The sequence below is a fragment of the Heterodontus francisci genome, chromosome 38, assembly GCF_036365525.1.
Source record: "Heterodontus francisci isolate sHetFra1 chromosome 38, sHetFra1.hap1, whole genome shotgun sequence".
NCBI lineage: Eukaryota > Metazoa > Chordata > Chondrichthyes > Heterodontiformes > Heterodontidae > Heterodontus > Heterodontus francisci.
This window is the reverse complement of record NC_090408.1, coordinates 14,775,379-14,847,467: the sequence shown is the minus strand read 5'-3', so window position 1 is coordinate 14,847,467 and position 72,089 is coordinate 14,775,379. Positions and strand designations below refer to the sequence as shown.

The 72,089-nt window shown below is 44.2% G+C and overlaps 1 protein-coding gene across 1 annotated transcript; it reads right to left on the bottom strand.

The window, feature by feature from the left end:
* Positions 1–37,240: 37,240 nt before the first annotated feature.
* On the bottom strand, positions 37,241–54,641 carry LOC137352308 (ras and EF-hand domain-containing protein-like). The gene is made up of 2 exons (XM_068017594.1): positions 54,071–54,641; positions 37,241–37,315 (listed from the first exon to the last, which is right to left on the bottom strand). The coding sequence occupies exons 1-2, from the start codon at positions 54,397–54,399 to the stop codon at positions 37,276–37,278; spliced, it is 369 nt and encodes a 122-aa protein (XP_067873695.1). The 5' UTR covers positions 54,400–54,641; the 3' UTR covers positions 37,241–37,275.
* Between the last annotated feature and the right edge of the window lie 17,448 nt (positions 54,642–72,089).

Genomic DNA, 72,089 nt, shown 5'->3' with positions numbered 1-72,089 from the left:
CCTGAAATAATTAGAAGAAAGGGAAGCAGAAGCGGTAGTTTTAAAATGTCGCCTGGAACAAATGGAGAAACAGGCTGACGAGTGGAAGGGAAAGGCACAGCGCTGGGAACAACAGTGTGCCAATTATACGTTACATATGAGTAATTTTCAGACTCAGGCCGAGAAGATTGAGTCCAGTCGCTGTAAGGCGGAACGAGATGCCACATAGGCATGGGAAGAAAAATGGAAGGTACAGCTGAAATGTACAGTCCTCCAAGCTGCACTACAAGTTCTGCATCAGACCTCGAAGTGCAGGGCTCACGAGGCGGCTCGGCACACTAAATGTCAGAAAGAAATAGACAGGCTGAGAAATCAGTTATCAGTCCAAAGAGGGATCATTTGTGTGTTTGGAGATAAATCTAGGGGGAAGGATGATGACGACTCGGGTAGTGATACACCCGACTGGGGAGGATTAGATACTGCTGGGGCCATGTGGCTATGATTACGATAAACCACCCCAGGTGACCCCTCCCCCGCCTCCCCGATGGACTCATCCACCCCGCCTCTGCCGCTTGTGCCAGAGCCAGTGCATCCCCTGGTGACGCAATGGACAGCGGACCAACCCGCTAATCAGAATCAGGGCACAGGAGGGCAGGGAGGAGCTCAGGCAGTCCCAGCCCCTCTAGGACAGCAACAACAACCACAATGCCCAATAGCCAGGGCTAGTAACATAAACCACCCCATACACGATCACACAGCTGTCCAAAATGAAAAAGGATATACCCATCTATAATGGTACTATAATGAGACCTGTATGCCATGTTAGCCAGTGTCACTCAGTTAAAATCTCTGCACGGCTTGGACGATGCAGAGGAAGTGAAACTGCTTGGTATGAGCATAAGTTCCGTCCTATTTTCGGCCCTATCACAAGATAAACAATGAGGTGAGGGCACTCCAGACCAGATGAGGCAAGCTATTCTAAACGCAGCTGGCCTCAACAGAGGAGACCCTGCTGCTTGTTTGAAACAGTACCAGTAGGGAACAAACGACCAATCGCCAATTTACCAATCGCCTGTGGAATAATTTTGATGGGGTGTACGGGCTTGGCCTGGTAAAGACAGATCTGCCCATTGAAAAACAAAGTACATGGAAGCGTACTATCATAGCCCATGCAAATGAAACATGCCAAAATACATGTGACAGGTTCGACCCCAAGGACGCTGGCCACACTGAGGCTTGGGTCCTCCGCAAGATGACTAGAGCTTGGGAAAAGGTGTTGGAAAAGGAAAATAAAAAGCAAGACGAGAAAACAAAACAAACAAAAGGGAAGGTTAGTGCAGTCCAAATCCAGCAAGGGGTAGCCTGGAGGAATGAAGGGAGAAACCAAGGTCAGGGAAGAAGGGATGGGCGTCACCATAGTCCTCACAATAGCGCTCTCCATCCATATAGGGATAGAAGGGGAAATAGGGGACAGGGTGCCAAAACTATCACCCCAGGCGACCGGTGCTCCAACTGTGGTAGGCTGGGGCACTTTGCTAGGGATTGTAGAGCCCCACAAAGGTCAAACCGTGAGGCACTCCATCCAAGATAAGACCTGCCCCTTGAGCTTCCAAGAGATCAGGGCTCCCAACCTGTGGCATCCCTCCATCTAGAGGATGCCTACTGATCGTGCCAGGCCTCAGCAAAGTGGGTGTGCCGGGGGAATGGGACGACTTCGGGAGGCCTGTGGTCCAATGCAGGGTTGGAGGCTGTCGAGGCCGAAATAGAGAAGGTGACCAACAGCTTGTTGGGGCAAGACATATTAAGACCAATTGCATCAACCAACAATTGTCCCATTTGGCCAGTTAAAAAGACAGATGGTTCCTGGAGATTAACCATTGACTACTGAAAATTGAATAAGGTAACACTGCTTACCGTTCCCATGGTAACCACTAGCCCAGAAACCTTGATGTCGCAACTACCTGCTGCTAAGTACTTTACAGTGCTTGACATAAGTAATGGATTTTGGTCGATCCCCCTGGTAAAAGGGTATCAATACAAATATGCCTTCACATTTAAAGGACAGCAGTACACGTGGACTTGTTGACCTCAGGGCTTTCACAATAGCCCATCTATCTTTCACTAGTAGCTGGCCCAGGCTCTGTGGCACTTCTCGCACCCGGAATGCTTGGTTCAGTATGTTGGTGATTTTCTACTACAAACAGAAACCCAAGAGCAGCACTTACAGCTCTTGGAGGAACTGCTGTACCTCTTAGGGGTTAACCGACTGAAAGTCAATCCAAAGAAGGCACAAATAATGAGGGAAAGGGTATCCTATTTAGGGATCTTTATTAGCCAGAGAAAACATGAGATTGAAAATAAACGTCAAGAAACAGTTGCAAAATTGCCTATCCTATCATTTTTGGGTCTGGTGGGCTATTGCAGGAATCACAGAGATGGCTTTGCTGCCAAGGCCACCCCTTTGCATGAATTGTTGATCAATATCCTGGCAATTGGAATGGGAAACTCTATCCAACGTAAACCGGGAATGAGAGTACTCTGGTACACCACAAGCCATGCGGAATCCAGCCCTCAATATGGGACATTGTACGGAACAATAGGAGAACAGGTGACTCTATGTTGCAATATGGTAGCTTAAGTTCACACACGGGAACAGCAAGAACCTGATGAACATGGACAGTTGGAGGGGACTTCTAGGAATGAGAAATGGTTCACTGGTCAAATTCCTGAATCTAACCAGTGCGTGCTTCAAACATGAGACTTACTGGTATTGCAAAAAAGGTCACCTACGTGTGGGGTATGTGTCAATGTATTCTGAGTCCGCTCCCAGTGATCAACAAGGGTGGGATATTTGTAGTTCCAACGACAGTGACAGGACATGGATAGTGTATCCTAAGGAAAAGGTTGTTACCACCACGCCTCCTACTACAACAACTCCATATAAAATACAGACAATACTAATTGACCCCTATTGTGCGAAACATATCCCAGGACCTAAAAATGGACTTGTCATGATTGAAACTAGGAAGTATGTATATGATAATGTACAATATGAATTAGTACCTCCTGTTTTAAACATATCTAATATTCACCTACCTCTTTGGTATCCAAAGGAAACCCAAGAGTTATATAAAGCTTTATTGCAACAGTTTTTCAAACAGGAGTCAGGAGAAGAAGGGAACGAAGGACAACCAATCCAACAAAGGCATAGAAGGAGACATAGTTTAGTGAGTGATGTTCCTACAGTGTTCAATATGGGAACTTCTCTGGTAAATACTTTAGATTTAGAAAATGTAGATTCAAAGGTGAGAGGGCTAACGAAGCAGATTAAGGATATTTTGATTAAAATGAATAGCAACCAGCAACAAGTAGCGACAACCGGAGGAGCTTTAACCAAGTCTACTAAAGGTTTCGTTACCATAATGGAGGGTCACGCTAAAATAATTAACAAGATTATAATGGCCATAGAGGGGATATTTCATAACGCTGATAATGAGAATGTGTGAGTACGTATGGGTCATGGATGTTGGAACAAACCTGAGAGAATTTGTGACAAGTCGAGGAAAGTGAAGTGCCAGTATGGATAAATAATACTCAGCTACAAAACTTAGTTAGTGATAGAGATAATGTAAGCATAACTGGATGTCAACTCAGAAAGTTAGTCAAGGTTTGGTCGAGTAAAGAATGTCTGGGAATGGGAATCTCTACGATTGGGTTCATACTGGGAATACCGGCCATACCCCAACGACAGATTGGAAGGAAGCTTTTTGAGGTAGAAAACATAGGAGTAGTAAGAAACAGGGAATACATTAAATACCGTGATATGCTACCCAATGCTGTGAAAAATAATGGTGATATGGTTGGAACCACGTTGTCCAAGTGTGAGATCGGAGGCAACATTGTTATTTGCCCCTATCCTATTTATAAAACCCGAAACTCAATGTGTGGATATAAAAGTAACCTCAATGTGAATTGCACTATTGAAGTGACCAAGGCAACATCTGGAATCACTCGGGTGGCAAACCGAGGAAAAAGGACCTATTGTATAACCACCACTGTAAGTGGTTATCCCTATAGAAACCTGACCTGTACAGTGAATAATACTACCTTCTGTATGGCCCCACAAATCCGCACCACATCGGAAGCATCAAGATCATGGACATACATCGACGGGAGCAAGTTAATATTACTGTACATGAGGGCATTGAGGACAATTTGATACAGTACTTGGAGAGGTACGAGTATGAAATTGAACCTTTGCCTACCAACTTACAATGTGAACGGGACAGATTGAATATCATCGTACAGTACTTCTTTGAAGTAATGCAACACTTATGAGGGATACAGAAGGAGATAAACCAGGTAAAGGTCACCACTTGATGGGATGACCTGTGGGACTGGGGGACCAATGTCCAACTGCACCCGTGGTTCCGAATCATAACCCGTGTGATAATGTTAATCTTTAGTATAATGGTAGTGGTTGCAGTAGTTTTAATATGGTATCTCAAATGATTGATTAAGAATTTGCAAATGAGAATTGTTGTAACAAATGCTATATTCCCTTGCGGAAATGAGAAATAGTGTAGTGTGAGGAAGTACAAGAGTGATCCAATAAATTAAATCTGATGGATCAAAGAGGGGACGGTTGAGAGTGAAATTAGCATTAGTTTCGCGTATCTCGCCGTACCAGTCGCGGTCTCCGAATAGATGGATATTCTTTTGGATTCTCTTTCATCAGGTCTAATAACTAAATCAGTTCCTCATCCTGATTAGCTGCCCGTTCTGCCCTAGTGATTACATTAACTATGGCAGGCCCCTCTCGAGGGGTTGTCATGCAGGCTGAATGTTTTGCCTTTCCATCTGTAAGACTGTTGCCCTTTGAATGTACTGAACCAGTGGTATGCCCGGGTACATGAATTATCTGACAATTACATTTCTCCTTTCGCAAATGGAGAATATCTTCCCACAACGACTTGAGTTTTATGGGTTTACCTTTATGATTAGTAAAGTCTGTTTGCTCCCAGAACACAAGGTCTTGTTGTAAGCCCATTTACAATAGTTACTATCTGTACAAATTAATGTGGGCTTAATAGGGTCTGCATTTTCTAGAGCAGACTGCAATGCTGCAGCTTCAGCATACTGTGCTGTCCATTGACCAAGGGGTATGGACAGTAATTCTTCTGGATAGAAAGAATAAGAATCCCGAAAGGTACCTATTACTATCCCCATCCCAGCTGAGGAGTGTTGGAATATCCCTTTTTTAATCATCATTGATGACCCAGTAAATAATCTGATAATCTATCAGTGGTTTCAGAGGTACTTCTTTAACTCCTTCCTTGGTATTATCATCTTCCATAACAGGGAGGTGTTCTAAGTCCATGGCTGAGGATAGAAATTTAAAAATGAGTGTAGGATCATGCAAAAAGGAGGCCCATTTGTTGTATCAGATTTGAGTGGCTCTTCTCTCATCAGAGGCCATTCGCAAAACTGATCTCAAGTCTGGCATTGCAGTATAAATTGTAATGGGGTGTATCCCCTGAAGGGGTTGTGCTTTAATGAGGCACTGAACTCTCATCGTCATAACTCTTTCCTTTTTATTGTACTGTCTTTCAACAATGGAAAAATTATAAGAATTAAACTGAACCGGCATAATTCGATTTTCATTGTAAAAAGCTGCAACTGCTACTTTAGGAGATGTTTTAACATGAAGATGAAGTGGGACCTGCAAGTCTCTTTGCTCCAAATCAATAGCCTTCTGTACATCACGGCACAGTTGTTGCAATTTCAAGTAATCATCTGGGGAAAAAATGAATGGGCCTTTTACTGTCTCGCTTACTCTCGCATACAGAGGTGCTGAGAGCTCAGCAAAGGTCAGTTGAAATGATCTACCAAAGTTCAGGAGTCCTAAACTTGCCTGCAAATTTTCAAAGTCTGGGGTTGTTGAATTGTAGCTAATTTCTCTTTATAGGACTGAATAGGCCACTGTTTCCTGGGCTTGTGCCAGCCTGCATCAAGAGAGTGACGTTCTACATATACTTTGCCACATTGAATCGGATGACATTGTAGATAAGGGTAATTGTTACGACCAGGTGAGAAAGGAGTCTAAGGGTCTGTTACCATCTTTACATAATCTTATTGTAACAGGGTTTAATTTTAAACACAATGTTTTGAGCTCCCCCTTTGTGAATCCTTGTGCACAACTTTCCAATTATAAGGCAAAGAAATTAACACAAACAGGATTTCTTTGGTTTAAAGAAGAAAGATGAAATTTATTAAACCTTAAACTTATATTCTAACATGGTTAACGCCTACAGATATATGATGCGCCCACGCTAGCATGCACAGAATCAGGCCATTTGACCCCACTGATCAATGCCAGTGTTTTTGATCCACATAAGCCTCCTCCCCTCATCTCAGACTATTGACATATCCTTCTACTCCATTCTTCCTAATGTATGTAACTAACTTCCCCTTAAATGTATCTTTTCTATTCACCTCAACAACTCCACGTGATAACGAGTTCCACATTCTCACCACTGGCTAACTAAAGAAATTTCTCCTGAATTGCCTATTGGATTTATTAGTGATTATCATACTTATGGTCCTGCAATTGTAGTCTCCCCAACAAATGGAAACATGTTCTCTGTGTGTACCGCAACAAACTCCTTCGGTATTTTAAAGATCTCTCACAGTACGCTTCTCAGTTTTCTCTATTCTAGAGGAAAGAACCCATGCTGTTCAGTATTTCCTGATTGTTGTACTTCATGGTTCTAGTCTCATCCTTGTAAATCTTTTTTGAATGTTCACCCCGTTCTTCTCTATTGTGTTTGAAATATGGAGACCAGAACATTGTCTAGTACTTATAAGTGTGGTATAACCAAGGTTTTTGTAAATTCATATACAAGATGTTGGCATTTCTGGGAAGGCCAGAATTAATCGCCCATCCCTAATTGCCCTTGAGAAGGTGGTGGTGAGCTGCCTTTCTTGATTCGCTGTAGTCCATGAGGTGATGGTACCCGTACAGTGCTGTTGGGGAGAGAGTTCCAGGATTTTGACCCAGCGACAAAGAAGAAACAGCAATATAGTTCCAAGTCAGGATGATGTGTGACTTGGAGGACAACTTGCAGGTGGTGGTATTCCCATGCGCCTGCTCCCTTTGACCTTCAAGGTGGTAGAAGACACGGGTTTGGAAGGTGCTGTTGAAGAAGCCTTGGTGAGTTGCTGCAGTGCATCTTGTGGCTAATACACACTGCTACCACTGTGTGCCAGTGGTGGAGGGAGTGAATGTTTAAGATGGTGAATGGGGTGCCAGTCAAGCGGGCAGCTTTGTCCTGGGTGGTGTTGGAGCTACACTTATCCAGGCAACTGGACATTATTCCGTCACACTTGTTACGACCAGGTGAGAAAGGGGTATAGGTCTCCTCTCTCAGCCTTTTACTGGTTTGGCCGTAACAGGGTTTAATTTTCAAATTACCTTGTTTTTAGCTTCCCCTCAGTGAATCCTTGCTCACTGCTCTCTAATTATGATTGCAAAGAAATCAACCAGACTGGTTTTCTCAGCTTTAAACAAGAAAAGTGCAAGTTTATTAAGCTTAAAACTCTAATTCAGTTATAACTACTAAAAATACACGATGCGACCATGCTAGCCTAATAAACACATATGCAAATACAGACAGAGGAGGAGAAAGAAGGGGAAAGGTTTGAAATAATGGCTGGAGTTCAGTTTCTGGTTTTGGATTGGATGTAAAGTCTCTGATTGAAGTTAAGTCTTGCAGCTCTTGTTGGGGCCCAATGCACACTTTCAAACTTGTTTCGCTGGTCTTCTCTCTTGAGGCTTAAGTTACTTCTGTGGGTCCCTGGAACTTTGTATGAGAGACAGATAGAGAGGCCCTCTCTTCTTGAAGTTCACTTCCCAAAACTGTTCTGTGAGCACAATTCAATTCCCCAGGTTGGCCAGTGGGTTAGTCATGTGACTAGATTCTTGTTTAGAGCAGCCTCACCTGCGAGATTTGTGGATTCCTTCAAGCTCACCAGCCACCCTCAGTGGGGGGGTGGGCGAGGGGTGGAATGCTGGCTCAAAAACTCTCAGTGCCTCTTGATCATCACTATGGATATAATCCATCTGGCGAATCGAATCAGGGAGTACTCCCATTGTCGTCTTCATGCAAATGTGCAGCAACCCTGTTTCCAGTCACTGTTGGGATCTTTTTAAACAAGTTATTTCAAGACCAGAAACCATTCAAAAATAATTTTCTAGATGAGGAAATTAATATATCTTATTTTGGCAGGTGTGGTTTCCATCACACACTCCTGACCTGTGCCTTTTAGATTGTGGACAGGCTTTGGGGAGTCAGGAAATGAGTTATTCACCACAGAATATCCAGTCTCTGACTTGCTCTTGTAGCTGTAGTATTTTGTGGCTGGTTCAGTTAAGTTTCTGGTCAATGGTAACCCCCAGGATGTTGATGGTGGGAGTCTCAGCAATACTAATGCTGTTGAATGTCAAGGGCACACGGTTAGATTCTCTCATGTTGGAGATGGTCATTGCATAGTACTTGTGTAGCGCAACTGTTACTTGACGTTTATGAGCACAAACCTGAATGTTGACCAGGTCTTGCTATGTCCCGGTATGGTCTGCTTCATTATCTGAAGAGTTGCGAATAGAACTGAACACTATGCAATCATCAGTGAACATCCCCACTTCTGACCTTATGTTGGAGGAAAGGTCATTGATGAAGCAGCCAAAGATGGTTGGACCTCGGATACTTCGCTGAGGAACTCTTGCAGCGATATCCTGGGACTGAGATGATTGGCCTCCCACAACCATAGCCACCATCCTTTGTTCCTGTATAAGTTTAATATAACTTATAACTTTTGAATTCTACTCCACTAGAAATGAACTCCAGTCCTTTGCGTGTATGTTTTACGGCTTTGTGGGTCTGTACACCTAAATCCCTTGCACCTCTACCCCACTTAGACTCTTAGTTTGCAAGGAGTGAGTAGGCTCCTTACTCCTCCTTTGGATCAGTCTTTCAATGTAGGCCACACCCTTGTGATCTTCATCTCTCACCTCTGCAGTCAGACGAGGATGCAAGCTCTCCCTTTGGCTAGCTACTTCCTGGACCGTTCCATCCCACTGCACCCTAGCGCTCAGTGAGTCTGCCAATGGAGACTTCTCTCACCTAACCTCTAACATATGTGCAGTGCTTGACTTTGAGCTGGTGTTGCTAAAGTAAAATCAAGTGACACAGTGCCATCTTCATGTCAGCTCCTCATCCTCTGGGTGCTCTATATTTTGATGACTGAAAGTGAAGAGAGGAACAAGGATTAGTGTGATGGCTAAGCAGAGTCATCCCTGGTGAGACCCATCCCCACGATGTCTATGACTTGCTCTTTAAGTGAGGAGAGGATCTGAATGGGATGTTTTGCCTTCTTCTGTCCTTGCTTCCTCCCTACTACTGTTTGCTAGCTTTGCCTGGAAGAGTGAAGGGCGAATGTTACTGGTAGCCTTGTTGGAAGTTTTGTGATGTGCACATCCCAGGTTGAAGAGTAGTGCTGGTGTGCAAAGGGTGGCTGTGGTGTGATGGGCAGTAATAAAGAGAGTAGAAGGAGCAGAGTGTGGCATTAGGAGTAGACAGAGGTAGAGTGAAGAGTGATTCAGTGAATGGAGGTGAATGCTGGTACTTGGATGAGGGAAGAGTGGTGAGTGCAAGAACTTCAGATATTACAGGATTTAAACAGAGAGTGATATGAGATTGGAGTTGGGAGTTACCTTATTAACCTTGCTCAGGTTATTAAAAATCATCCTACATTAGAGCCAGGTCTGTGGGGTGATATTTCTGGAGCTGACACACATAACTACTTAAGCCTAAGTGTACGTCACCTTGAAGAGGTGCAGGCTACTTTTAAACAGTGGTAGGACTGGCATAAACTGAAAGCTCCGATTAGGCAAGCTGCCAATGAACAGCGGGACTAACGCTGGCACCCCGTGTAATTACAAAGAGGGCACCCGACCAATTTACCAGTCTTGCCCCACCCACCATGACTAACCCAATATCGGCCTGAAGAAAAGGCTTTACAGAAATTTCAATATTTAATCACTCCTTGATCCATGCAGATGACAATGTTTACTGTTGTCTTCAGAGTCCATTTTAATCCTTACTGCCTATTGGAGCGTAGAATGAAAAACCTGGTGGGGAGAATCGTGTGACTATTACAGAACCCGCCGAACCTTGCTGCTTTCATTAGTTTCAAGCTACTGCCATGTGATCCTTATCATATTTCACCCCCCACCCCCCCCCCCCGCCACTGTTCTTGTCAAGCCTAGTACGGACATGTCCTATTCATAATTTTAACCGTGCACGATCTTCAGCACAGCATCTTCTGGAACCAAATTTTCCTTTTGTTTTAAATAAATCTCAATGGACTTGAAAAGTGGACATGGGCTGCAAAGATGGCCACCAAAGGTCAGGTGACCTTGCTGTGTGTGTTCAAGAACTGAGTCACTGTCTGAAAGGACCAAAGAGTACCTTCCAGCCAAAGAGGTGTCATCAACGCCCATCTTGAAATCATAGGAAGAACCATAGAAAAATTACAGCACAGAAGGAGGCCATTCAGCCCATCATGTCTGTGCCGGCCAAAAAAAATAGCCGCCCAATCTAATCCCACCTTCCAGCACCTGGTCCGTAGCCTTGTAGGTTACCGCACTTCAGGTGCATGTCCAGGTACCTTTTCAATGGGTTGAGGGTTTCTGCCTCCTCCATCATTCCTGGCAGTGAATTCCAGACACCCACCACCCTCTGGATGAAAACATTTTTCCTCATGTCCCCTCTAATCCTTCTACCCATCACCTTAAATCTGTGCTTCCTGGTAATTGACCACTCAGCTAGGGGAATCTCTATCCAGGCCCCTCATAAGTCACCCCTCAGCCTCTTCCGTTGTAAGGAAGACAACCATAGCTGATCCAATCTTTCCTCATGGCTGCAACTTTCAAGCCCCAGCAACATTCTTGTAAATCTCCTCTGTGCTCTCTCCAAAGCAATTATGTTCTTCCTGTAATGTGGTGACCAGAACTGTACGCAATACTCCAGGTGTGGCCTAACCAGTGTTTTATACAGTTTCAGCATTACATCCCTGCTCCTGTATTTATACTTCGGCCAATAAAGGAAAGCATTCCATATGCTTTCTTCACCACTCTATCTACCTGTCCTGCCATCTTCAGGGACCTGTGGACATGCACTTCAAGGTCACTCTCAATATCCTCCCATTTATTTTGTATTCCCTTGCTTTGTTTGCCCTCCCCAAATGCATTACCTCACAATTCTCTGGATTGAATTCCATTTGATACTTGTCCGCCCGCTCAACCAAACCGTTGATATCAGTCTGGAATCTACAGCTATCCTGTTCACTATCAACTACACGGCCAATTTTTGTGTCATCAGCAAATTTCCCAATCATGCCTCCCACAGTCAAGTCCAAATTATTAATATAGATCACAAACAGCAAGGGACCCAATGCTGAGCCCTGTGGAACGCCACTGGAAACCACTTTTTATTTGCAAAAACATCCATCAACTGCTACCTTTTGCTTCCTCTCAATGAGCCAATTTTGGATCCAACCTGCCACATTCCCCTGTATCCCATGAGCTTTCATTTTTCGAACCAGTCTGCTGTTTAGTTTAGTTTAGTTTAGAGATACAGCACTGAAACAGGCCCTTCGGCCCACCGAGTCTGTGCCGACCATCAACCACCCAATTATTCTAATCCTACACTAATCCTATATTCCTACCAAACATCCCCACCTGTCCCTATATTTCCCTACCACCTACCTATACTAGTGGCAATTTAAAATGGCCAATTTACCTACCAACCTGCAAGTCTTTTGGCTTGTGGGAGGAAACCGGAGCACCCGGAGGAAACCCACACAGACACAGGGAGAACTTGCAAACTCCACACAGGCAGTATTGAACCCGGGTCACTGGAGCTGTGAGGCTGCGGTGCTAACCACTGCGCCACTGTGCCGCTATGCAGGACCTTGTCAAATAGCTTACAAAAATCCATGTAGACAATATCCACTGCACTACCCTCATCAATCCTTCTTGTTACTTCCTCAAAAACTTCAATCAAGTTCGGAAGATATGACCTTCCCTTAACAATTCCATGCTGACTATCCCTGATTAATCCATGCCTATCTAAGTGGCAGTTTATCTTGTCTCTCAGAATTGATTCAAATAATTTACCCACCACCGAGGTCAGACTGATTGGCCTATAATTATTTGGCCCATCCCTCGCACCCTTTTTAAACAGTGGTATAACATTCGCAGACCTCTGGCACCTCTCCCGTATCCAGTGAGGATTTGAAGATGATCCTCAGAGCATCCGTTATTTCTTCCCTGGCTTTCTTTAACAACCTGGGATACAATCTGTCTGGCCCTGGTGATTTATCCACTTTCAAGGATGTCAGACCCTCGAGTACTTCCTCTCTTATTATGCTTATTATATCCAATACTTCACACTCCTCCTCTTTTACTGAAATGTCTGCATCATCCCTCTCCTTTGTGAAGAGCAAGACAAAAGACTAATTAAGAACCCTGCCCACATCTTCTGCATCCACATGTAAGTTCCTTTGTACACCTCTGATAGGCCCTACCCTTTCCTTAGCTATCCTCTTGCTCTTAATGTATTGATAAAACATCTTTGGGTTTTCATTGATTTTGCCTCCAATAATTTTTCATGTCCTCTCTTTGCTTTTCTAATTTTCTTTTTTACTTCACCCTTGCACTTTCTATGTTCCTTTAGGCTTTCTAAAGTATTAAGTTTTTTATGATTGTCATAAGGTTTCTTTTTCTGCTTTAACTTGCTCTGTATGCTTCTCGATAACCAGGGGCCTCTAGATTTGGCCATCCCACCCTTTATCTTTGTGGCGACATGCCTACACTGTGCCTGTAGAATCTCGCTTTTGAACGCCTCTCACTGGTTTGCTACTGATTTTCCTTCAAGTAGCTGTATCCAGTCCTCTTTCACCAGATCATCTCTCAGGTTTGTAAAATTTGCCAATTTAGAACTTTTACTCCTGTTTTATCTTTGTCCTTCCATGATTATGCTAAAACTAACTGTATTATGGTCACTATCTCCAAAATGGTCACCCACTGTTACTTCCTCCACTTGCCCAGCTTCATTACAGAAGCCTAAATCTAGAATTGCGCCCCCTCTCATTGGACTTGTTACATGCTGGCTAAAAAAGTTCTCTTGAATGCAGTTCAATAATTTAGTGCCCTTCACACTGTTTGTATCCCAGTTGAAATTAGGGTAGTTGAAATCCCCAACTATTATTCTCCTACAGTTTTTGCACTCAGACATTTGCCTACATATTTGTTCTTCTAACTCCCTTTCACTATTTGGGGGTCTATAGTACACTTCTAGTAGTGTGGCTGCCCCTTTTTTATTTCTGAGCTCAAAGCATATGACCTCAATTGATGATTCATTTAGCATATCATCCCTTCTCACAGCTGTTATTGATTCCTTAACCAATATTGCTACTCTGCCTCCTTTTTTTATCCCCCTCTCTATCCCACCTGAAAACTCTATATCCAGGGATGTTGAGCTGCCATTCCTGCCCCTCCTTAAGCCAAGTTTCCATTATGGCAATGATATCGTGTTCCCATGTGTCTATCTGTGCCCTCAGTTTATCGGCTATATTTACTATACTCCTTACATTTAAATAAATACCTTTTAACCCTGCCAAATTCCTGTGCTGCACACTTTTTAACCTTTGCTTCTTTTGTCTTTCAGAATCACTTGCTAATTTTCTACCTCCTGTTCCCTGCCCTGAAATTGTCCTATCTGAAACTGCCCTCAGATTCTCATCCCTCTGGCAAACACATTTAAACCATCCCCAACAGCACTAGCAAACATTCCTGCAAGGATATTTGTCCCAGTCCTTTTTAGGTGTGGACCATCTGGCTTGTACAGATCCCACCTTCCCCAGAACCGGTCCCAATACCCCAGAAATCTATAGCCCTCCCTTTTGCACCATCTCGCCAGCCACGCATTCATCTGGTGTATTCTCCTATGTCTATACTCACTAGCACGTGGCCTTGGGAGTAATCCAAAGATTACTACCTATGAGGTCCTGCTTGTTAATCTCTTTCCTAACTCCCTAAACTCAGCCTGCAGGACCTCATCCCTCTTTCTTCCTATATCGTTGGTACCAATGTGAACCACAACCTCTGGCTGTGCAACCTTGCCCTCCAGAATGCTCTGTAGCCACTCAGTGATATCCATGACCCTTGCTCCAGGGAGGCAACATACCATCCTGGAATTACGTCTGCGACCACAGAAACACCTATCTGTTCCCCTAACTGTAGAATCCCCTATAACTATTGCTCTCTTCTCTTTTCTCCTCCCTCCCTGCACAGCTGAGCCACCCATGGTGCTCTGGTCATGACGCTCACTGCACTCTCCAGACGAACCCTCTCTCCCATCAGTACTCAGAACTGAATACCGGTTCGAAAGTGGGATAAAGGCCGGCTACCCGACCCAAACCCGACGACATGTGTCGGGGTCGGACCAGGTCAGACATGCTCTATCACAGGTAAGTGGCTCCAATGTTAATTTAATTTTTGGACTGGAAAGGTGGTTTTGTTACAGTTATTTTCAGCTTGTGCAGATCAGCAACAAAGTGAAAAATGGAAGGTAAGTTAACAGATGTTTGGGTCAGGTCAGATGCTGGAAAAAATGCAAGGACTCGGACCGGGTCGGATGTGGCTCTGTCGGGCTTGGGTCGGGTGTTTTTTTGCAGATCCGAGCAAGCCTTTAAAGTGGGATGCCCTCTGGGGACTCCTGCACTTCCTGCCTTGTGTTTCTTGTCGGTCCCTCTCTACCTGTGCTCTCTTAAGCTCCGGGGTGATTACCTCCTGAAATGTGCAATCCACATAGTTCTCTGCCTTGCAGATGCACCACAGTGATTCTAGCCATTGCTCAAGTTCTGAAACCCGGAGCTCAAGCTTCTGCAGCCGGTGACACTTCCTGCAGGTGTGTTTGTCAAGACACATGGTGTGTCCACGACTTCCCACATACCACAGGAGGCACATTCCATTTGGCCGAGCTGCCCTGCCATTACTAAGCTTTACAAACTAATTATTGCTAATGGAATAAGTCTTACCAGTTATTTGCCAATCATCTTCTTCCCTGTACTATGGAGGCTAAAAAGGCAGAAAAGAAAAGCAAGAGATCAAAGATCACCTCCTTCCCCAGTCAGTGAAATCCCTCACACAGACAACTCAGCCTTACACTCTGTCCAAACAGCAAAAAAAAGAACAAAGAACAGTCCATTCTGCCCTCCAAGCCTGCGCCGATCTTGATGCCTGTCTGAACTAAAACCTTCTGCACTTCCGGGGTCCATATCCCTCTATTCACATCCTATTCATGTATTTGTCTAGATGCCTCTTAAACGTTGCTATCGTCCCTGTTTCCACCACCTCCCACAGCAGAAAGTTCCAGGCACTCACCACCCTCTGTGTGAAAATCTTGCCTCGCACATCCCCTCTAAACTTCGCCCCTCGCACCTTAAACCTATGTCCCCCTAGTAACTGACTCTTCCACCCTGGGAAAAAGCTTCTGACTATACACTCTGTCCATGCCACTCATAACTTTGTAAACCTCTATCATGTCGCCCCTCCACCTCCATCGTTCCAGGGAAAACAATCCGAGTTTATCCAACCTCTAATTATTAATAAATTACACTAACTAAAAACCTTAGTAGTACTAACCTTACCACTTAGAATGTAGCTATCCGAGTGTTTTTTTAAAAAGAACTTTTTTGCTCTCTCTGACTTTTTAAGCTAGTTAGCAATAACAGCTGTTACTTACCAACCAATCAGCTTAAGGATTTCTCGTGATGTCACTGTTAGTTTTTCCCCACTTGTCAAACTCGTGCCTTCCTCCCAGGTCCATCAACTGCTGCTCCGCTCTTCCAGGTCCTAAATGGAATGTTTTTTCTCCTGTAACAAAGAAGGTGATTGTCTTAAACCTCCTCAGGATGAATGTCTTAGAACAAATAAACAAGATGAGGCTAATCAACCTGGGCCCTCACCATATTTGGAAAAGGAACTGTGAGAAGTCACATGGTGGGGCAGCCGTGTTGGTCTCCTTTTAAAAATCTTTAACATACAGACTGCAAAAAAAAAAGCAGTTCACAAGCAGACAAGGCAGAACCATCGTGCCTTAAAAGAACTGGAGACTGTAACATCTTAAGGTCTCCTAACCTATTCCTTTTCAAGTCCAGCAGTACAGAAAACCAACCTCTTAGTAATACAAGCAACTAACTTCAGAGAGAGAGATAGAGAGATACAGCACTGAAACAGGCCCTTTGGCCCACCGAGTCTGTGCGGACCATCAACCACCCATTTATACTAATCCTATTTTAATCCCATGTCCCCTACCACATCCCCACAATTCTCCTACTACCTACTTACACTCTCTCTTTGGCCTCCTTATCTCGAGAGACAATGGGTAAACGCCTGGAGGTGGTCAGTGGTGTGTGGAGCAGCGCCTGGAGTGGCTGTAAAGGCCAATTCTAGAGTGACAGGATCTTCCACAGGTGCTGCAGAGAAATTTGTTTGTCGGGGCTGTTACACAGTTGGCTCTCCCCTTGCGCCTCTGTCTTTTTTCCTGCCAACTGCTAAGTCTCTTCGACTCGCCACACTTTAGCCCCGCCTTTATGGCTGCCCGCCAGCTCTGGCGAACGCTGGCAACTGACTCCCACGACTTGTGATCAATGTCACAGGATTTCATGTCGCGTTTGCAGACGTCTTTAAAGCGGAGACATGGACGGCCGGTGGGTCTACCAGTGGTGAGCTCGCTGTACAATGTGTCTTTGGGGATCCTGTCATCATCCATGCGGCTCACATAGCCAAGCCACCTCAAGCGCCACTGACTCAGTAGTGTGTATAAGCTGGGGATGTTGGCCGCCTCGTGGACTTCTGTGTTGGAGATATGGTCCTGCCACCTGATGCCAAGTATTCTCCGGAGGCAGCGAAGATGGAATGAATTGAGACGTCGCTCTTGGCTGACATACGTTGTCCAGGCCTCGCTGCCGTAGAGCAAGGTACTGAGGACACAGGCCTGATACACTCAGACTTTTGTGTTCTGTGTCAGTGCGCCACTTTCCCACGCTCTCTTGGCCAGTCTGGACATAGCAGTGGAAGCCTTTCCCATGCGCTTGTTGATTTCTGCATGTAGAGACAGGTTACTGGTGATAGTTAAGCCTAGGTAGGTGAACTCTTGAACCACTTCCAGAGCGTGGTCGCCAATATTGATGGATGGAGCATTTCTGACGTCCTGCCCCATGATGGTCGTTTTCTTGAGGCTGATGGTTAGGCCAAATTCATTGCAGGCAGCCGCAAACCTGTTGATGAGACTCTGCAGGCAATCTTCAGTGTGACATGTTAAAGCAGCATCGTCAGCAAAGAGGAGTTCCCTGATGAGGACTTTCCGTACTTTGGACTTCGCTCTTAGACGGGCAAGGTTGAACAACCTGCCCCCTGATCTTGTGTGGAGGAATTTCCTTCTTCAGAGGACTTGAACGCATGTGAAAGCAGCAGGGAGAAGAAAATCCCAAAAAGTGTGGGTGCGAGAACACAGCCCTGTTTCACGCCACTCAGGATAGGAAAGGGGTCTGATGATGAGGAGCCACCACGTTGAATTGTGCCTTTCAAATTGTCATGGAATGAGGTGATGATACTTAGTAGCTTTGGTGGACATCCAATCTTTTCTAGTAGGGGCAATTTACACGAGGAGCAATTTATAATGGCCAATTTACCTATCAACCTGCAAGTCTTTAGCTGTAGGAGGAAACCGGAGCACCCGACAAAAACCCACACGGTCAAAGGGAGAACTTGCAAACTCCGCACAGGCAGTACCCAGAATCGAACCTGAGTCGCTGGAGCTGTGAGGCTGCGCCACTGTGCCACCCCATGACCTGCTGAAAATCCACCTCTTTGAGAGAATCCTGCAACGACTTTGATATACTACTCCGACTATCGAATCCACCCGACTACATTTCAGGAGTGAATACGCCTTCTTCATCGGGCTTGCAATGCTTGCCTTTTCTACAACACGAGCCAAATCACGTGACTTATGAACTATTCCTTTGCTTGTGATTTCTTAAAGTGCACTATCCTTTTTAACAGCTTTCTTTCTCAAGTGTGTGAGAGAGAGTAGTGAGTAACGTTGCATTAGACTTTCGTGTTGAAAGGGTGAATAAAAATAATCCTCTTTATTTAAACCCACAAAAAGCATGCTGCTATTATTCAAATTGGTCATACACTCAGGGGTGAAGAAACACACACATCTTCCTTTTCAAAAAACACTGATTACAGATTTAAAAAAAGGAAAAGAACTGGGGTTTCAGTTCTCTCTCAATTCTGTCCGTAACAGCTCTGTTCAGGTGGTACTTAACACCCAGATGGTAAGGGGGGAAATTTACTGCTTGGAATCTTCAGCCGCAGAGATGGAATTAAAATCAGCTAGGACCCTCACTCCTGAATGCTCACGAAACAACTGAGAACAATAAATGAAGGATTTTTGGGATGAGGACATGATAACAAGTCTGATAAACACTGGCATGAACCAGTTGGGCTGAATGACCTGTTTCTGTGCTGTACAGTCTATGTAATTCCATGATCAGGCTCAAGTGTGGTACCCATGATGGAATAGATTCCTGACACTCACTGTCTACTCTTGGGCACGAAGATCAGGTGCAATGTTAGTTGAACTGTAACTCAATAGGAAAAGTGATTTTTGAAAGTTGAAGAGCAAGGAGGAAAATGTTTAAGAGAATAAATACATTTGAAAATGATTAGAATATTTAATTATTGTCATACAAATAAGTGCAGCTGTATTTTTGCATCCCAGATGTAATCCCTTGTCTAAATATTGCAAGCTGTCAACATTTGTGGTCTGTTCATTTAAAGCTGATGGAATGCACGCTTTTCTTTATTTAATTCTCAATCTGGAGGCTGTGGTAGTTAACTCACATCCACACAGCTGACTGACAGATCTAAATGTAAGCAAATACAGCAGAGTGTACTTAACTGTAGCTCAGTAATTAAAGGGAATTTGACGTGTAAAAAAAAATCCAGAAAGTTTATTTTGAGAAGGACTCGGGTAATACTGTGGAGTCATGCATCTTTAAATGTGCAGCAAGAACAAATACTTAGGCAGCTGAACCTTTGCAACACCAGAAAATTAATTGCTTATCTATTCTGTAAGTTCCTTTAAAGAATGGAGCCACCGTTCTTAATTGATGCAGAGATAAAGGAACTCAATTGGAATGGATCACATATTGCCTGTTATATGCTTGCTGTTAACACGACAGAACTGCACCAATTTTGTTTTTTGTTTGAAACATCTTACTTGTAGAAAACCTGAAAATACAAAAACCAAGAAGCTTTCTATATTTTATCTATTGTCCTATTTATCCTATTTCCCTCAAGTAGCAAACAGGTGAGTGCTCACATAAATATTTGCAAGTACTGGCCATCAAACGTATCAGAGTGAAATAAAAGTTGTTTTTTTATTCATTCATGGGATGTGGGCGACCCTGGCCACGTCAGAATTTACTGCCCTTGAGAAGGTGGTGGTGAGCTGCCTTCTTGAACCGCTGCAGTTCATTTGGGGTAGGTATATCCACAGTGCTGTTAGGAAGGGAGTTCCAGGATTTTGACCCAACGACAGCGAAGGAACGGCGATTGAGCTCCAAGTCAAGATGGTGTGTGACTTGGAGGGGAACTTGCAGGTGGTGGTGTTCCCATGTATTTGCTGCCCTTGTCCTTCTAGTTGGTAGAGGTCGCGGGTTTGGAAGGTGCTGTCTAAGGAACCTTGGTGCATTGCTGCAGTGCATCTTGTAGATGGTACACATTGCTGCCACTGTGCGTCGGTGGTGGAGGGAGTGAATGTTTGTAGATGGGGTGCCAATCAAGCGGGCTGCTTTGTCCTGGATGGTGTCGAGCTTCTTGAGTGTTGTTGGAGCTGCACCCATCCAGGCAAGTGGAGAGTATTCCATCACACTCCTGACTTGTGCCTTGTAGATGGTGGACAGGCTTTGGGGAGTCAGGAGGTGAGTTACTCGCCTCAGGATTCCTAGTCTCTGTCCTGTTCTTGCAGCCACGGTATTTATATGGCTACTCCAATTCAGTTTCTGGTCAATGGTTGCCCCTAGGATGTTGATAGTGGGGGATTCAGCGATGGTAATGCTGTTGAATGTCAAGGGGAGATGGTTAGATTCTCTCTTGTTGGAGATGGTCATTGCCTGGCATTTGTGTGGAGCGAATGTTACTTGCCACTTATCAGCCCAAGCTTGGATATTGTCCAGGTCTTGCTGCATTTCTACACGGACTGCTTCAGATTCTGAGGAGTCGCGAATGGTGCGAACATTGTGCAATCGTCAGCTAACATCCCCACTTCTGACCTTATGATTGAAGGAAGGTCATTGATGAAGCAGCTGAAGATGGTTGGGCCTAGGACACTACCCTGAGGAACTCCTGCAGTGATGTCCTGGAGCTCAGATGATTGACCTCCAACAACCACAACCATCTTCCTTTGCGCTAGGTATGACTACAACCAGCGGAGGGCTTTCCCCCTCATTCCTATTGACCTCAGTTTTGTTAGGGCTCCTTGATGCCATACTCAGTCAAATGCTGCCTTGATGTCAAGGGCAGTCACTCTCACCTCACCTCTGGAGTTCAGCTCTTTTGTCCATGTTTGAACCAAGGCTGTACTGAGGTCAGGAGCTGAGTGGCCCTGGCGGAACCCAAACTGAGCGTCACTGAGCAGGTTATTGCTAAGCAAATGCCGCTTGATGGCACTGTTGATGACACCTTCCATCACTTTACTGACGATTGAGAGTAGGCTGAAGGGGCGGTAATTGGCCGGGTTGGACGTGTCCTGCTTTTTGTGTACAGGACATACCTGGGCAATTTTCCACATTGCCGGGTAGATGCCAGTGTTGTAGCTGTACCGGAACAGCTTGGCTAGGGGCGTGGCACGTTCTGGAGCACAGATCTTCAGTACTATTGCCGGATTATTGTCAGGGCCCATAGCTTTTGCAGTATCCAGTGCCTTCAGTCGTTTCTTGATACCACGCGGAGTGAATCGAATTGGCTGAAGTCTGGCATCTGTGATGCTGGGGACTTCAGGAGGAGGCCGAGATGGATCATCAACTCAGCACTTCTGGCTGAAGATTGTTGCAAATGCTTCAGCCTTATCTTTCGCACTGATGTGCTGGGCTCCCCCATCATTGAGGATGGGGATATTTGTGGAGCCACCTCCTCCAGTTAGTTGTTTAATTGTCCACCACCATTCACGACTGGATGTGGCAGGACTGCAGAGCTTAGATCTGATCCGTTGGTTATGGGATCGCTTAGCTCTGTCTATCGCATGCTGCTTACGCAGTTTGGCATGCAAGTAGTCCCGGGTTGTAGCTTCACCAGGTTGACACCTCATTTTGACGTATGCCTGGTGCTGCTCCTGGCATGCCCTCCTGCATTCTTCATTGAACCAGGGTTGGTCTCCTGGCTTGATGGTAATGGTAGAGTGGGGGATATGCCGGGCCATGAGGTTACAGATTGTGGATGAGTACAATTCTGCTGCTGCTGATGGCCCACAGCGCTTCATGGATGCCCAGTTTTGCATTGCTAGATCTGTTTGAAATCTATCCCATTTAGCATGGTGATAGTGCCACACAACACGATGGAAGTTCATTGATTCATAGCAGAATATGCTATAAAGGTGGGCAGGGTGCCCGCAAGACTGATGGCAGAGGGTACGTTTGATTCAAAGAAAGAAAATCTTCAACCTGTGTAGCATTCTTCACATTCTCAGGATGTCCCCAAGCGCTTTACAACCAATTAATTATTTTGTAAGTGTTGAATGTGGGCAATCACAACAGCTAATGCATGCAAGTTGCCACAAACAGCAAATAGATGAGTGATCAGAGAAATTGTTTTTGGTGGTGTTGGTTGAGAGAGGGATGTTGACCGGGGCAGTAGGACACCTGAAACAAAAAATGCTAGAAATACTCAGCAGGTCAGGTAGCAACCGTGGAGAGAAAAACAGAGTTAACGTTTCAGGTCTATGTCGCAGGAAGACACTCTTTGCTTTTTATCAAATCGACGTACACCTGAAAAGCAGGTAGTACTTTAGTTAACGTCTCATCCAGAAAACAAAATGATCAGTTTTGTTTTAGGCGCAGATAGAGTGGGAAGTGAGCCTGATCAATATGGATGATCAGGCCTCATTTAAATATGAGTGGTGAGCTGCTAATGCCAATCACACTGATTTATAATCAGATTGCCATTTGGGAAGGTGGTAAATCCGGTAGGCTCACCATTTTTCAAAGCCAGCTTGCATCTCTTAAAGGCGTGGTGTATGGTTCATTGGCAGTGTGAGCTAAGTACATTTATGGAGCAGAGGCATAATGTCCACAGCTAAGTCAACCCGATTTTCTGATAGCGCAGTGGAGGAACTTATCGAAGAAGTCAAGCCAGGAATGTGTTCCCATTTCCCTCAAGTAGCAAACAGTGCAATGACAAACAAGTCAGCATGCATGGAGATGTGGCTGAGTAGGTCTGAGCCAGCAGCATTCCTCCAGTGATCTGGCTGCAGTGTCACAAAATGATTAATGGCCTTACCAGGACTGGAAAGGTAAGATTCTTCTACACACACCTTTTATTCTGAAGACAACTCTGCTTAACCACACTTTTCCCATAGCAGTATCAATCCTTCCCTCCCTGCTGTAGAAGCATCTTCTCCAATTACAACAGAACACCTCATTATATATTCTTCTGCTCTCACTGACTCACTTAACACCTGCTACTGCCCTCAAAACTGGCAAACAACTTTCTGCTTTTCATTTGTTTGCACCTGGACTAATTCTCACATTTCCATTAGGTTCTTTGACACTTCACACTGTATACACTTTCTTTCATCCAGTAACTTCCCTTCTTGCACACTATGTAAACCTGCCGCACAATATTTTCACAGGCCACATTCTATCCCACTTTGATTCTTCTTGCACACAACAGAAGGGAATCTGGAAGAAATGGGAGACACAGCTGTGTTGTAAACTCTTACTCTAATGGTGGACACCTCTATTGATACCATTAAGGCAGAACCTGCAGAATCTGCAGTGCTGGAGATGGTGAGGCTGGAGCACCACAATTTTAAACATTGCGGACTCTCCACCCTAGGACTCGAGACAGACTGATGATCGCTTTTGTTCCCAGCTTGTTACATTTATAACACTTAGAATTGCCCCTCACTGATTTGCATGTCTCTACGGTCTTTAGCTCAAGTAATGACTGTTGTGGAATATTTAGCTTGTAGGATCCCAGTGCTTGAGAAAATGCATAACTTAAGGTTCTGATCTCTTGATCAACCAACCAACAAATGATTACTTAACATTAATGCAGACCCTACATTCATTATGTTCTCTAAAACTAATTACCATTTCAGTAACATTTCATTTTCATCACCAATTCTCTATAACTATAGTCATGAGCTTTCCATAACATTTTAAATTTGTACTTAGATTAGTCAGCCTCCTCTGGTGTTGTAAATGAGTCAGATAACAAGATTAATTCTTGATCTGTCTGTGATGTCTCTTCTGTCTCTCTTCTGTTTCTATTTCTTTCTCTCTTTCCTGCTGCTCCTCTTCATTTTGCTGCTCCCTCTTTTTCTTTCAGGCGGGAGGTGATAGGTAGAATAATGCAGTGTGGTGGGTAGAAGGGAGCCAACAATGGCTGCAGGATGGATTGGGGGTGGAGTTTGGGAAAATTATGGGCCTAATCAACTTTCTTTCTGTCCCCTCTGCCAATCACTCACGTTACTTCCATCCCCTCACTTCTATTATTCCATCACCTTGGCCTGGCTCGTAATTCTTCCACTTCTTCCCATGCCCTGACACCATTACTGGTCCTACTTCTTTCCCTTCAAAATACCTACTTCAGCCCTGTATCCTTACTCAATCACCTGTAACTCTTCATCCTCTTGCCCTCAATCCCACTCACGACCTCCAAGAGCAGGTGGGAGGAGGTTTCATTCTTCTTTTCCCTCTCTCCATCCATTCTTCCCTTCCTATCTGTTTCTCTCAAAACATCTTTGTTTGGCTTCAAAATTGAACTTAAAAAAAAAATTAGAATGAAGACATTTTCTGCCTGCCTTTCTCACTATCCAACTCTCTCTCTCATTAGGATCTCTGTATCACAACTGCAAGAAATTAATAATTATCTCTTGAACTGTTAGCAAAAAAAGAAAATGAGCATTTAGTTGGCTTCAAATTCCAACTTTAAAAAACAATTGAGCTAACATTAACATAAAGTTTCTTTCTCTCTCCTCTCCCCTTCCCCTCCCTTTCATTCTTTGTTCTGTTCCAGTCTCTCTCCTCTCAGAACAAAGAACAGTACAGCACAGGAACAGGCCATTCGGCCCTCCAAGCCTGAGCCGATCTTGATGCCTGCCTAAGCTAACACCTTCTGCACTTCCGGGGCCCATATCACTCTACTCCCTTCCTAAACATATATTTGTCAAGATGTCTCTTAAACGTCGCTATCGTATCTGCTTCCACCACCTCCTCTGGCAGCAAATTCCAGGCACTCACCACCCTCTGCGTAAAAAACTTGCCTCGCACATCCCCTCTAAACTTTGCCCCTTGAACCTTAAACCTATGTCCCCTAGTAACTGACTCTTCCACCCTGGGAAAAAGCTTCTGACTATCCACTCTGTCCATGCCGCTCATAACTTTGTAAACCTCTATCATGTCGCCCCTCCACCTCTATCGTTCCAGTGAAAATAATCCGAGTTTTTCCAAGCTCTCCTCATAGCTAATGCCCTCCAGACCAGGCAACATCCTGGTAAACCTCCTCTGTACCCTCTCCAAAGCCTCCACGTCCTTCTGGTAGTGTGGCAACCAGAATTGCACGCAATATTCTAAGTGTGGCCTAACTAAGGTTCTGTACAGCTGCAACATGACTTGCCAATTTTTATACTCTATGCCCCAACCGATGAAGGCAAGCATGCCGTATGTCTTCTTGACTACCTTATCCACCTGCGTTGCCACTTTCAGTGACCTGTGGACCTGTACGCCCAGATCTCTCTGCCTGTCAGTACTCCTAAGGGATCTGCCATTTACTGTGTACCTCCCACCTGCATTAGACCTTCCAAAATGCATGACCTCACATTTGTCCGGATTAAACTCCATCTGCCATTTCTCCACCCAAGTCTCCAACCGATCTATATCCTGCTGTATCCTCTGACAATCCTCATCATTCTCCGCAACTCCACCAACCTTTGTGTCATCCGCAAACTTACTAATCAGACCATCTACATTTTCCTCCAAATCATTTATATATACGACAAACAGCAAAGGTCCCAGCACTGATCCCTGCGGAACACCACTAGTCACATCCCTCCATTCAGGAAAACACCCATCCACTGTTACCCTCTGTCTTCTGTGACTGAGCCAGTTCTGTATCCATCTCGCCAGCTCACCTCTGATCCCGTGTGACTTCACCTTTTCCACCAGTCAGCCATGCGGGACCTTGTCAAAGGCTTTACTAAAGTCCAGATAGACAACATCCACCGCCCTTCCCTCATCAATCATCTTTGTCACTTCCTCAAAAAACTCAAAGTTAGTAAGACACGACCTCCCCTTCACAAAACCATGCTGTCTCTCGCTAATAAGTTCGTTTGTTTCCAAATGGGAGTAAATCCTGTCCCGAAGTATCCTCTCTAATAGTTTCCCTACCACTGACGTAAGGCTCACCGGCCTATAATTTCCTGGATTATCCTTGCCACCCTTCTTAAACAAAGGCACAACATTGGCTATTCTCCAGTCCTCTGGGACCTCACCTGCAGCCAATGAGGATGCAAAGATTTCTGTCAAGGCCCCAGCAATTTCTTCCTTTGCCTCCCTCAGTATTCTAGGGTAGATCCCATCAGGCCCTGGGGACTTATCTACCTTAATGCTTTGTAAGACACCCAACACCTCCTCCTTTTTGATAATGAGATGACTGAGACTATCTACACTCCCTTCCCTAGGCTCATCATCCACCAAGTCCGTCTCCTTGGTGAATACTGATGCAAAGTACTGATTTAGCACCTCGCCCATTTCCTCTGGCTCCACACATAGATTCCCATCTCTGTCCTTGAGTGGGCCATCCCTTTCCCTGGTTACCCTCTTGCTCTTTATATATGTATAAAAAGCCTTGGGACTTTCCTTAATCCTGTTTGCCAATGACTTTTCATGACCCCTTTTAGACCTCCTAACTCCTTGCTTAAGTTCCTTGCTACTGTCTTTATATTCCTCAAGTGCTTCATCTGTTCCCAGTCTTCTAGCCCTTACAAATGCTTCCTTTTTCTTTTTGACTAGGCTCACAATATCCCGTGTTATCCAAGCTTCCCGAAACTTGCCAAACTTGTCTTTCTTCCTCACAGGAACATGCTGGTCCTGGATTCTAATCAGCTGACGTTTGAAAGACTCCCACATGTCAGATGTTGATTTGCCCTCAAACAGCCGCCCCCAATCTAAATTCTTCAGTTCCTGCCTAATATTGTTATAATTAGCCTTCCCCCAATTTAGCACCTTCACCCGAGGACTATTCTTATCCTCATCCACAAGTACCTTAAAACTTATGGAATTGTGGTCACTGCTCCCGAAATTCTCCCCCACTGAAACTTCGACCACCTGGCCGGGCTCATTCCCCAATACCAGGTCCAGAATGGCCCCATCCCTAGTTGGACTATCTACATATTGTTTCAAGAAGCCCTCCTGGATGCTCCTCACAATTTCTGCCCCATCAAGCCCTAGCACTAAGTGAGTCCCAGTCAATATTGGGAAGTTAAAATCACTCACCACTGCAACCCTGTTACCTTTACATCTTTCCAAAATCTGTCTACATATCTGCTCCTCTACCTCCCGCTGGCTGTTGGGAGGCCTGTAGTAAACCCCCAACATCGTGACTGCACCCTTCCTATTCCTGAGCTCCACCCATATTGCCTCGCTGCATGACCCCTCTGAAGTGTCCTCCCGCAGTACAGCTGTGATATTCTCCTTAACCAGTAATGCAACTCCCCCACCCCTTTCACATCCCCCTCTATCCCGCCTGAAGCTTCTAAAGCCTGGAACATTTAGCTGCCAATCCTGCCCTTCCCTCAACCAAGTCTCTGTAATAGCAACAACATCATATTTCCAAGTACTAATCCAAGCTCTAAGTTCATCTGCCTTACCTGTTATACTTCTCGCATTGAAACAAATGCACTTCAGACCACCAGTCCCGCTGTGCTCAGCAACATCTCCCTGCCTGCTCTTCCTCTTAGTCCTACTGGCCTTATTTACTATGTCCTCCTCATTTACTTCACTAGCTGTCCTACTGCTCTGGTTCCCACCCCCCTGCCACACCAGTTTAAACCCTCCCGAGTGACGCTAGCAAACCTTGCAGCCAGGATATTAGTGCCCTTCCAGTTTAGATGCAACCCGTCCTTCTTGTACAGGTCCCATCTGTCCCTGAAGGGAGCCCAATGGTCCAGATATCTGAAACCCTCCCTTCTACACCAGCTGCTCAGCCACGTGTTTAGCTGCACTATCTTCCTATTTCGAGCCTCACTTGCACGTGGCACAGGGAGTAATCCAGAGATTACAACCCTAGAGGTCCTATTTTTTTAACTTACTACCTAACTCCCTAAACTCCCCCTGCAGCTTAATGTATTTTCGGATATTTATAAACCATCAAACAAAAACGTTATAATCGATCTGCATTCAGAACATTTTTTTCATGCGTGCAAGAACAGCCTATCATTTTTAATAAATATTTTATCTCAAAACTTGTGAAATATGGCCTCTTATTTTTCAAAATTATTTAAAGAAAAGCTACTCAGTACTAAGTGCTTGCAAATACTTTCAAATGACTCAAAAGACAACTTAGTGGATAAATCTAATCATATCGGCTCACAAGTCAGTGACAAGCCCGTCTCCGCAGGGCCTAGGGAGCCATGCCAAATTTTTCACTCCCCAGGCCCTTCATTGGCCTTGGGTGGGACTTCCACCTCCTTGAGGCAGCAGGCCGGCAGCACTTAGGCCCAGCAGCACCACCGGGAGTGGTGGCCATTGCTGGGACTACACCCAGCCAATGGCAGAAAGAGGAAGGACAGTCCCGGAAAGCAGGTAAGTTTTTGAGGTCTCGCCAGGGACAATCGGCCAGGCAATGGTGAGGCAACGGGGGGTTAGTTAGAGGGGTTGGGAGGGGTATTGTGCATTGGGGGGGTAGTTGGGACTTCAGGGGCAGCCCTCCATGGGGTACAGTGTGCCTGATTAGGAGGGCTCCCTCCCCAGCCCGCAAGAAGGCCACCAGGTCTTGGGACCTTTGCTAGCTGTGGGTAAAATACCTGTGGCGGCAGGAGGAGGCCCTGAAGTGGCAGTTAATTGGTCACTTAGAGGCCTTGATTGGCCTTGGGCAGGGGAGCTGTTTCTCGCCACCGCTGGCCCGCGTAAAATTGCAGTGGAGACGGGAAACCATCAGGAACGGCATCCTTTGTCTGCCAGTCAATTTTTTGGCCCTTACCTCCCGCCACCAGCCCACTCGTTGTGGGGGGGGGGGGCGTAAAATTCCGGCTATTATTTTGAAGTATGTACTCTTTATTCCCTTAAAGTATTTGGACATCAGAAATATCAGTTGCTGTAAAAGGCAGATGAAAAACATTCAAAAAGAATTTTGAGATCTTTGTGATCAGATTGTGCAATGACAGGGTAATATCCTTGAACTACAGTGAAACCTCTAAAAGCAGACACTCCCAAAAAATGAATATCTGCAAAAAAAAAGACACTTATTGGCAGACCCAATTATGGAGAAAATCCAGAAGAAACACTCTGATACCACAGACACTCTCAGATTACCAACACACCAAGTTCTTTTATAAATTAAAACACAGGAGATGTGGGTCAGCATAATGTGGTGGAGGGTTTAATGAAAAGAAACAGTTTTTGTGGAATGAGAAAATCTTTACCCAGCATCCATAGTGACAGAGAAACCACTCTATCTCTGAGATTGACTGCTTGCATAGCGCTATTCCAGGGATAGAGTGGTTCCTCCATTGCTATGAATACTGGGTAAAGCAATCCCCATTCGACAAGAGCAGTTTCGTTGACAAAACCTGCTGCTGTCTCATGCTGACCTGCATGCACTGACCTCACCAGGATCCTAAATCAAGGAAAGACATTGCAAACAGTGGGAAGGGCTGTTCCTTTCCTGCCCCAGCGCTGCATTTTGTTGTATAAGATAGCAAGTATCGTGCGCCGTACAATGCAAGCAAGAGCTTTAACTGTGAGCTAACCTGTGAACTGTGAATGCCACCTGCAGGAGTAACAGATACTGCAAATGCTTTTAGTGAATTTTCAACATACATCCGCCAAATCAAATTCAATATATAAAAGATGTTTCTTGCTTTAGTGCCTTACTTTTTAGTGATAGTCCCAACTGGTTCCTTATTCATAGCTCTTGTGGACATTATGCCCTGTCTGCCAACTCACGGGCACCCTGGAGTGTTTCCACTTTTACTCCATTGCTTGTCTGTATTTTTTAATCTTGTATTTGTGATACAATACTTATACCTTTGTTGCTCTATCTTCATCCTTCTGATTCTGCTGCCTCTCTTTGTTCCAGAGCTGTTGCTTTCTTTGCTTACTGCCCATGCCTGTACCCCTCCATATCGCTGCTTTATGCACGCCTGGTTCCTGTCAGTACTGACTTCCAGTCTCTGTCAGATTCACCATTTGTAACTTTTTGTACTTCTTGCTGATTATTTGCTCATTGTAATTGTCACTTGCTAATATTTATTTTAATTTATACTTTGAATGGCTTGCTTGATCGGAGTATCATATTTATCACAAGTTAGCTGCTGTCACAGCAACATGTTATGTTGAATGATAATTTTTTTCAATCCACCGGCTGGAGACCTGAGTTTATATATTTTTTTAAGATAAAAGGTGATTTAGCGAGCAGCTTAGTATTAGAGCGCGCTGTGCCCGGGCCCGCGCGGTAGTCCATTCGAATATCATCCAGATTCCGATTAATATTAGTATCACCCCCAGCCCCCCGACCATTCCATTTTCTAATGTGTCCCGCCACACCTGATATCGCTTAGCGTACCAGGTGGTCTCCATGATGGGCACTATCCCAAGCTCAGTCAATGTCCCCTTGATTATATCTTTTCAGTTGGGACCAGTGTTTCCACCGGCCCTTCCCTTTCATATCGACACATGCACAGGTATCACTTGTCATGATAATATTGTACGGCCCGGTCCACTTTGGGGCGAATCCCGCCTGTTTCGGGGTGACCCGTACCAAAACTCTTTCCCCTACTTGGGGTGTGGGTTTATCAATTCTATCCTTGTTCTATATCTCTAAGTCCCGTATAATCTGTTGATCCCTGTCGTAATTCTCTTAGCTGCAAATCCAATTGTCTTATGTACTGCCTGATTCGATCCCGTAGGGGTCCCATATCCTCCCCGCCTACTATAATAATTTCAGGAAGTTGCATAGCCCTCCCTGCCATAAGTTCGAAGGGGGTCAGTCCCATTGTTCGATTTGGCGTGGCTCTGAGCCTCATCAGTATACAGGGTAAAATGTCTACCCACCCCTTCCCAGTCTCAGAGATGGCCTTTGCTATAGCTGTTTTTAAAGTGCGGTTCATTCGTTCTACCATTCCTGAACTCTGTGGATGATAGGGGATATGAAAGCGTTGTCGGATCCCCAATAACCCACAGGCTCATTTCATGAGCTGTCCTGTAAAGTGGGTGCCTTGGTCTGAGTCAATCTGGAGTGGCACCCCCCAACGTGGTATTATGTCGAATGCAAGGATTCGTGCTACGGTGGATGCCCCGCAATCCCGGGTGGGGAATGCTTCTACCCGTCGAGTAAATTGATCAATGATTATCAGACAATACCTTCTCCCTCTACTGTTAGGTAAAGGTCCTGTGAAGTCAATGTGGAGATTCTCCCATGGACCCTTAGGTCGGGTTTGATGCGCCATTTTTACTTTTATAGGCCTTCCTGGGTTATGTTGCGCGCATATTATACAGTGTTGACATTGCTTTGCTACGTCTCTCCCTGTGCCGGCCCACCACCAGTCTCTAGTTAGGCGATTCAGCATTCCGTCACGTCCGGTATGGTCGGGTTCATGATATAATTTGAGTAGTTCGGTCCGTATGGAAGATGGGGCGACCACTCGTAACTCCTTTCGCCACACCCCATCTCCCCCCATGGCTGCCCCTTGGCGTTCCCATCAAGATCGTTCCTCAGGGTCAGCCTCTTCCTGCACCCTTCTAATATTTAATTCCTCTGGTCCTATCGCGGCTACTGGAATAACCTGTGGCACAGCCACTTCTGCGGCATTCCGAACTGCTTGGTCTGCTAGCATGTTCCCCTGTTGTTCTTTACTTTTGACCTTCTGGTGCGCCTTGATTTTTATTACGGCTGCAGCAGCTGGGTGCTTAGCTGCTTCCACTAATTCTCGAACCACGTTCTCGTGTTTAATGTGTCCCCCTCCGGATGTTCGATACGCTCCTCTACTCCATGCGGCCATATAATCGTGTACTACCTCAAATGCGTATCTACTGTCGGTGAACATATTCACGCGTTTTCCTTCTGCTAATTTCAAAGCTTCTGTCAGGGCTACCAATTCAGCAACTTGGGCAGATATTGTTCCTTCCAGCCCCCCTTGTGAGAGAACTGTGCCCATTTGGTCTACCACGGCCCATCCTGTACGGAACTGTCCATTTATATATCGTCGAGATCCGTCAACGTATAGGGTCACATCGGTATCAGTGAGGGGTTCGTCTGCTATTTCTCCCTCTACTTCTTGATCCATTTCTACCTGGCATTGGTGAATCTCCCCCTCGGCTATTAATCCTTCAGCCGGGTTGAGTCCTGTATCTCTAATGATTTGTATGGATTGATCTTTAGGTAATAATACCGCCTCCCATGTAGCTCGTCGAGCGTCGGACACTGTTTTTAATCTCCCGGTGTTTAACAATTCTACTATAGTATGTTTTGTGTGTATGATCAGTTGTCCTGACATGGTGACAGGCTCGCTTACCTTTGCGGCCCATGCTGCGCAATCGAGGGCTGCTATGCATCGATGGAGCCCCCTTACTACCGGGGATTCCTGTGTGGAGTAGTACGCCACTGGTCTCATCTCCCCTCCCCTCTCCTGGGCAACTACAGCACTATAGAATCCCCCATCAAGGTCGTAATAAATGTGAAATGGCTTTGTCATGTCTGGCAGCCTGAGGGCTGGAGCTGCTAGTCGTTCTGCCTTTAATTTACTGTATGCTTCCTCCTGCTCTTCTCCCCATCCCACTTGCTCTGTTCCTGGTTTTCCCCCTTTTACTAGGCGTTGGATAGGTTCTGCCAGGGTAGCGAATTGGGAAATAAAATTTCTACAGTAATTGAATAAGCCTATCACTCGTCGCACTCCCCGCACTGTTATAGGTTGGGGCATATTAGCGATTGCTGTCTTGCGGTCGGTAGGGAGGGTTTTTGCCTGACTTATGTCATGTCCTAACTATCGTACCTGGGTCTGGCCGATCTGTGCCTTTCGTGGGTTGATTTTAAATCCTGACTCCTCCAATGTCCTTAATACCGTGATCAGGGTCCCTAAGTGTTCGCGTGTAGTTGTCGAGGCTATCAGGATGTCATCTACGTACTGTAAGATCGTACTATTATGTCGGTTTAGGTCACACCTTTCCAAAGTCTTACACATGATCCGGTGAAAAATATCTGGGCTATTGTGAAATCCCTGTGGAAGTCTGGTCCAGGTATATTGTTTGCCCTTTGAAGTAAAGGCAAATTTTTCCTGGGACTCACGGTCCAATGGGATTGACCAGAATCCGTTTGCGATATCCAGGACCGTAAAAATCCAATGTTCCGGATTCAAACCATTGACGATAGTAGCTGGACTGGCTACGATAGGATGCTCTTTAGGCGTTACCTTATTCAGGGCTGTATAATCTATAGTTAACCAGTAACTCCCATTGGGTTTCTTAACCAGCCACATGGGGGAGTTTGTGGTTGATACTGTTGGCCGGAGAATACCCTGCTCTACCAGAGCCAGGTGTAGTTTTAATAAGTCCGCAATCTTGCTTACTCTTAGCCCAGACTCCTGGTATGGCCTGGCATATCGATCCCAATACCCCCTCTTTAACCAATCTCTGGCCAAGGTATTAATGCTGCCTATCATTGCTATATTTCTCACTGAGACCCATTTCCCGGTGATCTTGTCTTTATACCCCTGTCTAGTGGTCCAAGATATTTGTCCTTTTCATGCGTCTACTATCGTGCCCAGCTCTCTGAGTAAGTCCATACCCAGTATTGTACCTTCTGGGTTCGGACACACCCAGAACTGGGCTGGTAACATTATACCTTCAACCTCTAATATCTGCGTTTCGCTTTTGTAGGCTGTGATTTTACTGCCCCCGACTCCCTGCATCGTAATAGAACGTCGTGTAGTGGGTAAGTCAAGGTTGGTCAAGGATACTGAGGCCCCCGTATCTATTAACATTTCGCATCGCCGGCCCCCTAACGACGCCTCAATCCACATACGAGGATCAGTTCCTCGCCCGGGGGCCGCTGCTACTCATTGGGGCGAGGTTGGTTGCCGGGTCAATTGCTGTATGATGTCCAACAACTGTTTATTGCTCAATTTATTGGCATCTGTGATTGTCTCGTTATTTCCGTTCCCCGTCCCTTGTCCCTGCCATGGCCCCTTTCCTTCCTGTCTGCCCCCCTTTGCCCAGCAGTCCTTTATCTCATGCCCTATTCTGTTACAATTTGTGCACCCTTTATGGCCATTACGCTTCGGGGCCCTGCACTCGGCGCGGCGATGTCCCGGTTTGTTACAGTTAAAGCAGGTCTCTGTTTTTACAGAGGCTGTTTTGTATGCTTCGGTAGTTATTTTGGATTTCTGCTGATTATCTAAGGCAGTAGCCCAATTCCCCAAATCGTCGAAATTATTATAATTTACCAAACCCATTTTTAGTATCGTCTGATGACCGGGGCTTAACCCATCTTTATATAACTGGAGGAAAGCTGGATTTTGTCGATCGGCGTTCGCCATGCCACTGTGTGCTAGGAAAGCTTCGAATTTCCTAGTCCCATATTCCTGTGCTCCTTCCCCTTTGTTCTGTGTTACTCCCACTATCGAATTCCAGTTTACGGGGATCTGGCCGAAGGTGGCTGTTACGTCTGCCCTAAAAGCAATCAGGTCTAATTCCTGCTGCTGTTAGTCGGCGGCCAGATCCGCACACCAGGCGCCATCCCGGTGGGCAGCCTGTAGCCGCCCCCAATAGTTCTCAGGCATCCTGGTCCGAACTAACCCCGCGACATCCCGATTATGGAGGTTGTGACAAATTTGCATCTCTTTAATTTTCTGCCAGAATATTGCATTGCTATTGCAAGGTTTTAAAAGCGGCAATTTGTCCAGCAATTTCATGGTGTCTCCGGGGGATAAGGAAATATATGTCATTCTTAGTTGTGTGGGTCGGGCTGGTTGTCCCGCGTGCCCACCCCTTCCCACCACCCCACTTTGCGCTGGCGCTCCAGGGACATATTCCACCTTTACAGGAGCTGTTTTTGCTGCGTTCGCCGGAGCATAAGGGGGCGGGGTCTCGTCTCCTTCCTGATTATTATTATGCGCCTCTTCTCCTAGGGATCCCCAATCAATATCGTCCTCACTGGGTGGCGCGCGAGGGTGGCCCGTTAGTGCTGACAGGACCGTTTTTCCGGACATAACGGTTACCTGCTGCTTTTTGTCCTTTATATACTGATTCACTCGCTCTGCTAATTTTACATGGGCACGAATAACCAAAATCAGAGCCTTTTCATCCTTATCTTTCTTTTCCTTCTTCCACCACTCCCACTGTTCGGCCGGCGGGTCGTGGGGTTTCCAACTTGAGTCAATCATTTTCTCTATTAACTTTTTCTGTTTCTCTGCCAGGTGGCAGGTCAGAGACCCCTCCAGTCCCCACTCAAGCTCTACTTTTTCACTGGCCATACTTGGGTAGGATTAGAACCATTAGAATCTACTCTCAGAGGTCCGCTTTTAACCTAGCGCAACTTGTAGTAGACCGTCTCCTGGCTAACTGTCAGGTCACAAGTCTGTCCGTATTTCATACAACAAGCTTATGATATATATACGCATATATATATTCCAAACCCTCCTTGACAGTGCCTATGTCTCTTAACGAACTACCTTCCACCGTTTGACCATTGTTCAGATCCTGTTCACAAACTTGGCATTCGTTGATCGCGAAACACCACCTGGCCCCGGGATAAGCTTCTGTTAGATACTCACCCGGTATTCCTGATGGCATCAAGCAACCGCCGAATCCTGTTCTCAAGTTCGGGATCAGGTTTCAGCCAACTCTCCCTTGCCCCCTTTGTTCCTTTCGCCCATTTAATTCCTGGCCTTCGCTTGGGACTCAGTCGTCCTCTTAATTCCGGCTCAGGCTGGGTGATTGGGACATCAGGGTCGCAGAAGAGTTGACTTACCCCTGATCCTGCCGACTACGCCAATTGTTAGCGGGAATGAATCTAGAAGAATCACTCGACACTCAGGTCTGCTCCAATGTCAAACAGTTTATTACGCCAGCGGGCAGCAGGTCACTGGGCTGTCCAGATGCCTCTCCACCGAACAAAGGAAAATCATCAATACTTATACATTTTCAAGCAGTTACTCAGCCCATCCCGGCTGGACATGGTCCAATCACAAAGATTATAGATCATATACATTGATTATTAGAGCCAATAGAAGTGGTAACTCGGCATGAAGGGACTGTACAACCGGCCCATAGACAGATAGGGGATTACTCATGATGTTTTCCATTCCCCCTTAACCATTATCCTTGGTTCTCATGTACGCAGAGCATCTTATCTTGACCTCGTTACAGGCTGGTACCTTTGTCAGCATTCCACAAGGACATCTGCTTTATCTTTGTTTAAATTTGGATTAGTCAGCTCTTGTGTGGAACGTGGTCAAGTTAACTAAGCCCCATGATGCCTTGCAACCTCCTCCATGTTCTTTAAGATTATATGTATCTACTTACTCAAATAACATTTGAACTATATATATATATTACTGCAGGTGCCTCTGTGCTGGGAATATCCTACAACACTGGCTAGCTCTTTCTCTTTGCTTTTCCGGTTCCTTTCTAAAGAAAAGGAATTGTGCCACTCTTCTGAAGAGAGCATCAGTGACCTTCATGAGGTAGCGGTAAGCTGCCGACTGGCTAATGTGGCACAGGTCAATAGATGTTGCTTGGAAGAATTCACAAGCAAAGAAATTGAAAGCACTGGTGACCTGGATTGGTTCTTCCGTTGGGAATGTGCTACCAGACTTCAGCCTGCATTTGATGTATTTCCCCAATAGCCTTAGGATGGAAGCACAAACTTTCAGAAGAGTCCAAGTTAAGATCTGTTCCAGATCCTGATGAGTGGGAGTCCACATGCAGAGAAGAGATGCCTGCTCTGCTGCATGGCTCTAAGAGCATCTAATCTCTTCTCTTGAATGTCCACATACTCCTTGTCGTCATAATGCAAAAATAAAGATATTCCCATATGGAAATCAGTGTCCAGGCTGCCAAGCAGCACTTTGAGCAGAGTTGAGTAATAATAGCAGTAAGTGTCCTGACTCTACTCCCAAAGTACTTAAAAAAATGCAATGCAGGTAAAGAAGCACCAACCTTCAGTATGAACACACAAAATATCCTCCTCCAGGCTGTATTTGCCTCAACTGCCACAATATATTGTGGCATTAATTGCTTGGGGCAGGTTTGGGGCGGGGTGGAGATAGAATGGAAAGGATCAGAAGGGCTGGCACAGCCACTTGATCCTGCTGACATGGGCAGTTAAGTGTTACAGGTGGACTTTAAATCGGATTGGTAGTTTTTGGGAGGAAAATACAGGTGAAGTTTTCCTGGGCAAAGTTGAGACAGTAGCCTTAAAGAACCCATTGTGCCAATGGAGTACTTTTGTTTTGAAGTGTAATCATTGTTGTAATGCCAAAATAATCTGTTGTTAAGGGTTTGTTTGAGAGATACATATTGGCCAGGTCACCAGGGAGAACTTTTCTTCATAATAGTGCCATGGATTTTTTAGGCCCACCTGAGAGGGTGAATGGGGCCTCGGTTTAATGTTTCATCAGAAAGACGGCACTTCCGACAGTGCAGCACTCCCTCAACTGTGGAATGTCAATCAAGATAATGGCGACAATGAGCATATTGTACATACCTGCAGAATATAAAAATAGATTAAAGAAAATTATTGACTTCAGCATAATTGCCAAAGCTTTTCATCTTGCACTCATCAGGACAATCAGCAAGAATATCAACGTAAGGTAAAACAACAAATTTATACTGTGTGAGAAGAGAGTGCTGATTGGTTGGCAAGTGAACTCTGATTGGTAGAGGCATTGCCCTGGAGAATGCACCAGTTAACGGTGACTGACAGAGTTCACTTGCCAACCAATCAGCACTCTCTTCTCATACAGTAAAAATTTGTTGTTTTCCCTTACATTGATATTCTTGCTGATGGTCCTGATGAGTGCAAGACGAAAAGCTTTGACATAATGTCTTTATTTTCAGCAATGCTTATCGAATTCTTCCAGGTATATTGTAGATAGGTATAGTTACAATGATGCAGTCCAAAGTCGCATTGTATTTTTATCAATCTGCTTGACAAAGTTCCATCGCATTTTCCTTGCACTATTGATATGTTGTCCCACATAGTCAACACAGGCCATTGCTCATTCACAAACTTAATGATGGCTAATGATCTCTGTACTTGCCGTATGTCAGTGCAGATGGCAAGGATAATCTGACATTGCAGAGTACAATGTGGAGAACTCTTGCTCCATCACAACACAAACCTGCAAAGTGCATCACTTTGCATTATCCCTACACATTGTAGCATCTGTTCAGTTGGGACAATTGACTGCTCATGCTGAAACAGCAGACCTGCTGAGTATTTCCAGCATTTCTTGTTTTTATTTCAGATTTCCAACATCTGCAGTATTTTGCTGTTATAAAAGTAGGGAAGTTTTGCTGCAGGACGTTGGTGAGACTACATCTGGAGTACTGCATACAGTTTTGGTCTCCCTACTTAAGAAAGGATATAATTGCATTCGAAGCAGTTCAGAGAAGGTTCACTCGACTGGGATCAAAGGGTTATCTTATGAGAATAGGTTGGACAGGTTGGGCCTATCCATTGGAGTTTAGAAGAATAAGAGGTGATCTTATTGAAACATATAAAATTCTGAGGGGATTTTGACATGGTGGATGCTGACAGAATGATTACCCTTATGGGAGAGACTAGAACTAGGGGACACAGTTTAAAAATAAGGGGTCTCCCCTTTAAGACAGAGATGAAGAGAATTTTTTTTCCCTGAGTGTTGTTAGTCTGTGGAATTCTCTTCCCCAGACAGCAGTGGAGACTGGGTCATTGAATATCTTTAAGGTAGAGTTATATAGATTCTTGATTGACAAGGGAGTCAAAGGTTCTTACTAGTCAACTGGAAAGTAGAGTTGAGGCCACAATCAGATCAGCCATGAACTTATCAAATGGCAGAGTAGGCTTGAGGGGCTGAATGGCCTACTCCTGCTCCTAATTTGTCTGCTCGTATGTTTGTATGTAAGTGAGGTGATATATTTCAACAGATGGGGGAGGGTGAGGCAATATAGACTTCATGGCAAGTTGCAAGAACAGAGGGACCTGGGTGGTGCATAGGCATCGATCTATGAAGGTGGCAGGACATTTTGAGAGAGTGATTAACAAAGCATATGCGATCTTGAGCTTCATAAATAGAAGCATTGAGTACAAAAGAAGGGAATTTATGCTCAACCTTTATAAAGCTCTGGTTAGGCCCCAACTAAACTATTGCATCCAGTACTGGTCACCAAACATTTGGAAGGATGTGAGGGTCCTGGAGAGGGTGCAGTGGAGATTTACCAGAATGGTCCAAGGGGTGGGAGATTTTGGTGACAATGCTAGGTTGGAGAAGCTGGGATTGTTCTCTTTGAAGCAAAGGAGAGTGAGGGGAGATTTGATCGGGGTGTACAAGAATATGGCAGGCTTAGATAAGGTAGACAAGGAAACTCTGTTCTCATGACCTGTTGGTGCAAGGAGTAGGGGACACTGATTGAAGGATTTGGGCAAGAGATGCAGGGGGAATGTGAGGAAGAACTTTTTTACGCAGCAAGTGGTAATGACCTGGAAAGAGGGCAGTTTATACGGAAACCATCAATGATTTCCAAAAGAAATGGGGTGGGCACTTGAAGGAAATAAACTTGCAGGTTACAGGGATCGAGCAGGGGAGCGTCACAGAGAGCCAGCATGGACTTGATGGCCTCCTTCTCTGCTGTAAATAACTCGAGGATTCTCGAACAAATACGTGGAAATAGGGCTCCTTAAACTTCTAATACCCGATATTCACATGTAGTTACATACGACAGAAGATGCAATTCCTGGAATAGCTTGAACTGACATTGAACCATATTGGGAATCATCAGCATTGCAGCCATGAAAGTATTTCAATATTTAACTGGTCTCATTGCACTTTCTCACTGGGACTATCTAGTTGCACCTCTGTTTCAGTTTAAACTCTCCTCTAAATTTCTTTCAGCTTATGCCAAAGACTTGCAGGTTGATAGGTAAATTGGCCATTATAAATTGCCCCTAGTATAGGTAGGTGGTAGGGAAATATAGGGACAGGTGGGGATTTGGTAGGAATATGGAATTAGTGTAGGATTAGTATAAATGGGTGGTTGATGGTCGGCACAGACTCGGTGGGCAGAAGGGCCTGTTTCAGTGCTGTATCTCTAAACTAAACTAAACTTATCTGTCAGCATGTACGTGAGGAGCTGCATTCAAATCAAAATCATTCACTTGATATCACATTTACTGTGCTGTCTAACAAGGTCCAACGTCTTGCAAGATATTTATTCAGACGGGGATTTCATTTCAATTCCATCACTGTCATAGAAGACTGTTCTCACCAATTAAAGCAGGAAATTAAGGCACGGGAACAGGAAACATTAAGGAGCTAAACTTTTAATTGAATCATATGTTTTTGTTTAATCCGTAAAAATAATTTAATGTCAAAGTTCCACATCTGACAGCTGACATAAGATAGACATTCCCACCAAGAGTACTCAGAGCCAGAGAATGCAAAGGTCGTGGTTGGGCTGCAATGTTGTCAGGAGCGCTGAACAAGACATATTTAAATTACAGCGATTTTTAAAGGAACAGCAGAAACCTGTAAAGTGTTGTGACAGCTATCTGGAACTATGCTGCCCTCTATCATTCACATACCAATGGCACAATGCTTCAAATCACCCAGGCCAGATTTGCAAAAGGGTGTCATTTTACTGGTAATGGAGGTGCAGTTTGAGATGCAATGTGAAAAAAGTCACCTGCAATATATTCAGTGGGCATGTCCAGAAAATGTAATAACCAACAGATCATGTATGTAAAGTGATGCCTTTTCAGGACTGAAAGATCGAAAGTATTATATTGTTGAGGTGCAGAGAGAAAACAGGCACATGTGGAAGTGTTTTGAATATTGAGAACTATGATAACACAAACCAGGGATGTAAGCGAGTGGGACTTCAATCTACAAAGGATCCAAAATGATGCTGTAGCTTCCATTGTAAGGGGAACATAACAGTAATAAATAATCCATCAACCCATAATTAATTTATAACTTCAATAAATCACCACATTTGTCAAATTAGGATGTTAGAAAGGGTTTCAAAAATATAACTAGTAAGCAATAAATGGGCACACGAAAAGAGATAAAACTCATCTGAATTCACCACTGGTGACTATTAAGATTGTTTTAATGAATAACATCCTGAAAATGTCTCATTATTAATTATGATATACTTGTATGCATGACTTCATGCTTATTAGAGTTGATCCCTGCTGTAGTAACATTCAGACTTGAATATACCAATGCTCTCCTGACTGACCTTCCATTCTTCACCTCATCCAGATCTCTATTGCCCATATCTCATTCCCACACAAGGTCCCTCTCACCTATCACCCATCTTGCTGACCTACACTGGTTCCTCATTCCCCCAGTGCCTCCAATGTAAAGTTCAAATTAGTCCAATCCCATCCTGGCCTCTCCCCTTCCTATCTCTTTAACCACCTCCACTGTTACAATTCCAGTCTCTGAACTTTGAGTTCCTTTGATTCTGACCTTTTGTTTTTTCCCAGCCCCCACCTTCCTTCACTACATCATTGGCAGCCAAACTTTCAGCCATCCAGGCTCCACGCTCTAGTATTTCCTCCATAAACCCTCCACCTTTCTCTGTCTCCTTTAAGAAGTACTTGAAATCCAACCTTTCAGTCACCCCTCCTAATATCCCCTGCTTTGGCTCAACATCCATTTTGGTCTGATAACACTTCTGTGAAGCACCTTAGAATGATTGCTCTACATTCAAGGTGCTATATAAATGCAAGTTGTTGATGTTACGAATGTTCAGCTGGATGCTGAAACAGCCATTCTTACAGTTGGCACTATATTGGTAATTAAATCCAAACTCTAATCACGAAAGGAGCTGGTGAGGTGATCATCTGCTGCCTTGACAACCAGCTGTTGCAGTAGCCAGCTGTTAGGTAGGCACCAAATAGCCTTTAAAATAGCTCCAAATATCTCTCATTCATTTTGTCTCTGCTCAGTAATGTTTCTTTGAGACTGTGTCCTCTCTCCTTTATGTAGCTCATATAGTTTCTAGCTTTCTCCATGCATGTTCTCTTTCCCAGTGTGTGAAAACTCTTCTTCAACACTTTCTCTCTCTCTCCATTTCTCTCTTCCTGTCACACAAACTGGGGGAATTTTATGCTCTCCCTCGCGTTGGGTTTAGAGGTGAGGAGAGCATATCATTGGGCGGGATGGTGGCAGTTGGGGAGCCCGCCAACTTTTTTCCTGCAGCCAAATTAAGTCTGGGGCAGGAAGGCCTGTGAACTGCAATTAATGCCCAATTCAGGGCTTCATCCCACCATTACGGAATTAGCCCAGCAGTGGGCGGGCCTTTTTCCCCAGGGGAAGCACATCAAGCAAACCTGTGCGGGCTGCTTGCTGGTTCTGTGAGGGAGTGGGGGGGGGGGTGGCAAGCCCCTTGTTAAAAGGCACCCAGTGCCTGAACGAGGGACCCGGAATCAGGAAGGGGCGGGGGGAGGGGGGGTGGGGCCTGCTGACAGCCACCATCCTGCTACCCTTGCTGCTGATCCCCTACACCTCCTCCCCCGCGACCCCCACCCCACGAAACCACTCCTGCCCTGACTTACCTGTGGCCTGGTTGCAGTGCCTCGGCCACCGCCTCTGTGGTGGCGCTGCTCAGTTAAAAAGCTGCCAGCCTCTGATTGGCCAACAGCTCTCAGCAGGCGGGACTTCCATCACCCAGAACCTTGATCCGGGGGAAGGCCCGTTGCTGTCCAGTAAGTACCTACTGGCACTTGATCTGGTGGACCTTCCCCAGAGGAGGCGATGTGGGGCTCTCGCCAACCCTTTTGCAGGGATGAAGACTCCCGTCATCAGGGCAAAATCCGGCCACGGTGTATGTTTGTTTCCTCTCTGATTCTTTCTATCATTCTCTGTGTAAATATACCATCATAATTTTGGAAGAGTCTTAACTTGAGTGAATCAGTGGAATTGGGTGTGGGTGGGGTGGGGGGGGGGGTTTAAGTTCGCAAAATCCCAAGCCAGCTCCAACCCACCAACTTCCAGGTTTTACTGAGGTGGGACATGGGGTGGGCAGCTAACCCGCACCTAGTTGGCAGATTGGTATTTTAAATGTGATAATGATGGTGGAAGCCTCGAATTTAACCTGCTCTGCAGGTTTAACTGTGGTCGGCCGACTTTCAAGCACCTCAGGAAACCTGGCAGCTGCACCGATGCAAGGAGATCCTTGGGGAACACTCCTTGTGGGCAGAAGGAGCAGAAGTGCTTCCTCCTGGACCCCAAGCTCCCCCACCATCAGTCCTCCCCACCGCCCCCATTTAAACCAGCCCCTCCCACCCCTGGCATCAGACTCCACTTCGGGATTAGTCTCTCCCTCACGGTCAGGGATTAGATACACCCTCCCCTGAGGGTCAGGAATTGACCCCTGGGAACACCCTAGAGGGCCGGGCATCAGCAATACAATTGTGGGTTTCAATAGGCTCTTTTACATTGTCTCTCGCACCCAGTCTCTGCCTCCTTGATTATTCCCACATTAAAACAGTCACCACACTGCAAAAGTACTCATGTTTAGTGTCAGCCATGGGTCAATGCGTTCCTCTTTTGTCTCTGAGTCCAAAGGTTGTAGATTCAAGTCCCACTCTAGTGACTTAAGCACAAACTCTAGGCTGACACTCCAGTGCAGTACTGAGGAAGTGCTGCACTGTCAGATGAGATGTTAAACTAAAACCCCATCTGCCCTCTTGGGTAGATGTAAACGATCCCATGGCACTATTTCAAAGAAGAGCAGGGGAATTCTCCCTGCTGTCCTGCCCAATATTTATCAACATCAACAAAATATAGTATATCTGGTCATTGTTGCTGTGGGAGTTTGCTGTGTGCAAATTGGCTGCCACATTTCCTGCACTACAACAGTGACTACACTTCAAAAGTACTTAATTGGTTGTAAAGCACTTTGGGATGTTCTGAGGTCATGAAAGGCATGATAAGTAGTTCGTCCCCTTTTCTGTCTTCCTTTCCCTTTGTCTCTCTTACTTTCCCTCTGCTTTATCTCTCTCTCCTCTCCCATACACTTCACTTTTTTTTCTCTGTCCCTTTCCTCTTTCTCCACCCCCACACTTTCTCAGTCTCCTTTTCCCTTTCTCTTTGTGTATTTTTCTTCTTTTTCAATCTCTATCTTCTTTGCTTCCCCCATCGCAGTCTCTCCCTTTTTCACACATTCTCCCCTTGCCTCTTTTTCCCTCACTCTCCCCATTTCATTTCTCTCTCCTCCCTTTCTGTCCCCCCCCCCCCTTATTTCTCTTTCCTCTTCCATCTTCAAAAGACTTAAAAGACTATTCTATGGCTAGAGTTAACAATCTTTGTGTGAAATATGTAGGTTCTTTGTTTTTATTTTGTTTCAAACATTATTTTGGACATGATTAATTTCAGTTGCTGAGGAGAAAGAAACATGGAGTGAGGGAGGAAAATGGTCTATTTTTCTATGTGCTTTTCTCACTTTTGTTTCAGACGTTGTCCCTTTCTGATTTGCTGCCGTTATACTTTGAGCCAATGTGTGACAGAAAAAAATGTGACAGCAAGTTAGTTTGATGCTTACAGGAAATGTACACGATGTGCATTATTGAGCAGATCTGCTATGGCATTGCTCACAGGGAGTCAGAAGGTACATTGTTTTATCTTCGGAAATGTGCAATACATTAACAGGGCCACTAATTTATGGCAAATACATACGAACATACAAATTAGGAGCACGAGTAGGTCACTTGGCACCTCAAGCCTGCTCCACGATTCAATAAGTTCATGGCTGAACTGACTGTTCCACATTTCCACCTAGCCCCAATAACCTTTCACCCCCTTGATTATCAAGAATCTATCTACCTCTGCCTTAAAAATATTCAAAGACTCTGCTTCCACTGCCTTTTGAGGAAGAGAATTCCAAAGCCTCACGACCCTCTGAGAGAAAAAATTTCGCCTCATCTATGTCTTAAATGGGCGACCCCTTATTTTTAAACAGTGACCACTAGTTTGAGATTCTCCCACAAGGGGAAACATCCTTTCCACATCCACCCTGTCAAGACCCCTCAGGATCTTATATGTTTCAACCAAGTCACCTCTTACTCTTCTAAATTCCAGGGGATACAAGTCTAGCCTGTCCAATCTTTCCTCGTAAGACAGCCCACCCATTCCGGGTATTAGTCCAGTAAACCTTCTCTGTACTGCCTCCAACATATTTACATCCTTCCTTAAATAAGGAGACCAGTACTGTACACAGTACTCCAGATGCAGTCTCACCAATGCCCTGTATAGCTGAAGCATAACCTCCCTACATTTGCATTCAATTCCCCTTGTGATAAGTGATAATATTCTATTAGCATTCCTAACTATGTGCTGGACCTGCATACTAACCTTTTGCGATTCATGCACTAGGAGACCCAGATCTCTCTGCATCTCAGAGCTCTGCAATCTCTCACCATTTAGATAATATGCTTCTTTTTTATTCTTCCTGCCAAAGTGGACAATTTCACACTTCCCTTCATTATACTTCATTTGCCAGGTCTTTGCCCACTCACTTAACCTATCTATATCCCTTTGTAGCCCCCTTATGTCCTCTTCACAAGTTACTTTCCTACCTATCTTTGTGTCATCAGCAAATTAGCAACCAGACCTTCGGTCCCTTCATCTAAGTCATTTATGTAAATTGTAAAAAGTTGAGGCGCCAGCACAGATCCCTGTGGCACACCACTCGTTACATTTTGCCAACCAGAAAATGACCTATGTATGCCTACTCTCTGTTTCCTGTTAGCTAGCCAATCTTCTATCCCTGCCAATATGTTATCCCCTACACCATGAGCATTTATTTTCTGCAATAACCTTTGATGTGACACCTTATCAAATGCCTTCTGGAAATCTAAGTACAATGCAACCACCGGTTCCCCTTTATCTATAGCACATGTAACTCCCTCAAAGAACTCCAATAAATTGGATAAACATGATTTCCCTTTCACAAAACCATGCCTGATTACCTTGAATTTTTCTAAATGCCCTGCTATAATGTCTTTAATAATAGCTTCTAACATTCTCCCAAAGGCATTTTTATAAGATATTTTTATTGAGGTATTGTGGAAGTGTTCTTGGTATTTTAAGGCACGGGTTCCAGGACTGTGTGAAAATTTAGACGTAATGTGTTATTTGATAGGGATTAGATGGTGTTGGGATTATTGTAATACCAGTTCTAGTGCGCTCAGCTCTGAGTCAGAAGGTTGTTGTTTGAGGTCCCACCTGAGAGACTTGAGCACAATGTTTAGCCTGACACTAGTACTGAAGAGGTGCATTGTCAGAGGCGCTGTCTTTTGAATAAAATATGAAACCAAGGTTGTCTCTGCCCTCTCAGCTGGATGTATCTCATTACCTTATATAAAGAAGAGCAGGAGAGTTATCACATTGTCCTGGCCAACATTTATCCCTCAACCCAGAGTTAAAACAGATTATCAACATCCTGGGGTTTACGTGGGTGGCGCAGTGGTTAGCACCGCAGCCTCACAGCTCCAGCGACCTGGGTTCAAATCTGGGTACTGCCTGTGTGGAGTTTGCAAGTTCTCCCTGTGTCTGCGTGGGTTTCCTCCGGGTGCTCCGGTTTCCTCCCACATGCCAAAAGACTTGCAGGTTGTTAGGTAAATTGGCCATTAGCAATTGCCCCTAGTATAGGTAGGTGGTAGGGAAATATAGGGACAGGTGGGGATGTGGTAGGAATATGGAATTAGTGTAGGATTAGTATAAATGGGTGGTTAATAGTCGGCACAGACTCGGTGGGCCGAAGGGCCTGTTTCAGTGCTGTATCTCTAAACTAAAACTAAACCATTAACCAGAAACCGAACTGGAGAAGTCACATAAATATTGTGGCCACAACAGCAGGTCAGAGGCTGAGAGTAACCCAATGCCTGTCCACAAGGTACAAGTTAGGAGTGTGATGGAATACTCTCCACTTGCCTGGATGAGTACAGCTCCAACAACACTCAAGATTCTTGACACCATCCAGAACAAAGCAGCCCTTTTGATCAGCTTAAACATTCACTCTCTCCGCCAATAATGCACAGTGGGAGCAGTGTATACTAAATACAAGATGCACTGTAGCAACTCACCATGTCTTCCTCAACAGCACCTTCCAAACCTGTGACCTCTTCCACCTAGAAAGATAAGGGCAGCAGATGTGTGGAAACATGATAAATCACTGCCAGATTATCAGGCACAAGGTCACACTAAGGCCAAGGCACTGTATCAGCAGATTGCCAATCACATTTCTGGTAGAAAGAGAACATGGAATGTGGAGAGACCATGCCAGTTAACATCAGAACCCTGGTCATAATTTCAGGCCTGCACACCCAATGGATTTGCTATTCTTTGTAGAATTCAAAAAAGGAACTGCAGAACATTTCAAAAACTTCCTCAACTAAAATGCAAATATTTGCATAGTTTCAACTTTCTGAACATTTACATTGAAGGACTGCACCAGTAGAATACTCTTATTCTCAAGTATTTGACCGATTACAAAGTATCCTCATGTTATCTTTTGAAAAAAATTAAATAATTAGCCAGGAGCTTCCTTGGAGCTGCTCCAGCTTCACAGCCATAACTTCACTGTAACTTTGCCAGAACAGTTTACATATGTAAACTGAGTTTCCAATGATCTTCCAGCAAACTTCAGGTAGTGAAGCAGAAGCAGCTCCGAGGAAATTCATGGTCACTGATTTTAAGACTTGCATGGATCGACCAGAACTCAATGTTACCGTAATGTGCCTCTTATTCCAGAACCTCTCCACCAAAACATTACCTGCCTCCAGTCCTTTGTAACTCTCACTGCCACAGGCACAGTCATCCACATTTATCACCTTTAAGCTTCTCCCAAATCCTGCTTGGTATCTAATCAGTTCCTCTGTGAAGTGCCTTGAGAGGTTTTGCTATTAAAGAGGCCAAATAGCAGGTACAATTGTGACACGATTACGATACTGGGCCAATAATCCTGAGTTTAAATCACACCATTGCAGTTTGAGAACTTGAAATCAGTTTTAAAAATTCTAGTATCAGTACAAGTCACCATGAAGCCGTCTGATTGTTGTAAAACCCGATCGGTTCACTAATATCCTTTAGAAAAAAGAAACCTGTTGTTCTTACCTGGTCTGGCTTAAAATGTGACACTTACTTGCTCTGTGAAGTGACTTCGAAAGCTACTCAGTTGCATCAAGACCAGAAAATTAGGGATGGTCAATAAATGTCGGCCTTGCCAGCAAACACCCACATCCCGAGAATGAATAAATTTTAAAAAGTGAATTGTGGTCACACTCCCAATGAGCAGTTAGGGTGATAAGTTTGAGTTATGGAATTGCTGATATGTTGAAAATTAGTTTGACATGAATAATGATTAATATAACTTCCTCAACTAAGAACTAACAAGAAGACAGAGAAGTCATGAGGCTAATTATGACAGGAAGAAATGACAGGTTTTGAACTGTTCAGGAAACCCAAACAGTTTCTACTGAGACGTTGATAGTAATAGATCAAGAGGCAAGCAAAGAAGAACATGGCTAAATAATGCAATCGAGCAAAGGCATTATTCAGGAGCTGATACAATCCATGTGTGCAGAGACCAGGAAGAATGATTAGCAACTTCTAGAACAGACTGACAGAGGTTGGGGCTGAAAATCAGTGGTCGAACATGATTATGACAGAGTCTTGAAAATTCCCAAAAGGTGGCAGCCTTACACAAAATCTATTTTCATGTATCTAAATTTATTTTCAAGAGGTGGGCATCACTGGCAAGGTTGGCATTTATTGCCTATCCCCAGTTTCCCTGAGAAGTTGGCAGTGGGCCTTCTTGAACCACTGCAGCAGGTTTTGATACTACAGAGAGGCTTGCAGGCTCAGAGGGCATTTAAAAGTTGATCTACCACACTGGTGAGAGGCTGGACTCACATATAGAATACCACTGGGTAACGCCGGTAGGTTTCCTTCCCTAAAGGACATTAGTGAACCAGTTGGGTTTTTACAACAATCCGACATCTTCATGGTCACTTTTACTGATAACCAGCTTTTTAGTTCCGGATTTTTAGTTGAATACCTGAGTGCAAGCTATTGGAATGTTTTCTCCTGAAATATTCCTGTAGTGTGGTAAATATTTCACTGGGCCTTTAATTCAACATTGATGGCTAGCTTTTTCTATAAATCTAATCAATAGAAATTGCTTCTGTACTTTCAGCAGTTAGGCACAAAAATCAATTAGATCAGTATTTTCAAGCTAATCCAAATACACTCACAGAATCACTGTGCTGCACTCATGAAAGAATATGGAGAGAAATATTATTTTAAATGATGTCTCCAATGCCAACGAATCAAAACTGTGAGACCTTTCTGGTACAAAGGCTCACTTGGCAGGTCAGAGAATCAGGGATGGAGGTCAGTGCACTTGAACCACAGTGGGGTAAATTTTAACTTTCGGCAGTGGGTGGAAAGTGGGCAGTGACGGAGCATGATACACCCCACCCGAGGACTGGTCAGTAGAAAGGAAAACAGGACAAAGTGTATAACAGCTGGTTGATCTGCAAATGCCCATTTTCCACACAGCCTAAGTTACAAACTACCCCAGTGTTTCCCACGCTACAGCAACTAAAATCAGGGGTGATGCCTGCACTCTGTTTTCCAGTCTGTGCCTCCATTCCACACTGGGGCAGGATCTTGCAATTTTGGGGTTTAAGGTCACAACAATCCAGGTAATGTGTTAACTGATTTCTCAAAACCACATTTAAGAAAAAGCAGATTTAATATGCTAGAAATCACTTACAATTGTTCAAGACTGAATCCTACTTAAGATGAAAATCTTTTCCAATTCGACACAATTTCCAATCAATACTATGCAAAATATTGTTCATAGAATCTTACAACCAAGAAGGAGGCCATTCAGTCCATCATGCCTGTGCCCATTCCCTGAAAGAGCTACATAATTATTCTCACTCAATGTTCCCTCTAAGCTGTGTGAGTGCATGGTCACAGAGCAATCTGGAATGTACCGCACAGTGCAATAAGCAGGCAGTGCAGAACAAAGAAAAATTGGAGGGAACATGGGTCCCACACCCTTACTCTTTCCTCATAGCCCTGCAATTGTTCAGTTTTTAGAAGATCAAAATATGAACCAAACATTTTCTCATTTAAGACCAAATTGTATGCATTCCTTCTCATACCAGAATAACATATTAATCAATTAATCAGGTCTTCAGGGCTGATAACGACTTTTTAAGTATGAAGGTGCTTTTACAATGTGCAGCAGATGTCAGAAGAAACATAACTGAAGTGAGCACTCACACCTTGTTTCACTTTTGGCGATTGTGAGGCCCAGAAAGGCTTGAGAAAATTATACTGTAGTGACAATGGTAAATGACAGGTTTCCAAACATTATTGCATGTTGCAGTGATCCTGGATCAGCATGTGAAAGTTAAGTCAGAGTTTAATCTCTACAGTCAGGGGATAGATATCCAGATAATGAGGTAATCTGTGGCACTTTCTACCAGCCAAAAGAATGCAGTGCCACTGCTGGCAAGCTGGGCGAGTTATTTACAATGATCCAGAACACTGATTGTGTAGCTACAGTTGTTCTTGTGCTCCTTGCATAACCATGGTGTCCTGGCTTAAGAACTGAGAACTTATGATCCTCCTTCAATTCATCATCTTAGAGAACTGAGGATCTGACTCTATCTGTTTCACATCGTAGCACAGGGTTGTCCAACCTTTTCACGTGGGGGGGGCCACATTAAAATTTTTGTCTTACATGGTGGTGGGGGGGGGGGGGTGGGGCAGTGAGACAATTTCGGAACGATAAAGGCATTAACATATATCTTATTATTAATCAAAACAACAACAAAGGCACATTTTTGTGAAGAAGCTTTAAATGAGAAAACTAATTTATTGACTTACTTTCTGGTCACTATGTTGGACACTGATTTCGTGAGATACCTGGCATTTTTTTGTTTGCACAGGTAGTCAGTGTTTTCACACTGACACACTTGTTGTAGTGATGTGGAGTATTCCGGATAGATGTCCTTCTGTCAGGAGTGATCTTGATCACTCTCTCTCTCTGTACCCCTCTCTCTCTGTCCCCCCCCTCTCTCTCTCTCTCTCTGCCACCTCTCTCTTTCTCTCTCTGTCCCCCCTTCTCTCTCTCTCTGCCCCCTTTCTCTCTCTGCCCCCCCCAGTCCCCCTTTTGCTCTCTCTCTGTTCCCCCTCTCTCTCTGTCCCCCTTTCTCTCTCTTGGCCCCCTCTCTGCCGCCTCTCTCTCTCTCAGCCCCCTCTCTCTCTGTCCCCCTTTCTCTCTCTCAGACCCCTCTCTCTCTGTCCCCCTTTCTCTCTCTTAGCCCCCTCTCTCTCTGTCCCCCTTTCTCTCTCTCTGTCTCTCTGACAGTTGCAGAGAGCGGGAACGCTCAGCAAATAGTTGATCAGTTTTAAATCAAAATCTCAAGTCAGTTTCACAGCTGACAGATCCTGACATCAAGAACAGCAGTTTCTGACTCCAAATCTGTCCGAAGTTCAGAAACTGCTGTTCCTGACGTCAGGATCTGTCAGCTGTGAAACTGACTTGCAATCTTATTTAAAAGCCCCTCTGACGATGGGAATTTCTCATCTCCAGTCACAGACCCCCGGCGAGGATAAGGAATGGCCCCGGGTACAGTTTAAATTCCCGGGCCGGAGGGAGTTTTTCACAGGCTGGATCCAGGCCCGCAGGCCTTATGCTGGACAACCCTGTTCTAAGTATTTAAGATCGACATTTATCCATTCAGCCTGCAATTTGATAAAATATTTGATGTGATATCCTTTAGTTGCTGCTGCATTCTTTTAGCACACTTTTCTACAATAATGTATTAACTAGCAAAAAACAACCAAAAGGATCAGTATCAATATTTTCTTCATTAGATTTAAAGAGTTGTTGAGATGAAATTCTGCTCAACATCTATTTTCACTTGGTTTGATCCCAAGTGGCTGTACTGAAATCTCACAACAAAACCCCCCTAAAGATAGCCTCCTATTGGCCCTAGTTTTTTTTTGCCTCTCTCAGGAGATTACATGCTTACAGGGGTTGGTGGGAGGCTGGTGTTGCAAAGTGTCGAGACGTGTTGCTGCACGCATCATTAGTGTACAACAGGCTTGATGGACAAGCTGAGCTTTTTCTTCCCGTCGTACATTCACATGTTTTCCATACTCTCAGGATTCTGTGAGTTTGTCAGTGATTCATTGTACAATTTGAGGTAGAGGTCAGAATGACTAACAGGTGGAAAGACTATCTTTGTGAAGAGGGGACTGGATTGAAGAATGCTTCTGTGAAGAGGCAAGTGCACAAGTAACAACATTCCTCTACAAGAAATAAGAGGAAATCGTTGTTGAAAACAAGATGAACCCACTCTTATAAGTCACAGATTTAAGGCTGAATGTTGGAGGTGGAGTGTTGACAAATTACAGCTGGAAATATGACAGAAAAAGTTGAGTAAGATTTGAACCGCTATGTTTATTCCCACCTTTACAAACTAAAGGGCAGCACAGTGGTGCAGTGGTTAGCACCGCAGCCTCACAGCTCCAGCGACCCGGGTTCAATTCTGGGTACTGCCTGTGTGGAGTTTGCAAGTTTTCCCTTTGTCTGCATGGGTTTCCTCCGGGTGCTCCAGTTTCCTCCCACATGCCAAAGATTTGCAGGTTGATAGGTAAATTGGCCATTATAAATTTCTCCTAGTATAGGTAGGTTGTAGGGAAATATAGGGATAGGTGGGGATGTGGTAGAAATATGGAATTAGTGTAGGATTAGTATAATTGGGTGGTTGATGGTCGGCACAGACTCGGTGGGCCGAAGGGTCTGTTTCAGTGCTGTATCTCTAACTAACTATCATCATTTAGTTTTCTATCCACATTACAATTCATCTGCTTTCACTATTTTAAGCCCCAGAGGTAATCACAGAGTTAGAAAAGGAGTATATATCTTTACGTAAGAGCTGGATCTAATTCTCGAAATGAATCTTGCCAGGACATCCACAATGTGATCAGCTGGCACAATCAGAATAGATTATTGAAGATACGTTATTCGGATGTTTCTATGTTGCGGCTGTCTGCTTTTCTTCCTCCATTTCTCTTTTTGTCACATGCTACTGTGTCAGTGGTGATGGTAGAATCCTTAATTCATGTTGTAGTTTTCAAGTTGCAGGTCCAACAATGTGATTGTAACCCCTACTCAGGACTTCCCATCAGGTCCAACTCACTGTAATTTATGATCATGTAATGGGTTAACCTGAACTGACCCATCGAAGAATACAAACAATGAATGACGCTATCCAACAGGTTGATGACCTAGGTGTCAATTGTGGCTTAATGGAAGCACTCTCACCTCTGAGTCAGTAGTTTGTGGGTTTAATCCTCACCCAATAGATCTGAACATATAACCTAGGCTGACACTCCAGTGAGGGACTGCTGCATTGTCAGAGGTGCTATCTTTTAGATGAGATGTTAAACTGAATCCTGTCTGCTATCACAGCTGGATGTAAAAGATCTCATGCCACTATTTCAAACAACAGCACAGGAATTCTCCCCAGTATCCTGGCCATTATTTAGCCTTCAACCAACACCTATATAAAAAAACATCTGGGCATTGGTTTAATTGCTGTTTGTGGGATCTTGCTGTGTGCAAATTATAGTTCTCTACATTACAACAATGACTAGACTTAAAAAGTACTTAATTGGTCGCAAAATACTTTGGGCCATCCTGAGGTAGTAAATGGTGCTTGATAAATTCATGTGTTTTTTTTCAAAGAACCAGCACAAGAACAATGGGCTGAAAAGCCTCCCTCTGTGCTGTGAGATTCCAAGACTTTGCCCTACTTTCTGCTGCAGAATCAGAAATCCCAGTATGAGAATGATCCCAAATGCCAAACAGTAAAGTGCAAGAAAACTCTGACTTTTGTTCATTCCCTTCCTGAATGGCACCTACAATGTGTGGGCAATGTTCCCGCTCATCTGCCAAAGGGTCAGTGTAGCAAGAGCAAGATCACCTTAAAACTTTCTCCAAGTTCCAAACCTGTGTTAAGTATTGATAGAACAGAACTCACTGTGGGTGATCAATGTGCTTTCAAGCAGATGGAGATGTCCATGGAAAATGTAACAATAAGAAAGTAGTGTGTGTGAGTGAGAAAGGGGGGGAGAGGGAGAGGGAGTGAGGGAGGGAGAGGGGTAGGAAAGTTGCCTACCTTGAGTGAGGGAGGGAGAGGGGTAGGAAAGTTGCCTACCTGCGGAGGTACTGCACCCCATTCCCGAATCGTTCCTCAAACTCCTCCCAAGCCAGTTTCGAGGCGGCTTGTGACCCATCCGACCCAAAGGAGGACAAATCCAGGATTTCGGAAACTTCCTCGAAGCCGGCGGTGAAGTCGTTGAAGTTGATGGAGCCGTCATTGTCCACGTCCAGCTTGTGGAAGAGGGGATCGATCTGGGAGCAAGAGAGCCCGAGCTCCCGGCACACGCTGGAGAAATCCTCAATCTCGATCAGCCCCGAGCGGTTCAGATCACACGCCGAGAAAAGCCTCCTTAAATCCGGCCGAGTCATTGCTCCAATGTCCATCCGGCAGCAGCTGCTCAGAGCAGAACAACTCTCAGGTGCCAGGGACTATCTCTGCTGAATATCCCTGCTCTCAGCTTCCTTTCACCGGGCAGCCAAGGGGTGTGGACCGCTTCTTGACGTCAAGTTGCCTCTCTGCATTGCCCAGTGTGTGTCTTGAGTAATCCCGGTTACACAGGACTGGCTGCAATCATCTAACATCAAACAGGCGTTTTCCAACAGCCAGGATCATTCTGTGCAGCAATCTGACTGTCAGGGTTCACTGTGCTGCAGAGGTTTGTGCAGTATTTTAAACCACTTGCAACACTAACTTGCAGAACACGATGCACAGCACGTATTTTTAATCTGCTAAAAGCCTTGAATATAGCAAACACTTCCTGTAAGGTCCTATTTCCTGCTACAATTCACAGATCAGATTCCATCCTATTCTCTGAATCACCTGCAGCAATGCCAGGGAAGAGCTGTTACTATAGCTTTAAAAATGGAAGCAAACGTTGACATTGAATTCCACACTGGGGCTCTGTCAGCGGCACTCTTGTCTCTGAATCAGAAGGTTGAGGGAGTAAGTCCCATTCCAAAAGGTTTGAGCACAAACATTGAGGCCGACTGGCCCAGTGCAGCACTGTTGGAGGTGCTGTCTTTTTGATAAGATGTTAAACCCTATTTGGCTGCTCAGTTGGACATAAAAGATCCCATGGCAATATTACAAAGAAGAGCTGGATGAGTTCTGCTTGGTTTACTTGTCTCTCAACCAACACCGAAAACAGATTATCTGGTTGTTGTCTTTTTGTGATTTAAGGGACCTTGTTGAGCACAACTTGGCAGCAAGATTTCCTCCGTTGGAACAGTACAATACAATACACTTCAAAAGTGCTTCATTGGCTGTGAAATACTTTGGGATTCCTGGGTGACCATATGCATCAAAACCTGGACAACATTCAGGCTTGGGCTAATAGGATACAAGAAACATTCTTGCTGCACAAGTGCCAGGCAATAACAATCTCCAAAAAGAGAGAATCCGACCACCTCCTCTTCACATTGGCCTGTGTTACCATCCCTAAATCACCCACCATGAACATCCTGGAGGTTACCAGTGACCAAAGTTACTGGATCAGCCACATAAATACTGTGGCTGCAAGAGCAGGTTAGAGGCTGGGAATTCCGTGGCGGGTAACTCACCTCCTGACTCACAAAGCCTTTCCAGCACCTGCAAGGTACAAGTCAGGACTGTGATGGAATACCCTCCACTTGCCAGGATGAGTGCAACTGCAACTCACTCAAGAAGATCAACACCTGCCCCCCCCCCCCCCCCCCCATCCACCAGCTTAAAAACAGTCAGTCCCTCCACCTCTGGTGCACTGTGGCTACAATGTGTACCATCTACAAAATCCATTGCAGCAACTCGCCAAAGTTGACAGCACCTTCCAAACTCACAACCCTCTGCCGTTTAGAAGAACAAGGGAAGCAGGCGCATAGGAACACCTTCAAAACACACATCATCCTGATTTGGAACGAGATTGCTATTCTTCAGGGCATACAGAGGAAATGAGAGGGTAAATTTTCCAGTCAATCGCTTTGAGAATGCATTTTGGGAAACCACACTCTCACAACCCACGATTCACATTTGTTTATTTTAAGTTGTTGCAGAATCAGAATCCTGGAACTCCCTATCTATCAGCACTGTGGGAGTGTCTTCACCACGCAGGCTGCAGCTGCACAGAAGGCAGCTCACCACCACCTTCTCAAGGGCAATTAGGGATGGACAATAAATGCTGACCTGGCCAGCAAAGCCAAATCCCATGAATGAATAAAAACAAACTTGTACTCGCAGGGCTTCAGCTTAACATCTCGATCACAGGGCAGCACCTCTGAAAACACAGCACTTTCTCAGTGCAACATTCAAATATCATTATAAGGTCAGAATATAATTATGCCCATAGGAGCAGGGGTAGGCCATTCAGGCCATCGAGCCTGTTCCGCCATTCAATGCCTTTATCCCACACTATCCTCATATCCCCTAATGTCATTTGTATTTAGAAATCTGCCACTCTCTGCTGTCATGCAGACCCCCACCTGCCAAGAATGAGGCATATTAATTTTGTCATATGAACATTGATTTCAAACTGTTGCTGGAGCGAGGAAATGACTTATCAGCCGCGGCTGGAAAAAACATTTACGTATTAAGAGACAGTGCTTGTGGAGACAAAACACCATTCCCTGACACATTCAACCAACAATGGACTTTTATCACCAGACATTGAAGGTGAGGAAGCTCACATTCCGGGATGACTGCTAAGATGGCTGAATCTACAATCAGACGTGGTCAAACCAGCTAGTCACATGACTAACCTGCTGGGCAACCTGAGTTTTTTGAATTGTGCACAGACAGTTTGAAGAGAGAGACTATTAGATCCTGGACTGTAAAGACCTCTCCTGGCTGGTTCGCCACAGCCTCTCCTGTCCGCACCCATCTCTTTCTCACGGAACTCCAAATCCACTGAAGACATGAACCACAAGAGAGAAAAGTCTCCTACATTGAACAAAGTTTAAGGAAAATACTGGGCCCCAACGAAAAGCAAGGCCTACCTACAATCAAGGACTTCACAGCAAACTCAAAGGACAGTGAAATAGAAAAACCATCTTCAGATATTGCTTCAAACTTTTCCACTTTATTTCCTCTACTCTTTGCTGTCTCTATCTGCATGTGTGTTTATTGCGTATGCATGCTAGCGTGGGCACATTGTGTATCCGTAGGCGTTAACCAAATTAGAGTTTAAGTTTAATAAATTTCAACTTTTCTTCTTTAAACCGAAGAAAGCCTGTTTGTCTGCTTTCTTTGCCTTACAATTGGAAAGCGGCGAACAAGGATTCATCAAGGGGGAACTAAAAACATGGTGTGTTTAAAATTAAACCCTGTTACGGTAAGACCAGGTGAAGGCTGAGAGGGAACCCTAGACCCTTTTCTCACCTGGTCATAACCAAACATAGTCAATGACTGAGCTCCCACGGCCAAAGATTCACAACCCTCTGAGTAAAGAAAGTTCTCCTCATCTCTGTCCTAAGTGGCTTCCCCCTTATTTTGAAATTGTGTCCCCTGGTTCTAGACTCCCCAACCAGGGGGAACATCTTAGCTGCATCTACCCTGTCTATCCCTTTAAGTATTTTGTAGGTTTCAATGAGATCACCTCTTATACTTTGAAACTCTAGAGAATACAGGCCCAGTTTCCCCAATTTCTCTTCATAGGACAGTCCTGCCATCCCGGGGACAAGTCTGGTGAACCTTTGTTGCACTCTCTCTATGACAATAATATCCTTCCTATGGTAAAGGGACCAAAACTGTACACAGTACTCCAGGTGCAGTGTAGCCAAGGTTCTATACAATTGAAGCAAGACTTCACTACTCCTGTACTCAAATCCTCTTGCAATAAAGGCTAACATTAGCCTTCTTAATTGCTTGCTGCACCACCATCTTAGTTCATTCATCCAGAAAGATCTTAATGTCTCTCAGTTGTAGCTTAAATGATTCTAACTTTTGCCTCCACTACTCTAACAATTCCTCATGTCGGTCACTCTTCATGTGAAGAGGAATTTCCTCATATAAGTGTAAAAATTACCTTTTACAGCTTTGAACCTGTGTGCCCTAGTTCTACTCCCACAATTTAATTACGTGTCTATAAAAATCGTCTCTGAGATGCCTCCTTTCCAAGCTTAAATGCCTAAGTCTTTCTAATCTTTCCTTATAAACTCAGATCCCTGACTGTATGGATCAGTCTTCTCTGCACTGCCTCTTGTGCTCGAATGTCTCTCTTGTTTCTTGACAACTAGAACTGGGCACAATATTCAAGGTGCATTCTAACCAAAGCACTATACAGTTAGATCGTGACCGTCTCTGATACATATTCCACTGTCTTGAGGATATAGTTCAATATGCTATTAGAAGTGTTAACTGCTGCTTTTCATTGGTTGGACATGTTTAATGTCGAGACTCCTAGGTCTCTTTCATCTTCACCATTAGTTATACCACCATAATTCATGGAGAATGCAAGTAATCTATTTCTCTCTGCTATGCATAGCATTCAATTACCTGCTGTTGCTTTGTCCACTGGCATATTTTATCCAACTTATTCTTTAATTTCTGAGCTGCCTCCCTTGATTCCCCGGCTCCTCCTACTTTGATCCTATCTTCAAATTTGGCCTTTTTGCATTGAGTTTCTGAATTCAGGTCATTTATGTAAATTTGAAACCGTCCTGGTGCCAGCACTAAGCTCTGAGGTACCCCACTCTGTCATAACTCCTTAAACATCTATTTGTTACTACCTGCTCAAGGGAGTTCCCTTCCTCAACCAACATCACTAAAACACAAATTATAACATTACTGTTTGTGGGACCTTGCTGTGCATAAATGAGCCCCCCTCCCCCCACATTTCCTAAATTACAACAGTGGCTATATATCGAAAGTACGTCATTGGCCATGAAGCACTTTGCGATGGCCTGATATCCATAAAGGAGCAATTGGAGACATTTTAGTCCATGGAGATTGAAATACCTCAAAGAACTGAGGTAATGACCATAGTAATCAGATTAACTATGATTTCTCATGTGGTATACATGTCCATACACGCTAATTATGTTAATGACAATATTGTATTTAAATGGATAAGTTTGTTTTCGTAATATGCCACCTAGTCTCCACAAATCAAGGAAAACCCAATAAACTGTTATTTGCAAACCTGCAACATTATATATCTGTGCAATATGTGTTACAGCTCTGTCTTGAAGCTGACGCCAACACACGTACATATATTGTGGCAGTTATTGACACTGATGAAGATTAGGGTGAGGAATCGCTATGTGACACATAGGCCTGATGAGAAAGGTGGTCAATGGTAAGCTGGATGATACAGGGTGATGGCCCAATATGATGCAAATCCTTAATGAGTTTTTAAGTTGTTCTTAGGATGTTGGGGAGGCAATATTAATATTAATTGCCCATTTGTTATTGGCCTGAGGGCAATAAAAGTCAACCACATAGCGGAGAACTGGAATCATATGTAGGCAGGAATGGCAGTTTTCCTTTCCTAAAGGGCATTGGTGAGTCAGTTACTCTGTTCCCACACTCTGGCAGCTTTTAAGAGTATTTTGTGGTGCTAGTTACATGAGGTTCCACAATGTTCAGTATGCCCACTTTCAAATGGAAGCTGTTACAGCAGCAGAACTTAATCCCTAATATCTCCTTTGACTCAGCGTCCATTTTTGTCTGATTTCACTTCTATGAAGTATATGGGACGCTTTTCCACGGTATGTAAATGAAAGGTTGGACAGGCTAGGCTTGTATCCACTGGAGTTTAGAAGAATAAGAGGCAACTTGATTGAAACATATAAGATCCTGAGGGGTCTTGACAGGGTGGATGTGGAAAGGATGTTTCCCCTTGTGGGAGAATCTAGAACTAGAGGTCACTGTTTAAAAATAAGGGGTCGCCCATTTATGACAGAACTGAGGAGAATTTTTTTCTCTTAGAGAGTCGTGAGTCTTTGGAACTCTCTTCCTCAAAAGGTGATGGAAGCAGTCTTTGAATATTTTTAAGGCAGATTCTTGATAGGCAAGGGGGTGAAAGGTTATCAGGGGTAGGTGGGAGTTGAGGTTAAAATCAGAGCAGCCACGATCTTGTTGAATGGCGGAGTAGGCTTGAGGGGCCGAGTGGTCTACTCCTGCTCCTAATTTGTATGTTCATATGTTCACATGTTTCTATGCATTTTTATAGTGCCTTTAGAATCATGGAACAATACAACACAGAAGGAGGCCATTCAACCCATCAAGTTTGTGCTGGCTCTTTGGCAGTGCTCTCTATTAGTTACACTCCCCTACTCCTCCTCCGGATTCCTGCAAAATTTTTCCCTTCAAGTACTTGGACAATTCCCTTTGAATGTTACATAGAAAAAAGATCCAAAGATTCTTTATAGAGACATAAATAAAAATGGACAATGTGCCAAAAGAGCAGATATACTTGTCATATTGTATGGTGGAGTCCATTACTTACCATATGGGATTCTGGTGTGTAGCACAGAAACACTGCAGTCAACCATGGACCATGTGGTCACCTCACTGGTTGGTGCAGCTAACACCACCACCACCACCATCCACCCGATCCCCCCACCCATTCCCCTGCAGGAGTCTGTGGCACCAGTAATAGTATCTCTCAGCAGTGCTCATACTGGGACATGTAGGACCTGGGCTCACCACCACCTCCACCATGGACAGGCAGGGAGATCGATGAATAGGGGCTTCAATAAGAGATATGCCTACTCTCCAAGATACTGTATTTGGCCTTTGGGGGTGTTCTGACACAGGTTCACAAAACATCAGCTGTCATTTTATAAAGTAACTATGCATGGACTAACCTAACATAGCTTCACAACCTTTTTCTCTCCCTGTACCCCTTTGCCCCCATATCTATAACAAAGTGTAACACTTTGAAGTGTGACATCTAGTGTGTGACAAACACACTCGAGATACAGGACTTTTACATTTCACCAAAATATAAATACGGCCATGTTATACTTACCTGCTAATAGGATTGCTGCAGTCTCAGTCTACCTTAGTTAGTTACAGTCTAGGTTCCAAGTGAACTTTCACTGGAACTTTATGTACAGCCAAAAGACTTGCAGGTTGATAGGTAAATTGGCCATTATAAATTGCCCCTAGTATAGGTAGGTGGTAGGGGAATATAGGAACAGGTGAGGATGTGGTAGGAATATGGGATTAGTGTAGGATTAGTATAAATGGGTGGTTAATGGTCGGCACAGACTCGGTGGGCCGAAGAGCCTGTTTCAGTGCTGTATCTCTAAATCTAAAATCTAAACAAAAAGCTCACAGATCTGGCTCTCATTCTCATTTTCATTCTCTTCACAAGCTTGCAAGTTGAGAGAAGTTATTCAGGACACCTTAGTGCATCGATCCAGAAACATCCTAACACCAGAAACACTGCAGAAGCCAATTGTTTCTGAAATGAGAGAATTGATCAGTTGTTGTGTGAGGAAGAACTTACTGATACCAATTATAAATTAGTTTTTTACAAGCTTGAACCAGTGTCCCCTTGTCATATTCTCATAATTTAAAGTAATTTTCTGGATAGATATTTTCCATGCCATTATATATCTCTAGTCTTAAGACAGACCACTAACACTAGGAATCAGCCTTGTGGATCTTGTGTGCACTGTGTCCATAACTTGAATGTCTCCCATGTGTCTCAGTGCCCAGAACTAGGTACAGTGCTCAAGGTTTGGTCTGACCAGGGCACTGTACAGTTTGAGCATGAATCTCGCTAACTTGTATTCGACAGTTTGGGCCAATGCAGTTCAACACTCTGTTGGTTTTTGTTGATTGTTGCTCTGTAGTGGTTGGACCTGCTGAGTGTTGAGATGAACTAGATTCCTACATTCTCTTTCAACTTCACGCATAGCTATTTTAGCATCATTCATGGAGTATGTAATGTTGCCCATTTTTATTTCTCTCGTGCATTAAAACTTTTTCTTCCACTGCCACAAAACTTTTTCTGGTCTTTCTTTATTATCAATTTGTACTTCAACCATTTGCTGTCATTCCTCCTGTCCTTTGTTCAGATCTATTCCCTCATTGATTCTCTAGAAGTGTATACGTTCTCACTTTTTAAACAAACAAATCTTTGTTTTTAGGCTTGTGGGCCTGCTCCTTCCTATTTTACTGACAAAGTGAGGATTTCATAGCTGCTATTCAAAGTCATGGCTTAATGTTGCCCTCCCACACACTTGCTCCTGAATGAATTCCTAGTCTCACCATAATGTATATTTGATATAGTAAAACATCCAGAAATAAAAAACTTGTATTTATATAACGCCATTAATGTAATAAAATGTCCCAAGGTGTTTTGCAGGGGTGTTATCAGACAGCATCTGACACTGAGCTATATCGAGATATCCACCCCAATCTTTACTACGATGGGATTTCCAAGAGGTGGAGGGAGTTCTGGTCAGGATGAAGCCCAAGTTCCCCATTTAATTGAGAGGTGGGTGTCAGTGATTGCAGGAGTTCGTGATTTCATGGGTTGTCTGATCATGGGGGTGGGAGGTCGATGATTGCAGGGGTGTATCTGATTGTGGGGGGATTGGTGATAGCATGGGGGGGGTGGGGGGTGGTGTCAGTGATTGCTGTCATTGTCCAATCATGGTGCAGGGGCCAGCAGTTTAATTTGGGAGGAAGCTGGGGGGAATCATTCCTGCTCTTCTTGGCTCACAAGCAGTGCAAGAAAGGCATTTAGCCCTTCCATGCAGCAGTCCTCACCTCCCTTTAACTGCTGGGTTTCCAGTCCCTGGTTAAACCTGAAAGAGTGATAAAACATGAGGCATACAACATCCTGGGCCAACTCCTGGGTGTGTTCTAGTAGCCTGGACCATCCTCACCACCCCAATTCTGCCTCTGTTAAAATCTGAAGTGGTCAGGTTCAAGGTAGCCTGGGTCGTACTTAAGATTTCAAAAAATTCTGCATCCCACCTGACCCAAACCCAACTTTTCAGGGGGTTAAAATTTCTCTCATTTTGACAGATGACCAAAAGTTTAGTCAAGGGTTTAAGGAGCATGTTATGACAGGTGAGGAAGGGGTCTAGGGCTTCCCTCTCGGCCCTTTTCTGGTTTGGCCATAACAGGGTTTAATTTTTAAAAACACAATGTTTTTACCTTCTCCTCAGTGGGTCCTTGCTCACTGCTCTCTAATTGTAATTGTAAAGGAATCAACCAGACAGGTTTTCTCATGTTTAAACAAGAAAGGTGTAATTTTATGAACTTTAAAAATCTAACTTAGTTAAATCTGCTAAAAATATGCGATGCAACCATGCCAGCATGCATACATGATAAACACACACACAAGTAGATACAGAGAAGGAGAAAGAATTAAAGGGGGAAAGTTTGAAGTAGTAGATGGAATTCAGTTAGTGGTTTTGGGTTGGATGTAAAGTCTTTGATTGAAGTTAAGTCTTGCAGTTCTCATTGGGGCCCAGTGCACACTTTCAAACTTGTTTCGCCAGTACCAGAAGGCTGCAGGGTCTTCTGTTTTGAGGCTTAAGATATTTTCGTGGGTCCCTGAAACTTTGCATGAGGGAGAGACAGAGAGAGAGACAGACTTTGCTTCTCTTTGGTCTTCAAAGTGCAGTCTGCTTCAAAACTTTACTGCGATGCACAATTCAATCAATTCCCAGGTTGGACAGAAGGTTAGTCATGTGACTAGCTCGTTGTTTGAGACAGCATCACCTGCAAGCTTACCAGACACACTAGGTTGTGGGGGTGGGGGGGTGGGGGGGGGGGGGGGGTGGAATGCTGGCTCTTAAACAATGATTCACAATGTTTTTTGATCATCACTATTGACAAAACCCATCTGGTTAATTGAATCAGGGGGCATTTACATTGTCTCTGTGTGCAACTGTCTGTCAGAATGCAAATGTGCAGCCATGTTTTCAGCCACTGCTCTGTGGTCTTTTTAAACAAGTTATTTTCAGTGTCCAGTAAGCATTCAAATAGTGTTCCATCGACCAAAATTAATAGGTTTTCATTTGGCAGGTGTGGTTTCCGTCACAAACATTCTAAAGGAGACGAGAGAGGTGGCAAGACGGAGAGGTGTAGGGAGAGAATACCAAAGAATAAGGCCTAAATGGCTTAAGGCATGGTCACCAATTGTGGGACAATGGAAATTGGGAATGTGCTAAAAGCCAGGATTGAAGAAACACAGATAATAAAATAAATATTTTTCAATTATTTTATTCCTGTTCTTCAGTTAGTCTTTAGCTTTACTGAGAGAATAAGAAACTGACCTACTCCTAGGTCTCTCAGTGTTATTCTGAAACAAGTCATGACAAGGTTCACAATATAACCCTGTCCTGACATGCTTTTAAAAGCAGTGCTTTCCAGCAGCCTGACTGGGATCTTGCTGAACAGGATTTTCATGTGGACAGTGATGTTTTACTCTCAGGTCATTGATACCGATATAAATATGCTAAAATATTATTTACAGATTGAGTCCGAAGCTAAAATCCCAAACTTTGAGAGCTTCAAATGTAGCTTGTATCGAGAAGTTCTATTAGTGGTACCAATCTTGATGGAAGTGAGATTATTATCATGGTTATATAAAAGGGTGAAAACAATTTCACACAGCACCCAAAAGAAGCACATGACCATAACAGTGGTCGGAATATTTTTACATATATGTCATTATAAAGCGCTGTGCATTAATCATATTACATAACCTTCTAGAAATAATGGCTTCTCTGTCCAGACTTGCAATTCATTCAGCATCTACTGCTCTTCAAACACTCCTAAAAAAGCCTTTTAAAGATGACGGGAAGCAGAATCAAACAACTTTGGATATATTAACTCTAACTCTTATAAGACAACAATAATCAGCACAGCTCACTATCAATACAGTCTAGCCTTCCCTTTATTAAAATGAATATGGAATTATTGATTAGTGTCAGCCATGGCTCAGTTGGTAGCACTTCACCTCTCAGTCAAAAGATTATGAGTTTAAGTCCCACTCCAGGACTCGAATGCAGAAATCTAGGCTGACACTCCAATGTAGTACTGAGGGAGTGCTGCACTGTTAGAGGTGCTGCCCTTTGGATGAAACGTTAAACCAAGGCCCTGTCTTCCCTCCCAGTGAACATAAAAGATTCCATGGCACTATTTCAAAGAAGAGTAGGGGAGTTATTCCCTAGATGTCCTGGCCAATATTTATCTCTCAATCAACGTCACAATATTTCGGACAAACAGACAGAATGGCAAAGGAGGAGGGGTAGCCCTGATAGTAAAGGATGGCATAAGGGCATTAATAAGAAGGGATATGGCCTCATAAAATCATGAAGTAGAATCAGTTTGGGTGGAAATTCGGAATGGCAGGAGTCAGAAAATACTGGTGGGAGTAATTTACAGGCCCCCTAACAGTAATTATATTATAGAACAGAACATTAAATTGGACATTATTGGAGCATGTAAAAAAGGTAATGTATTACTTGTGGGGGAGTTTAATCTGCATATAGACTGGGACAATCAAATTGGCAACCGTGGTCTGGAAGATGAATTTGTAGAATGCTTTTGTGACAGTTTCTTAGAGCAATATGTTGTAGAACCACTAGGGATAAAGCTATCTTAGATCTCATATTGTGTGTTGTAGCAGGGTTATTAAGCAATGCCATAGTAAAAGATCCACTGGGAAATAGTGATCATAATACCATTAAATTTCATGTTAAGTTTGAAAGCGACAAATTTCAATCACAAACAAGAATCTTAACTTAAACAAAGCCAATTACAATGGTATGAAGGGAGAACTGGCTAAGGTTAATTGGGTAAATAGACTGGAAGGGATGATGGTAAATGAACAGGGGAAACATTTAAGCAAACAATTCAAAGGGTTCAGCAAAAGTACATTCCATTCAAAAACAAAAACTCATCAAGGAAGACCCATCCATGGCTCATTCAGGAAGTTCAGGAGAGTATTAGATGAAAAGAAGAGACTTACAATGTTGTAAAAAATAGTAGCAAATCTGAGGATTGGGAGTGTTTTAGAAGCCAGCAAAGGGCCACCAAAAAGTTAAGAAGGGAAAACATAGAATATGTGAGTAAACTAACCAACAAAGAAAAAGATTGTAAGAGCTTTTATAAGTGTAAAAAAAGTAAGAGAGTAGCTAAAGTAGTCATTGGTCCCTTAGAGGCAGAGATAGGAGAAATCATCATACGGAATAAGGAAATGGCAGAGGCATTGAACAAATATTTTGTGTCTGGCTTCACAGTAGAAGACACAAGTTCCATACCATACCATAAATAGGCAGTAACCTAGGAGCTAAAAAGAGTGAGGAAATTAAGGATATTGATATCTGTTGAGAAAAAGTATTGGAGAAACTTGAGGGTCTAAAATATGACAAGTCTACAGGACCAGATGGTCTACATCCTAGGGTTCTAAAAGAGATAGCAGCAGAGATAGTGAATGCACTGGCTATGATTTTCCAGAATTCCTTAGATTCAGGAATGGTCCCGTCAGATTGGAAGTTGGCAAATGTTACACCGCTTTTCAAGAAAGGAATTGAGAGAAAACAGGGAACTACAGGCCAGTTAGCCTAACATCAGTCATTGGGAAGATGCTGGAAACTATTATTAAGGAAGTCTTAACATTGCACTTGGAAAAGCATAGTATGATTAGAACAAGTCAGCATGATTTTTACTAAAGGGAGAACCTGTTTGATAAATTTATTAGAGTTTTTGAGGATGTAACTAGTAGGGTAGATAAAGGGGAACCAGTAGATATAGTATACCTGGATTTTCAAAAGGCATTCAATAAGGAGCCACATAAAAGATTAACAGGCAAGATAAGGGCTTATGGTGTTGGGGTAATATATTAGCATGGATAGAGGATTAGTTAACAGACAGGAAGCAGAGAGTGGGCATAAATGGGGCATTTTCAAGTTGGCAGGCAGTGAATAGTGGGGTGCCTCAAGGATCAGTTCTGGGGCAATAATAACAAGAAATGCTGGAACCACTCAGCAGGTCTGGCAGCATCTGTGGAAAGATGAGCAGAGTTAACATTTCGGGTCAGTGACCCTTCTTCGGAACTAGCAAATATTAGAAATGTCAAAGGTTATAAGAAAGTGAGCCGGGGGTGGGGCAAGAGATAACAAAGGAGAAGGTGTAGATTGGACAAGGCCACATAGCTGATCAAGAGGCCATGGAGCAAAGGCAAACAATATGTTAATGGTGTGTTGAAAGACAAAGCATTAGTACAAATAGGGTGTTAACGAAATGAAGATTGAACAGCAGCAAGTACAAACATGAAAAAAACAGTGGGTAAGCAAACTGAACAAACTAAAATTAAATGAAATAAACAAAAGAAAAAAAATTGTAAAAGATGTAAAAAAGAAAAAAGAAAAGATAACTAAAAATAAAAGTAAAATGGGGGGCCCGTCATGCTCTGAAATGATTGAACTCAATGTTCAGTCCGTCAGGCTGTCGTGTGCCTAATCGGTAAATGAGATGCTGTTCCTCGAGCTTGCGTTGATGTTTTATTTATTTATTTTTATTTATGTTCAGTGGAACACTGCAGCAATCCCAGGATAGCGATGTGAGCATGAGAGCAGGGGGGAGTGTTGAAATGGCAAGCAACCGGAAGCTCAGTGTCCTGCTTGCGGACTGAGCGGAGGTGTTCCGCAAAGCGGTCACCCAGTCTGCGTTTGTCTCCCCAATGTAGAGGAGACCACATTGTGAGCAGCGAATACATTATACTACATTGAAAGAAGTACAAGTAAATCGCTGCTTCACCTGAAAGGAGTGTCAGTTCTAGGGCATCAGCTATTTACACTCTGTGTTAATGACTTGGATGAAGAGGCAGAGAGTAATATATCTAAGTTTGCTAATGATACAAAGCTCGGTGGAAAGGTAATCTGCAGGGAGGATGTTGAGAGGCTGCAAAGAGATATGGACAGGCTAAGTAAGTGGACAACAGAATGGCAAGTGGAGTATAATGTAGGGAAGTGTGAAGTTGTTCACTTTGGTCGTAAAAATAGAAAAGCATAATTTTTTTAAAAGGTGTGAAAATGGTAAGTGTTGATGTTCAGAGAGACTTGGGGGTACCCGTACAAGGAATGCACAGAGTTAACATGCAGGTGCAGCAGGCTATTAGGAAGGCAAATGGCATGTTGGCCATCATTGCAAGGCGATTAGAGTACAGGAATAACAAAATCTTACAAAAATTGTACAGGGCTTTGGTGAGACATCACCTGAAATACTGTGTGCAGTTTTGGTCTCCACATTTAAGAAAGGATATACTTGCACTGGAGGCAGTGCAGCGAAGATTTACTAAATTGGTCCCTGGGATGAGGGGGTTGTCCTATGATGAGAGGTTGAGTAAATTGGGCCTATATTCTCTGGAGTTTATAAGAATGAGAGGCGATCTGATTGAGACATACAAGATTCTGAAAGAGCTTGATATGGTAGACGCTGAGAGATTGTTACCACTGGTCAGGCAATCTAGAACACGGGGACGGGCCCAGGATAAGGGGCCGATCATTCAGGACTGAGATGAGGAGAAATTACTTCACTCAAAGGGTTGTGAATCTTTGGAATTGTCTATCCCAGAGGGTTGTGGATGCTCCAATATTGAATACATTTAAGGCTGGGATAGCTAGATTTTGGACCTCACAGGGAATTGAGGGATATGGGGAGTGGGCAGGAAAGAGGAATTGAAGTCCAAGGTCAGCCATAATTGTATTGAATGGTGGAACAGGCTCGATGGGCCATATAGTCTACTTCTGCTCCTATTTCTTGTGTTCTTGTGATCACAAAAGCAGATTATCTGGTCATTATCGCATTGCTGTTTGTGGGAGTTTGCTGTGTGCAAATTTACTGCTGTGTTTCCTACATTTCAACAGTAATTCATTGGCTGTAAAGTGCTGAGAGACGTCCTGTGGTTGTGAAAGGTGGATGTTAATGCAAGTCTTTCTTTTATTAGTGTTCCAAAACCTGAACTGGATGTAGTTCAGCTGACTGAGTGCAGTACTAAGGACCACTGAGGCCTGGGTTTATATCTCAACAGAATTTACTCAACTTTCTAATCATTTGAAGGTAGTCAAGATCTTTGGATGTGGAAAGAGAGCAGGATGTTGAATGGGCTGTGTGCTATTTTGAAATACTGATATAGATATTGTCCTGGGGCGTTTCTGTTTTCAGATACAATGCCAGAGAGGAGATTAGTCCCCACAAGGCTGCAGGGTTCTGCATAGGTCAGGGGTCTGCAACCTGAGGCTTTGAAGCGCGTGTGGCTCGTTAAGGACTCATGTGCAGCTCCTGACCTTGATTAGTCAAGCCCATTTCAATGGTAACTACTTGGCTTGTTACACTTTTTTCAACTTTTATGAGCATTATACTTGTGAGAAAGTATCGTTCTTTTAACAACTTTTTTGTAAAAATCTTTAAAATGTTGTTGAAATATGTCTCTGCCTTGTTTTTCATTGTTATTGGCATTTGAGTAACAGCCCATGGACTCCCACAGCTACCTGGACTGCACTTCCTCACACTCTACTTCCTGCAAGGACACAATTCCATTCTCGCGGTTTCTCCATCTCCATCACATCTGTTTGGATGATGCAACTTTCCACACTAGCGTTTCCGATATGTCTCCGATATCTGTTCATCCAGGGAGAAGATTCGGAGGGTGGAGTTCCGGACCGGTAAGTATAAAAAACTTACCTGGGGGATTCGTGGCCTTCATCCAGGGAGAAAACACGGAGTGCGGAGTTCCGGGCCGGTAAGTATAAAAAACTTACCTCAGGGATTCGCGGCCTACATCCAGGGAAAAGACTCGGAGGGCGGAGTTCCGGATCGGTAAGTGTAAAAAAACTTACCTCTGGTAAAAAAAACTGAAAAAAAATTGAAAAAGTGACATCACAGGAAAGCGGTGACCTGATTGGCTGGTAGGGAATCTCTACTGAATTTGAAAATAAAACTTTGATAAAAATTGATTAAACCCTAATTAACTAATTAATTAATAAGTAGAGTAACTAAACCAGAGGGAGGAGATTACTGTAACAAAAACAAGAAATGCTGGATTCACTCAGCAGGTCTGGCAGCATCTGTGGGAAGAGAAGCAGAGTTAACGTTTCGGGTCAGTGACCCTTCTTCGGAACTGACAAATATTAGAAAAGTCTCAGATTAGAAACAAGTGAGGTGGGGGTTGGGTAAGAGATAACAAAGGAGAAGGTGCAGATTGGACCAGGCCACATAGCTGACCAAAAGGTCACGGAGCAAAGGCAAACAATATGTTAATGGTGTGTTGAAAGACAAAGCATTAGTACAGATTAGGTGTGAATATACTGAATATTGAACAGCAGCAAGTGCAAACCTGAAGACAACCTGAAAAAAACAGTGGGTAAGCAAACTGAACAAACTAAGATGAAATGAAATAAATGCAAAAAAAGATTGTAAAAAATGTAAAAAGGAATGCAAAAAAAAAAAGGAAGAAAAAATAACTAAAAATGACTAAAAATGAAAGTAAAGTGGGGGGCTGTCATGCTCTGAAATTATTGAACTCAATGTTCAGTCCGGCAGGCTGTAGTGTGCCTAATTGGTAGATGAGATGCTGTTCCTCGAGCTTGCGTTGATGTTCACTGGAACACTGCAGCAATCCCAGGACAGAGATGTGAGCATGAGAGCAGGGGGGAGTGTTGAAATGGCAAGCAACCGGAAGCTCAGGGTCCTGCTTGCGGACTGAGCGGAGATGTTCCGCAAAGCGGTCACCCAGTCTGCGCTTGGTCTCCCCAATGTAGAGGAGACCACACTGTGAGCAGCGAATACAGTATACTACATTGAAAGAAGTACAAGTAAATCGCTGCTTCACCTGAAAGGAGTGTTTGGGGCCTGGGATAGTGAGGAGAGAGGAGGTAAATGGGCAGGTATTTAGTTAGCATTTAATATTTATCGTAGAAATCTAGCACTCGGGACCATATAGTTAATTGCAACATAATTTAGTAAGGATTTAATAAGTATTCATTTATTTTAAATTAATTTATTAATTGGTGCTAGTAATGTCAGTTAGAGGGGTAAAGTGCGTCACCTGTGAGATGTGGGAGGTGCGTGACGCTTCCAGCGTTCCAGGTGACTCCATCTGCAGGAAGTGTACCCAGTTGTAGCTCCTCACAGACCGCATGGATCGGTTGGAGCGGCAACTGGATGCACTTAGGAGCATGCAGGTGGCAGAAAGCATCATAGACAAGAGTTTTAGAGAAGTCATTACACCCAAGCTGCAGGCAGATAGATGGGTGACTGCTAGAAGGGGCCGGCAGTCAGTGCAGGAATCCCCTGTGGCTATCCCCCTCTCTAACAAGTATACCGTTTTGGATACTGCTGGGGGAGATGGCCTATCAGGGGAAAACAACAGCCAGAGCAGTGACACCACGTTTGGCACTGTTGTTCAGCAGGGAGGGACAAAGTGCAGAAGAGCAATAGTTATAGGTGACTCTATAGTCAGGGGCACAGATAGGCGCTTCTGTGGACGTGAAAGAGACTCTAGGAAGGTATGTTGCCTCCCTGGTGCCAGGGTCAAGGATGTCTCTGAACGGACAGGGGCCATTCTGAAGGGGGAGGGTGAACAGCCTGAGGTTGTGGTACACATTGGTACCAACGACATAGGCAGGAAGAGTGACGAGGTTCTGCAGGGGGAGTTTAGGGAGTTAGGTAGAAAGTTAAAAGACAGGATCTCTAGGGTTGTAATCTCGGGATTGCTCCCTGTGCCACGTGCCAGTGAGGCTACAAATAGGAAGATAGTGCAGCTAAACATGTGGCTGAACAGCTGGTGTAGGAGGGAGGGTTTCAGATATCTGGATCATTGGGATCTCTTCAGGGACAGGTGGGACCTGTACAAGAAGGACAGGTTGCATCTAAACTGGAGGGGCACAAATATCCTGGCTGCGAGGTTTGTTAGCGTCACTCGGGAGGGTTTAAACTAGTGTGGCAGGGGTGTGGGAACCAGAGCTGTAGGACAGCAGGTGAAATAACTGAGGAGGAACTAGGAAATAGGGCCAGTAAGACTAAGAGGAAGAGCAGGCAGGGAGATGTTGCTGAGCACAGTGGGACTGGTTGTCTGAAGTGCATTTGTTTCAATGCGAGAAGTATAACAGGTAAGGCAGATGAA

Bases quoted from the DNA above. Each gene is read 5' to 3' on its own strand.
- LOC137352308 (XM_068017594.1), bottom strand. From the start codon at position 54,399: ATGGACATTGGAGCAATGACTCGGCCGGATTTAAGGAGGCTTTTCTCG. The intron at 37,316-54,070 runs GTAGGCAACTTT...TATATTCTGCAG, and splicing joins GGGGTGCAGTACCTCCGCAG to GTATGTACAATATGCTCATT.